General features: G+C 35.9%; 1 protein-coding gene and 1 long non-coding RNA gene across 2 annotated transcripts; both read left to right on the forward strand.

The window, feature by feature from the left end:
* Positions 1 to 28595: 28595 nt before the first annotated feature.
* LOC131627002 (uncharacterized) lies at positions 28596 to 29290 on the forward strand. Its single transcript, XR_009291378.1, has 3 exons — positions 28596 to 28912; positions 29013 to 29092; positions 29186 to 29290. It is a non-coding gene; the product is annotated as an uncharacterized LOC131627002 (long non-coding RNA).
* A 28427-nt stretch (positions 29291 to 57717) lies between these two features.
* LOC131627003 (uncharacterized) lies at positions 57718 to 60110 on the forward strand. Its single transcript, XM_058897841.1, has 4 exons — positions 57718 to 58095; positions 59384 to 59437; positions 59677 to 59736; positions 59858 to 60110. The coding sequence occupies exons 1-4, from the start codon at positions 57787 to 57789 to the stop codon at positions 59987 to 59989; spliced, it is 555 nt and encodes a 184-aa protein (XP_058753824.1). The 5' UTR covers positions 57718 to 57786; the 3' UTR covers positions 59990 to 60110.
* The last annotated feature ends 6898 nt before the right edge of the window (positions 60111 to 67008 follow it).

Here is a 67008-nt window from a genome sequence, read left to right on the forward strand (position 1 = left end):
AGTAGATAGTTTGAGTTGGCTATTTTTTTATTCCCATGGTAATATATAATTCTCACCCTTTGACATGGGAATAAATAGTTAAAATTTCATGAATAACTTATATTTCTGGGTATTATTTATTCCAAGGCATTTTTTTTTTCTTTCTCATCTATCAAACAAAAGAATAATTATTTACAGCCTCAGATTCTCATAAATCTTTTTTTCTAGCACTGAAACAAACACACCTTAAAAATTTGTTATTTTATATATGATTATCGATTTTGAATTATGATTTCATTTTATCTATTAAAAGAATAATCAATTTATTTAATTCAAAGATAAAATTATTTCTAGTTCAGCTTGACTTTAGAGATTTTTTTTAAAAAAAATTTGATTCAATTATACGTGGTTTAATTTGGATCGGATTTTCTATATCTAATCTAAATTACAAATTATAATTTTTTATTAATAGATGTAATTGCAATTTTAGTCACTCTATTTTTAATTTTTTACTTCACATATTAAAAATCGATTATATGGTCTCTCTATTTCACTTTTTTTTTGGATTTTAATCCCTCAATTCATTTGAAAGTCATTTTTATGATGTGTCAATTGAATTGATGATGTGGCATTGTTAGGTGGCATAAATCAAATACTATGTAACTTATAATTTTTTATTTTAATAAATATTAGGCTTAAATATGTTAGTGGTCCATATAAATAACCCAAAATTTGATTTTAGTCCCTATACAAAATTTCTTCGATTAATGGTCCTCCTAAAACTTTCGGTTTGCTCTAATGGATGTGTCACGCCACATGGCATGTCATGTCGCATAAAGTCAACATGACAACAAAAAAAACTCGTTAGATTGTGGGAGTTGCAAACCTCCCTAAAATTATTGATTATGAAGTTACTTACTGAAGCAATTTCATAATCACCTAGCATCGCAACCTTGTAGAATTCGTCTACGAGTAGCACCTGACAATAATACACATGAGAATGCTCAGAAGCTCTTTGATGAAATGCCTGAGAGAAATCTTGTCACGGTTTAACTAATAAATTGAAACAACATAAAACTAACTTCAACAATAAATTTTTCTAATTTTATTGTTTGTCCATGGTTTTAGTTACACCAGATTATCTATATAATCTACCTCATACAATGAGAAAATTTTGTTCGATGTTTTAGTTGTATTATGTTTTGTTTGTTTATTGTGTGTAACTATGGTTGGTGCAATATTTTAGGAGGCAAATGGAGGTACACATAAGATTGCATGAATAATTAGAGGTAAAACTATCCATGCTTAATCCTCTATATTTGTTTGCGATGCATTTAGATTCCCTTTTGGATTATGGTGATTATATGCAATTTTAACACGATTTGTACTACGAGGGATCACTGTTGTATCAACCTGGTCCAGTTTTCATTTTATTTTATCTTTTAGTCGAAATATCTAGAATATATTGGTATGTTGAAAGTGTTAGTGCGTGAGGCACTTTTAGTGAGGAGAGAATAGAGAGAATAAAGGAAATAAGGATTATATTAATGAATTGAATTGTACAAATAATGATACAGACTATGACTATTTATACACAACCCTGATTGCGCTTGGGCTTATATAACTTGGATTATATTTGATATTATTACGTTAGATTATATTTGATATTATATTAATAATATCAATCCCAATAGTATCTCAACAAATCCCAATAATATCTCAACATACCCCCTATAATTCAAGTTGTCGAACAACTCTAAAAATAGTCAATCTGAACTATTCCTAAATTCTTTCACAAATTTAGGAATCTCTCGATCTTCAATCCTTTGGTGAAAATATCGGCCAATTGTGCTTCACTCGAGCAATGCCTAACTTCAAGTCCACCTCGATTTACCTTTTTCCTCAGGAAGTGAAATCTAACTTCGATATGCTTACTCCTTCCATGTAGAACTGGATTCTTCGCTAGATTTATAACTGACTTGTTGTCGATTTGCAACACAAGAGGTTTCTTCACTTTCACCTCCATTTCTTCAAGTATTTATCTGATCCAAATTGCTTGACATGCAGCATAGGATCCTGCTATATATTCAGCTTCACACAATGATAATGCTACCACAGGTTGTTTCTTTGAACACCATGAAATTGGGGCACCAAATACTTGAAAGAAATATCTAGTTGTGCTTCTTCGATCTTCCTTATCTCCACACCAATCAATATCTGAAAAACAAGTGATTGTTGCTTCTTTGTCTTTAGAATTTCTTCTAAATAGAATTCCATACTCTATCGATCCTTTTAAGTATCTTAGAATTCTTCTTGCAACCTTCATGTGTGACAGTCTTGGTCCACTAATGTAACTGCTCACTAATCCAATTGCGAAACCTATATCAGGTCGACTGTTGCACACATATCTTAGAGATCTAATAATTTGCTTGAACAAATTTACATCCACTTTGTCTTCCTCTCCATGCTTCTCCAACTTCAAGTTTACTTCGACAGGTGAGGATGCAGGATTCGAATCATCCATTCTGAATCTCTTGAGTATCTCTTTGACATACTTCCTTTGATGCAGCACCATACCTTGCTTCGAAATTTGAAATTCCATGCCTAGGAAATAAGAAAATTTCCCCAGATCCGACATTTCAAATTCCTTCATCATCAGCTCTTTGAACTTCGACAAGTTCTCCAAGATATTTCCAGCTACCAACAAGTTATCGATATTGATCGGTAAAATAGCAAGTGTACTATTTTGCCTCTGTAGTAATAAAGAGAAAATTCCCCGAATATCGATCTCAAGGACTGCGTGATATTATAGAGTTAGTAGGAATTCAATTAAACAAAAAGCCTTGGGGGTTTTGGTTTTTATGATTACGAATTAAATTGCAAATAAACTTAAAAAGGTTGATTTAGCCAAATATGAGTAACATGCCAGGGTAGGTGTGTGCATTAACATGTAACAATTCTGAACCCTTGTTTCATTAACAAAATTCAACTTATCAATTACCGGTTCTTAAGGGTATTTGCTCCTAAGTCCTTAGTGGGCAAACCTTTGAACATTGAAATCCTAATCCCAAAGTCCTTCGAAATTAGTGATCAAATCAAGTATTATTATAATCAAGAACAATCCGGTTACTATAGGGTATCCCTAGTCCTAGGTGATATCTACTATAGTATAATGGTATAAAAACCCTAACAATGGATGTCAATCCTAATTGTCAGTCATAAATCAATCCAGTTGGTCCGACGAGGAAAGCATTAAAAACCTTATACCATTAAATTGAACATGAAAGAGAAATATGTTATTGAAATTCGGAATTCAAAATCATCACAAATGTTAATCAGGGACACCCCCCTAGCATTGGGGGGTTTAGCTACTCATATCATCCAAAGAAATTACAACGATATCAAATAAAGACATTACAATAGAGATGATGAACTTTGATCTTCAATGGCTTCCGCTCATGAGAGTTCTCTGTTCTTCTCCAATTGCATAGGCTTCTTTTCTCAATCCTCCCTTTTCTTTGTGTGGCAAAAAGATCCCTAATTCATCTTGAAAACTCTCCTAAATAGTGCAGACTCACTTAAGTTGGTTGGAAATCCCAAAAACACCCCTGCAGGCCAACCACTGAACTAAATAATAAAAATCACTGAAATCAGCGTCATCACCCAACACGGGCCGTGTTGTGCAACACGGGCACCCGTGTTGGCCCCCTGTCATATTTCTTTTTATTATTAAGCCCCAAGACGTGCAACACGGGCCGTGTTGTGCAACACGGGCACCCGTGTTGCTTCACTGTTTTCCCATTCTTCTTGCGCCCTCTTCCTGACACGGCCCGTGTTGTACAACACGGCCACCCGTGTCAGGCCTCCTGTAGCATGTTTTATGAATTTCCTCAAAACTCCAAGTTTCACACTGATTTACTCCGATTTCTCCATATGAACCTGAAAACATTAAAACATACAACCAAAGCATAAAATGACGAATAAAGAAATAAAACACTCAATAACATAACTTAAAAATACTTAAAAACAACGGTAAATATATGTGTGAAAACTACTGATCAGATATATAAGTAGATGATTGTTATATTTTTGTGCCATAACCTAAACATAGACACCATACTCATATTTTCACTTGAGAAATCCTAATTCCACCAAGTATGAGTCAATCTTCTTTTCCGATGCCCTAGGTGCCTACTTTAGGCCATAGAGCGCTTTGTGCAACTTATATACTTTACTCGCTTCCTTCTGAATCAAAAAACCCTAGAGGTTGTGTGACATAGAACTCTTCGTCTAAAGGACCGTTCAGAAATACTGATTTCACATATAAATGATTATATCGACCAGCCTCGACTGCATGCCAATGCTACCGCTAGTCGAACAGTCTGCAATCTTGCTACTAAAGCAAATACTTTAGAGTAGTCGAGTCCTGCTCTTTGAAGAAAACCTCGAGCTACTAATCTTGCTTTATGTCTTGCTATCGACCCATCAACATTATGTTTCAACTTGAACACCCACTTTACTTTGATAGCCTTTTTATGTGTTGGAAATTCGACTAACTCCCATGTGTTATTTCTCTCGATTGCCTGTAACTCTTTGACCATAGCTAATTTCCATTGTTGAATCTTTAAATCCTCGCTATAATTTATTGGTTCAGCATCTACAAGTAAAGCAAAATGAACTAATTCTCCATATGGTGTGACTTCATCATCACCAGCTACACCCTAGTCCCTAAGTCTTGCTGGAAGAATTCAAGTTCTTTGAGATCTTTGGCTTGTAGCAGCCACGCCTTCTTCGAATTCGACTATGTCAAGAATGTTGGTAACTCTTTCGACTTCGACTAGAGTTTCAACAATTGCATCAACTTCGACTTTAGCAGTTGCTTCTTAGAAGTCAGAGCTCGTCAATGGCTTGCTGATTGAATTACTCGAATTCCAATCTCAGGCAGAATTTTCATCAACCACAATATCTCGACTTTGTGCTTGCAACAAACTATTTATCAGCAAGTTTTACCTTGCTCTTCTTCGATTCATCGAAATCTGCCAACCACACCTTTTGACCAGTCATGTGATTCGAGCAGCCTGAATTAAGGAACCAAATCTTGGATTCGACATGGTTATCTACAACTGCAGCCATAACCACCATACCTTCATAATCATCTGAATCTTATCGTGGAAGGTTCGCTCCTTCGTCCTTGCCTTTTGTCGATCCATTGTCTTTCCTGTACCAACAATGTTTAGCAAGTGACCCCACTTCTCATAGTGATAGTACTGCACACCTTTCTTATCTTTTTTCCTTTCGATAGTTTCCTCCTCCTCTTTTCGAGGATTCAGAAGTTCTATCTTCGGCCTGCTGCTTGTGAGGGTTCAACTAAGGCTTCTTGTTCTGAGTCTTGTCGACTTTGCCTTTAAATTTGTTGGAACCACCATTCTTTTTCCATGACTGATCCTGGAAAGCTTGTATCAAATCTTGAACTCCTTTAAATTCGACAATCCTAATCCCATGTGCTTCCAACGAACCAACCAAAGATTCCAATTTTAGGGTTTCAAGTTGATTGGATTCTTGAATAGCTACAATAACGTGATCAAAGTGAGAGGTCAACATACGCATTACCTTTTCAACTATCATCTTATAAGTTAGGATTTCACCACAACTCTTCATGAGATGGACAAGTTTATGCACTTTCAACACATACTTTGCAACCTTTTGTCTTCTTCCATCGACAACAATTCATATTGCCAATGCAAGTTCTACAACTTGACAACCTTGACTTTCTCACCTCCTTCATAATATGTGACAAGAATATCCCATGCCTCCTTCCCTGATTCAGCATGAGAGATTTTGTCAAAATTTGCAGTATCAACCGTTGTTTAAATGCAATACGCAACCTTGCAATCCTTCTTCTTGACTTCGGCACGGGCAGTTTTATGTGCGTCGGATGCGAAATTCTGATATCAGATATGTGATGTCGAACGAGATGTCACGACACAATATTTGAGCATGTTAACAGTTATGAACAAGTTTGATAGCAGTTATAATAATCGTGAAGAAAGTAAAAAACACAGCGATATGTTTACCCAGTTCGGAATAATTCTTCCTACTCTGGGGGCTACCAAGCCAGGGATGAAATCAATATACAATAGTATCAATTCGAAGCTAAACAGTCCTAATTTACACTTCTCACTTAATCACTACCATTCCTATGACTTCTACATAAGACTCACCTAAGTATGAAACCCTCCTCAAATCCCCTCAATCGCAATCCCCTGTGACAAAATAAAAGAATAAAGAAAATCGGAAGACACTCTTCCAAGACAGCCACTCCTCGATGCTTTAAAGCTTACGAGGATGAAATACTCTCCTTTCTTAAAAGCTTTAGAGATCACACAACATTCAACACCTACAGGTTTGTGAATGTACACATATGGAACTTTCAGAACAGAACAACTTGAACCATAAATCCCCCCTTGCCTCAAAAATAAGGATTAGCTAAGTCTTTATAGATCGGCAGCGACTAGTAATCCTGGTCATGGGATTTGGCCAATTAAAAAATAGAATTCAGAACACCCAAAAGAACTTTAGGAAATAACGCAGCTAAAGCACATAGTCAATTAAGCAACTGACAAACTAAACCCTAAAAATATAAACTGTTGCGAACAACTTCAGAAACTAATAATGTCAAGACATCTGCTTTGACATCTAGGTAAAATCATCCTAACAATATGTTTTGCTAAAATTACTGCCAACATAGAACCAACAAACTCCCCCTTTGTCAAATTTTGGCTATAACAGAGTTAGGTTAGTTAGCACACATCAGAGTAAAAGATAACCTCAGCTCCTCCTCAACATATCAAGTACCACCACCCTTGCAGCAACCTTCCCCTTAACAAATCAAGCAGAGCAAAAGATATAAAACTAAAACTATCTTTGCAAAGTAGCAAAAAGATAGAACAGTCGCAAACTAGCAAACTATCAACTACTCCCCCCTTTTTAGCCACAATATACCAAACACGGTCATTAAAAAAACAAAAACAAAAAAATACAGCAAGTATTTGAATAGATCACACAACCAAACTTTAACCTTCCTCATCAGAACTGGAACTTGAGGCACTATCATCACCATTAGTAGCAGTAGCATCGGAGATATTTCCCTCCACATAGTCATCAGATTCATGTGCATCATCTGCTTCTTCAGTTTCCTTGCTAGTCCCATTTCTGTCAGGCTGCTCTAGACTCTTGATAAGCCTTTCAATGTCAAGATTCCTTTTGGTGCTGGTAGAAATGATCTCATCCAAGTCCTTACAAGTCTCTTTCAGAGCTAGAATAGTATCAGCAGTGGTAGGCGGCTTTCTTTCAGCAGATGACAAGATCTACAACATGTTTACTTGGAATTTTTTTTCATGGAGAGATAGCGGAGAATCTCGCTTGCAAGACACATTAGTTCCTAGAAAGATTATAGGATGTTGATTGAGAACAACACCACAGTGTAGCAACCAGCCTAAAATTTTAAGGAAAAGAGTCGCCACCATTTATTTTATCCTAAGGGAAGGGAATTAAACGGATTACCCTAACGTTCAGAGATTCTAGAACGTGAGTCGGTTAGACGGAGGGAAGGTGTTAGGCACCCTTCATCTCCCTTGTATTCAAGGGGACCCCTTATAGGTTTAGGTTTTAATAGATTTTAAATTGAAGATACGGTAAACGTACGTTCACCCATATCCTAGAAAATGGTTTTTATCGATATAAGGTTAAATGTTAGTTTTTTTATGGTTATACTCGCTAGGGTTTCAAAACCCTATGCCTACGTATCCTCTAGTGCAATGAGGAAGTCAGAGTACCGTAGTTCGTATTTGTTTAGTTAGTGCTTTTTTACGAGATTGTGTAAATGCTTTCGAATGATTCTTAGAAATTCGTCCGAGTTTGAAAAGTTGTGTAATTGTGGGCGAAGTTCGTAGTTCAGTTGGAAAGTAGATCCACAATCTCTTTGTTTTTTCTTAAAAAAGACATTGAATTTAGAATTATGGTAGTGAAAGAAATCAATTTGATTGGTTAGATGTCTTAAGTAAACTTGGTTAGTATTTTAGAAAATAGAAGTGAAAATTAGAATAAACCGATGATATTTGAAATTAGAATTAATATTATGAAATAAGAGGTTAGTATTTTTATAAAATAGTTAAAACTAAATTGGATAATTTATAACTTAATAATATATGTAAAATTATTATTTCCTAAAGAAAATATTAAATATAAATTACATAAATAAATATTTATTTAAATAAAAAGACAATATTTTGTTATTATCATATTTTTATTGTTTTTGTTTTATCTTATTTTTATTTGATTTTTGGTGTTTTTAATGTTTTGACACTCTAAACAAAATAAATTAATCAAATAAATTACATAGATGAAATTAAACTTAACTAACTAAATTAATTGAAATAAAAGAAAGTAAAAAATTAAAATAAAAGATGCCAAGAAAAGAGCAAAACGTGTACATACAGTAGCCTTCTTTCAAATTACATCCCCATTTAATCTGTGTGTAGTATTTTCTAATTTTCTAACGGTCCAATTCCATGGTGACACGTGGCAGGTTACAAAATAAAAAGAAAATAAAAATATATGATGCCATAAGGGGAAAATTCTTAGGTGGACACATACCTAAGAAATTGTTTTACACACAACCAATCACAGAATTTTAATTAATTAAAAAAATAAATACTGATTTTTCTCTCTCCTTCATAATCTCAACCACCCCATGAATCCAATTAAAAACAAAATTAAAATTAAAATAAATTAAAAAAAGACTCTTTCTTATTGGTTGTGCCTAAGAATGTGAATTTAGGGTCGTGTCCATGCAAGAATTGCTCGCCATAAGGAGTAATTAGTCAGAACACATGTTTATCTCTCTTTCCAAACCCATGTACTCCCTCTTCTTTACTCTTAACAATTTCAAACAACAATACCCTAACAATCTTATTCCTATTCTCAAGATTAAATCAAGTATCAATTAATTTAAACAACAAAAAACAGTGAATCATGCTTACTCGGAACCGGTCGTAATTTATTTGTCGGAGGCTGTGGTCGTCGGATCGGAAGGATTGCACGGCGGAGGAACTTCTTGAATCGACAGTGCGTGGGGCTGCGATCGGAGTAGATGATTTTAGGAAGCAGCTTTTGATATATTATTTTTTCGGTCTTTCCTCCGTCTGATCCCCTCTTCCCCTTATGTTTGCAGGTTTCAAGTTGAAGTCTAAAGGTATAGGATTTCAGTTGTGAAAACTCTATCCTTTTAACGTTTTGGTACCGCAAAGATTTCTTCCTGATTCTTCTACTCTTTCTCTTCTCTCTTTTTTTTTTCGGTCCTTTGTTCATTAGCTTTTGATTTTATTTATAGTGTTAGGATTCGATTTGAATTAGGAAATTCGTTTAAGGTTACAGATTTGATTCCGATTTCCATTTAGGAAAGATTTGAATGTTGTTCATGACTTGTTTATTTGATTTGATTCAATCTTTATTGTTAGGGATTTGATTCCGTATTTAGACCATTTATGTATATAAATTTATTTAATCAGACAATTTATTCTTTCCATTTTTAATTTGATTTGATTTGGTTTCCTGGATTTTTTGATATATGAATTGGGCGTATGAAATTAGGGTTAATGGTATGCTGGTGGTGTGCCGCGGCCGCTTGGTTGAGGAAGAGAAAGTGTTCAAAAACCTAATTTGACTTAGTCAATAATTTCAAAAAAAAAAATAATAATTAAATATGATAATGTTTAATGATAATTATTATTTTATAAATGACCATTTAATATTAGTTACTAATAACCATACTAATATGTTTAATTAAATATAATAATCTGGTGATATTTATAATTTATAATTTATAATAATAATAATAATTGTTAAGTAACTACTAATGTTAGTAATTATAATAACATTTGTTAAACTGATTATAATTTTGACCGATAATAGTTAAGTTTAATCTAACCAATGGTTAATGATAATAATAGTGATATTGATTAGTAGAAAATAAATGATAATAATATTAACTTAACCATTTTATTTATATTCAATAATTATCATTAATAATCTCTTTATGAATTACCACCAAGTTATGATAATAATAAAAAATAATTTAATTATTTTAGTAGCCATGGTTAGTTTATAGAACTTTCATATTACAACAATCTATAAATTAATTAAATATAATTCGAATATGTATCACACATAAATACACTGTTTTTTTCAATTATTTCTAATAGGCTAACCTTAAGATCTTTAATGGGCCATAGTAATTTTTTTTTAATAGAAAAAGCCCTATTTGATAAACATAAAAATAAACCCCTCATCTAAAATGGTTTTACAAAATTAAATGTGATTGTTAGGAAAGAGAATTAGTAGAAGTAGTTTTAAATAAATCGAATTGACTATTAACACCAATGCGGGCAAATTTGGGGTATGACACACAGATCAAGGAAGGAAATGAAACTGGCATCTTGGTTGCATTGGTCGACACATGTCTCTCAGTCTGATAAAAAATATAAGTGCCATAATCGAAGTTAGTTTTGGTACCAACTGCATAGAGGAACTTTCCCAATCCCATTACCACTGTTGATGTATGATTAGTGGGAACCCAATTAATAGCTCCAATTATGTGCAGAATGGCATACTTCACACTAAGTTGACCAGCAGACAATTTCCCTCTCATTGGCCAAGCAACAACTTGATTAGCAGCGATTTCCTTGCAAACTTGATTGTCAGACGCCTCCAGATCACACCCCTCGTCCTCACTTCTTCCCAAGTACTTGTTAATTACCGAAGGAGAGAAGTGAACTAGTTTACCCCTTACATATACTTTCCTGAAATTCTGACTCCCAGGTACAGCACAGTCCACCGGTATGTTCACAATACACTCCTTAAGTAGAACCTCATAGCATTTACCAAAGTTATTTACTGTTTTCATAAGTCCAAGCACAGAAATTAGATCCATGATCTCTTTTATTTTCAGAGCATCCTGACCAAGATCTCTTTCTAGGGCAATCCTTCTTTGATACACAAATCTCCATCTGTCTGCTCTGTCAACAGAGTGAAAAGAGATGTTATCCATGGGAGCATCTGGAACTTTCACAGTTGACTGCTTGGACACAATTTTCTTCACTCATATGATGTTTTGAACATCATATTCAACATCATCAGATTCAGTCTCTGTCACAATTTTCCTCTTTCTTGAGGAGACAATTACTTTACTCCATGGCTTTGTTGGACCGAACCCAACTTGCCCTCTGTTAGGGTTGGAAGACTTTGTATCAGCCAATGCTTTCCCTTTCCTAGATCGCAACCTTTTTGAAATCCTAGAGTCCACACCTTTGATAAGTTCCTCATCAGATGATAAATCAATAACATTAACAGTAGAATCGATCTTCTCATCACACCAATCATTCTAATTGGAAGAATCAAAACCCCTCGCAGAAGATGTTTCCAAGTTACTATCTTTTTGAGCTCCGGTAGAATTCAGTACAGAATCAGCAAATTTGTGCAAATTGTTATCAGTATTATTACTTTTATAGGAATTGGTCATTGGTGACTGCCCTTTTTCATCAATATTAGTGGTAGGAACAATCTGCGCAAGAGAACGAGTACTCCTAGCCACTGGAATTTCTTCACGCATCACTCTAGTAACTAGACGACTAATAACCTGATCAACATATCTACTGCCTTCTCCGAACTTATCAAGAACAGGGTTGGAGGAGTTACCTACAAAGGGTCCTTCAGAACTGGTTGCGTGTGTAGTTTCGGACTCCTTTGATCCCAAATTAGCATTGAAGGATGTGCTCAAGGGAATAGCAGTAATCGCCTTACAAGAGAGATGTTCACAAGCTGAGTCCTAGAGGGAGAAACAAACATTGTTTCTTCACCGATAGAGGTTCCGGAGGAAGATCCAGTAGAGAGTTGAGACATCTTGAAGACCTTGTAATCAACGATACAAAGAGGAAATATGGTTTCTTTTCTGAGATGGAAGGTGAACCAGTTGTTGAGATGAGAAAAGGAATAGATGTGATGAGCGGGAAAATATATCAAGTAATTTTGAAGAGATTGGTTTTGGTAATACCACCGCACAAGTAATTGATTAGGTTTCCTGCACCCTATTAATTTCTATAAACTCCCATAAGCGCAAGACCCTACTTCTCTTTTTGAAACCTCATCTTTCTTGGTTATATGTTTACCACAATTACTCTGTGGTAAAGATACAGAGTCATCTATTTACTTTCCTCGTAGATCATTAGGAGCGGCCAGTCTATCAGTGGAACTCACCCTAACATTTGATTCCACATGTTTAACGCAATGTTGAAACACTTTATACACAATTCCACCAAGTACCGCATCATTGACATAATTTTTGGGAATCATAAACTTTTTCTTATTTTGAAACCTTTGACATTATGAGGAGTACCTTGGATTTTGAGGAATCCACACATAACAGTTATTCTTGGACTTGACTCCTTTCATCACTACTTCCTTTTTTTATTTATGACCAGACACTCAGATTTGGTGGAGTTAACTTTGAGTCCTTGATCACATAACTGACTTATACTTATTAGATTGGTGGATAATCCTTTCACAAGCAGTATATCATTAAGATTTGGAACTCCTGAGCATTCCAGTCTTCCAGTTCCTTTGATTTTTCCGTTGGAGCTATCTCCATAAGTCACCTGACTAGAGGAGCAAGGTTTTATATCTACTAACAGATCTTTGTCATGAGTCATATGCCTTGAACATCCACTGTCAAAATACCATTCATCCTTGGCCAACTCTCTTACTAATGTATGTGCCATGAGGCTAGTGACAACATTCTTAGGAACCCAATGTTGCAAGTTTCTGTTGTTGATTCCAGCCTTATTAATTTTAAGGAAAGGTGCAGACTTTGGAAACCCATGCAACCTGAAACAGAAAGGCCTTATGTGTCCAGGTCTTCCATAGTGATGACACCTCCAGTGTTGGAATTTGTTCTTGGTGTGAGCAACTCTTCTCTTGTAATGATGTTGAGGTCTCCGATCTGACATCTTGGAACTTGACTTAGGACGAGAGTGGTCTGAACTAGAGATCTTGTTCTCTCTGAATCCTAACCCCATCATGTCTTCGGTAATTCTTCTCATTTGAAGAATTTCATCTAATGAGTCAGTTCCATTATTTAACATTCTTAGAGCTTTGTGAACTCTGTCGAGTTCAGACTCCAGAGACACTACTTCTTCTTTCCATCCAGAGATGGTTTATAGGAGTCCTCTCTTTTCTGCTTCAGGTTGTTTATGGATTCTTTTTGCCTTTGGCTGAGTTCTGAGCTTCTGAGATACAACTATTCATATGATGTAGCTAGTTCATCATAGGTTAGCTTCTCACCAATAGAATCTTCATCAGCCCCCCATCTACCAGTTAAGGCTTTCACAGGCTTGGCAAATTCCTTCCCATAATCACTCTCAGAGACCTCTTTGTATCTAGTCTCAGTAGGAGCCTCCTTTTGTTTCTTAAGATACGTGGGACACTCAGATTTACTGTGTCCAAACCCTTCGCACACGAGGCACCGTGACTTGTCTACTCAACTGGGCTATGGCATTGGCTAAATTTGTTATTGTCCTTAAATTATATTCCTCATCCTCATCATCAGAGATAACTTCGAAATTTGTGCTCTCGTTCTTCAATTCAGATCTTTCTTTGATACTTAGCTCAAAAGTCTGTAGTGATCAAACAAGTTCGTCCAGTTTTAACCGGTTGATGTCTTGGGTTTCTTCTATGGTAGTGGCCTTCATAACAAATCTCCTAGGAAGAGATCTCAACATTTTTCTCACCAATTTATATTCAGGAATTTTCTCTCCCAAGGAACTTGATGCATTAGCTATCTCAAGGACATTCATATGAAAGTCATGAATACTTTCATCATCTGTCATCTTAAGGTTCTCAAATTTGGTGGTTAGTAGCTGAAGTCTTGAGATTTTCACTTTGGATGTGCCTTCATGAGCAGTTTTTAGGATTTCCCATGAATCCCTAGCTACTTCACACGTGCTCACCAATCTAAAGATGTTTTTGTCAATTCTATTGAAGATATCATTCAGGGTTTTAGAGTTACCCAGGGCAAGTTCATCATCTTCTTTGTCCCAGTCTTCCTCAGGCTTCAGCACGTTCGTGGGTTGTTTGTCTTCTCCCACAATAACACAATGTTTCCACCCTTTCAAAATTGCCTTCCAACCCCGGCTATATATGGATTTCAAGAAGGCCACCATGCAAGGTTTCCAATAGTCATAATTGCTTCCATCCAGAACAGGTGGTCTGTTAAGAAATCCGACTTCCTTATCCATCGTACCAAAAAGTAACCTCCCTAGATCTCACTCAGATGCAGAGTAGAGTGCCTGCTCTGATACCATTTGAAATTTTGATATCAGATATGTGATGTCGAATGAGATGTCACAACACAATATCTGAGCACGTTAACAGTTATGAACAAGTTTAATAGCAGTTATAATAATCGTGCAGAAAGTAAAAAACACAGCGATATGTTTACCCAGTTCGGAACAATCCTTCCTACTCTGGGGGCTACTAAGCCAGAGATGAAATCAATATACGATAGTATCAATTCGAAGCTAAACAGTCCCAGTTTACACTTCTCACTTAATCACTACCCTTCCTATGACTTCTACCTAAGACTCACCTAGGTATGAGGCCCTCCTCAAATCCCCTCCATCACAATCCCCTGTGAAAAAATAAAAGAACAAAAAAAAAAACCGGAAGACACTCTTCCAAGATAGCCACTCCTCGATGCTTAAAAGCTTACGAGGATGAAATACTCTCCCTGCTTAAAAGCTTTGGAGATCACACAATATTCAACACCTACAAGTTTGTGAATGTACACACATGGAACTTTCATAACAGAATAACTTAAACCATAAATCCCCCCATTGCCTCGAAAATAAGGATTAGCCAAGTCTTTATAGATTGACAGCGACTAGTAATCCCGGTCATGGGCTTGGGCCAATTCAAAAATAGGATTCAGAACACCCAAAAGACCTATAGGAAATAACGCAGCTAAAACGCACAGTCAGTTAAGCAACTGATAAACCAAACCCTAAAAATAAAAACTGTTGCAAACAGCTTCAGAAACTAATAATGTCAAGACATCTGCTTTGACATCTAGGTAAAAGCATCCTAACAATATGTTTTACCAAAATTACTGCCAACATAGAACCAACAGGATGCATTTGCAGCCAGGAACTCTATTAGATAATCACTTCTAGGATTTCATGAAAGCCAAACAAAGATTGCATTTGTTTTCTCCATCGAATCCAATTCTTGTCGTCAAGCATTGGAAGCGCATTCGGAATACCGTTAGTATTGTTCATCTTTGCAGCAATTGATGCACGTTTCTTGGAAACATGACCTCTGATGTGAAATTCTCAAGAACAATAACTAGAAGCTCTGGATACCAATTTGTTAGTGCGTGAGACACTTTTAGTGAGGAGAGAATAGAGAGAATCAAGGAAACAAGGATTATATGATTAAATGGGTTAAATATACGTTACCCTGTCATACCCCAATTTTTGACCTAAGATACCACCTCATATCATTGCATATGCATCATTTGCATCTCTAACAAATTGCATAGCTTGTGTTTGCTTCTTGTGACTCAGCAGGGTTAAATCAAGAAATCACTCATCAATACAAGTAACAATCAATTAGGGTTTTGTTCTCCCTTCATCTCAAATGAATCATCTTCATCAACAATCAACATTTGGTCCTCAGAGATTCATTTCAACAAGCTCAAAGGCTCTGAACCAACCAGATTAGGGTTTTGACTGAAGATAGCATACTCCTGACTTTTGCTCAGGATGTGACCCAATGACTTGGGACATGACCTCAAGACCCCAAGTACATCATTTTGACCTAATACATTTACTCAAGACATCTCCTACACAAGGATTGATCAACAGTGAAATTTCAAATCATCAGAATTAGGGTTTTGAACTATCAGGGACTAAAATCAGGGATCACATTTGGGAAACCCTAAAAATCCCCAGGAAGTCAATCAAAGGTTTCAATCATCCTCAAATAATCCCTATGACAATATCCAATGGAAATTGCATCTCAATTCAAGATCCACATTCATCAATTTCATCAGGTCGACAATTAGGGTTTTTGACCTAATGCACTGAACAACTGACTTTTTAATCAGGACATGGTGCCACAACTCAAACCATGGCTCAATATCCTATAATGCTTCAATGTGATTTATTCATACCATCCATTTGGTGAGGATAGCCTGTTTCATTTAAAATCTCCAGAAACGCAATTCGTCTGAAAAAGTCAACTGTACAAGATCACCATTGACTTTTGGGGAATTTTGGTCAAACATGACTTTTGAAGTTTTAAATCATCAATATATGATATGAGAAGTCATTTGATCAAGAAAAATCAAGAAAATCAATCAAGAATCAAAAAGTCAAAAGTTTGACTTTCCATACTTAGAAAAATTTCTAAGTGTTTTTCATGGTTTTTTCCAAACTTTGGAAGGGAATAACTCAAAATTTCACCTACAAACTGAAAAAAACTTCCAACATGAAAGTTGTAGATTTTGATCCAATAAACAACTTTGATACATATAATTTTTTTCCATAAGATCAACCATTTAAGAGATATGGAGCTTCAAAGTTGGCATCTTTGGAAAATTTCACTTGAAACTTCATTTTTCTCAAAGTTCATGGATCTTTTTCACCCACTTCCTTAAAGATCTTGAAGAAACTTTCAACTAGGATTTTGAAGTATGTAATATGAGCTTTCCAAAATGTCCAAGAGCATGAAAAAATATGGAGTGTAGCTATGGTTTTGAATTTTGACATTAGTGACCATTTCACTTGAAATTTCAAGCCATTTTTGCAAAGTTATGAACCAATTTGCCAAATAATGCAAGTAATGACACACCAAAGCAATGATTGAATGATATTTTCTGGTTTAAGATCAGATAGGAAAGAGATAAGAAGCTTGGCCAAAATAACCATGGTTTAGTTACTTTTAACCATTGCATTAAATGTGAAAGATTCCTTTCTATCCCTTAAGCCAAATCATCACTTCTTGAAGCAAGTTGCAAAGCTCTGAGTTCAGACTCTTTGGCCTATAAATAGAGGTCATTACCTCATTCAAAATCACACCAAAACCTCACAAAGCATAGGTTTTCTCTTTCTTTCTTGAATTGCAAGTTTCATGTTTCAAAGTGAGGTAGAAATCCCAACCTCCAAATCCTTGAAGCTATGGCCAAAGTGATGATTCTAGCAAACCATAAACATCATATGGGATGTGTTTGAATCACTCATGCACCCAAAAACACCTCAAATCTCAGAATCACTACCTCACTTCCATAATTGCATATATTGAACCTTATCATGCCAAAATCCATACCAAGCTATATCTGTCCAAACCAACACTTCTAACACCATCCATATACTTCATATGAATGATCCAAACACTCACCAGCAATCTGAAACACCTCCATCTTCAAATTCGATTCACTCTTAAAGCATCTGCAGATCGGGTACCATGGCCATGCTCAGATGAATTCAGTTGGTTCCAAGCATCCAGACACCTTCCATAATCATCATTGAAGCTATCCAGATCATCACAAAGCATCTGTAACACCTCCAGGCACGATTTCAATTTCCAGTTTGGCCGTTTTTGAGGTAAGTGTTCTTGAACTTCAAACTCTATCATACATGCATCATAAACGCAAAACTGAGTTACTATCTTGTTTCTGCACCATCACTGAATAATAGCCCTCAATCAATTGCATCATATCATAATCATACACGATTTCACAAAGATTTGTCATATTAGGGTTCTTCGTGTTCATCAGAGGATTAATCATCTTAGAACAAAAATAAATGAAATTAAAGGTCGTCATCATGTTCCTCGTCCAAAACCGAGTGAGATAGACCCTTGGATCGATCAAAACAACACAGTTTTGAAGAATTTTGAAAATCAGTTAGGGTTGTGTTCTTGGCGCCAGATTTGGTTTGAGAAATTCAAATTCTTGATTTAAAATATATTTTATCAAACGCGTATGTTTAACAAGCCACAAGCGTGGCTCAGTTGGTCCATGTTTTGGCTGATGAGAGAGAGGGCGTGAGTTCAAGCCCTAGGGGAGACAAAACCAATTTTTTGCAACCTATTTTCTTTCATTTTTTAACAAACTTCACCAATTAATTTAACCAATCAAAATTCATTATTTTCACTTCATTTTTTTACACTCTTTATTTAATATACATATTTTGACAATATTAAAAAAAATCACAAAAAAAGATTCATTTAATACTTTTTTAATTAAGTTTAAAATGACATGTTTTTAAGTTTTTTAAATACTTTTAAATATTGTTTTTCACTTGATTTTTTAAATCTAATCACTTGTAAATATTTTTGGAGCAAACCCTAATCATCTAAGTGTTAATTAAGGATAACCTTTTTGTTTATTTTGATTAATTAACTTCTTTCAAAATTCAAACCATTTTAGAACAAGCGATCGCGATTCTTTTCAAAAACGATAAACCATTTCTTTTTGAAACTATTTGATTAAATCTTTTTAATTGATCAATTGATTTTCAAAGCGATGTGGGGCCTCTCGAATATTAGAGAGTATAAGTCCCTTTTCCTTTTTTATACAGTTTTCCTTTGTACAGAAAACCTCTTTCAAAAACAATAACTTTCAAACAGTTTTTCAAACCTCGCGTCTGTAAATAAAACAATCAACCATGTTTTATAAAATAAAACACGGGCCTCCATGTAGGTATAAGTCCCAAGCCCCTTTTGTACATACCCATTCCTGTACATGAAATTAGGTATTTCATTGTACACACACTTTTGTACATACCTCGATCAATTTGTTTTTTAACTTTGAAATACAAAAACAAAAATGAAGGTTTCTTTAAATCTTCCCAAAAATATCATGGGCCTCCATGTAGGTATAAGTCCCAAGCCCCTTTGTAAATACCTGTTTACATAGCTTTGAATAAACTCAAGTGGACTTCTCCCCGAGTGTGAGTCCCGAGCCCTGTGTATACAAATGGATCATGCTTACAGGTATATTTCCTTCATAAACTCCATTATATACACACACTTTGTCATATATGTATAACTGTTCATATTTGTTCATGTACTTGTTCATGTTTGTTCGTACTTGTTCATACTTGTGATTGTGTTATATGCTTATTCAACTTAGTACAACACTAGGTTCCCCATAGCCTCCTATTGGGCTTCGTGCAAAGAATCTCCCTAGTTTAGGTTAGGACATAGAGTATGGTTTCCCGGTGAAATCGCTCTAAGAGCTCAAACCAACTATACCATGCCTCCCCTTGGGCTTTGTACAAACGAGTGACCCTCCCATAGCCTCCTCTTGGGCTTACAATGCAAGGACCCTGGATTGTCCCTCCCATAGCCTCCTCTTGGGCTTACAATGCAAGGACCCTCGGATAGCCTCCTCTTGGGCTTCGTACAAGGACCCACGGGCTTCTTATAAGCATCCCCAATATCCAAAACAAATACCCTAGGAGATTAGACATTTTTCATCTCTATGCTAGGAGTATCTCTTCTATATCATCACAAACAATCAATCAATCAATCAAACTTTTTGCCACAAGGCTGGCTAATCAATCAAACTGTTTTACCACCGTACTGGATGATTAATCAAAGTTTTTGTCACAAGGCTGACTTCATTGAAACTTTTGCCACAAGGCTGGCTGATTAATCAAAGTTTTTGTCACAAGGCTGACTTCATTGAAACTTTTGCCACAAGGCTGGTTAAACAAAAACATCTTTATCATTCTAAGCGCCATAAGTGGCACAGCCCAGGGCTTATAATGAAAAGATTTTCAAACAAAAATCAAACAGATGTATGTGATGATATAGATTAGATACATCTAGCATTTAGACGACATTTGTCTATTTTCCTTTGCTTCCACTAGCATAAGTGGGAACTACGATTGCTCTGACTTTCTCAACATCCCTTTGAGAATACGTAGGCACAAGGTCGATCCTTGGCGAGCAAAACAAAACAAAAAAAAACATTCAAACCTTAGCACCCGTAGACCCCGAGCTACAGATGCTCTGATTCCCTCTAAGGGATATGTATGCAGAGGATCGCGATGATCTTTGCGAGCATAATCAAACAAACACCTTAGGTCCCACCTATTTCACAAGAACCTCTCAATAACATGGAATGAAAAACAAAGCAAAGAAACCTATAGAGTACTATAGATACGTTGGGTGCTAATACCTTCCCTTCGTATAACCAACCCTCTTACCCAAAGATCTCTCCCCCCACTTTTTAGGTTATTGCAGCTTTTTTCCTTTTCCTCCTTTGGAAATAATAAAAAGTTTGGTCGGTACAAAAGAAAAATCATTTTTTGAGCACTCGAGCCCAAAGAAGGCATCAGGTGTCTCATCCGAAAAAAGAAAAACGATTTTTCGCCCGCGACAGAAAAATGGCGACTCCACTGGGGAACCTCTTTTTATTGTTTCCAAAGGAAGGGTTAATTCTATTTGCTTTATTTTTCATTTCATTTTTTGTTATATGTGTGGTTCTGGTTCTGTTACTTGCGTGGTTCTGTTACAAGTGATACATTATGGACAAATCCTAACCCGGATTAAGTACACATAAGAATTAGGTGGAGGGTATAGTCATGTGCAGGCGCACGTGAGAATCCTTCCGCTCAGTGGAGGTTCCTTGTTGGTAATATATGTTTAGCATGTTTCGTAGCGAAGACATTATTACTTTCATTGAACTGTAGAAGCTGAGTTGGCCGTAGAACCCCAACCCATCCTGGCCTTATTAGGACGTGGTGCAGAAACTATTCAGGTGAAGACTTGGATTAGTTGTCATGCGGAGAACCACACTCAGACGAGTTTTTCTTGAGAATATTAATGGCTCATGAGTTTAATTGTGGAAAGTCGGTAATATCCGAAAGAAAAATGTAGACTCTGACGTATCAGTAGAACATGTTGTGCAGGTGATTAACTAGAACTATCCCATTTTTTGGTTCTCTGACCTCATGCTCGTGACTTTGGACCTTTGAACTAATGCGTTACCATGTTTGCGTTACCATGTTTGCGTTACCATGTTTGTATACCATGTTTGTATACCATGTTTGTAGTACCATGTTACCATGTTTGCGCTACCCTGTTCGCTTTACCATGTTTGAATATGTGGCATCCATGCATCCATGCATTCATACATCCATGCAAAAAACCCATCTTTTTCCATAAAAAACATGATTTTTCCAAAAAATTTAGAGAATTTTCTTTGCAAACATTATAGGATTAAGTTATGGAAAAAAGGTATACCAAAAAGTACGGTTTCAAAGCGCCTGATGTGGAAAAACTGAGAGAGTTAGCATCTTCTGTACAAGATCCTTCTAATTTTAGGAAAAGTTATGGAAAGCTTTTGCCTATTTTGAACACTCATGTTGATGAAGGACTTCTCAAAACTCTGGTTCAGTTCTATGATCCCGTCTACCGTTGTTTTACCTTTCCAGACTACCAGTTGGTACCGACCTTGGAAGAATATGCCAATCTTTTGGGTATTCCTGTGTCTGACAAAATAACTTTCAATGGTTTGGAAGCCATTCCTAAGTCACACGTCATTGCAGCAAGTATCCACATGAAAAGTCTGAAGTAGAGAGTAATTAGACTACCAAAGGAAACCTCCCGGGTTTAACTTCACACTTCCTAATAAAGAAAGCCTTTGATTTCATCGAAACTGGTAGCATGATAGCTTTTGAAGCTATACTAGCCTTGCTCATCTATGGGTTGGTTCTGTTTCCCAATGTCGACAACTTTGTTGATATCAATGCCATAAAGATCTTTCTGATTGGAAATCCTGTTCCGACTTTGCTTGGTGACATGTATTTCTCTGTCCATCATAGGAATCGCCAAGGCGGTGGAATCATTGTATGTTGTGCACCTTTGTTGTTCAAATGGATTGTTTCACACTTACCTGAGTCCCCTATTTTCACAGAAAACCGAGAAGGTTTGCGTTGGCCTCGAAGACTTATGTCTCTTACTAATAATGATATTCATTGGTATACCTTGGCTCGCTGTGGTACAGAAACCATTGAAAGTTGTGGAGAGTTCGCCAACGTACCCCTCATTGGTACACAAGGAGGAATTAACTATAATCCGGTCCTAGCCCGACGACAACTCGGGTATGCAAATTCAGTTAAACCTGTTGGTCCCACAGTGGAAGGATACTTCTACCGAGAAGGGGATAATCCTAAAAGGTTGAAAGCAAGAATGGTGAGAGCTTGGTACGATGTCCGATGGAAAGAAAAAGGTGAGGAAAGAAATTGCATTGCCATGGACGCCTACACCTACTGGGTAAAGAAAAGAGCCAAGGAGTTCCAAATGCCTTATGCTTATGAAAAACCCATGCTTCCTGCAGTATCTCAACGACCCAACATTCCCACTATGGAGGAATACCAAGACACTTTGGCTAAGATGAGGACAGAAAAAGATGCTTGGGAAGAAAAGTTTCGTAGCACTGAGGTGGAAAATAGAAAGTTGAAGAAAAGAGTGAAAGATCACGAAGAAACTCTCTATTATCAAGATGGATGGCTCATGAGCAAAGATGAGAAGATTCGCCAGAAAGACGCTGCAATCAAGAGGTACATCAAAGAAAGCAAGAAAAATCTGGAAGGCTCAACAAGCAACGCTCCGACTCCTGATGATTGGAAGAATATTGTTGACAAGCTGAAGATCGAAAAGGCCGAATTAAAAGCTCACTATGGGAAAGAAATCATGAAGCTCAAGCTGCACAATGCATTTGGTTCTTCGTCTGATGAAGATGCTTAAATTTGTTTAGCTTTTATTTATCATTTGCTTTTGTAAGGAGCTACGCTCCAATGTTGTAACATTTCCCATTATTGCAATAAAAAAAAAATAAAAAAAATGAATGAAGAAAAGATTTGTTTGTGTTCAAATGTTTGCAAGAAAATAATCTTTAAAATATTTGGGAAAATCATAAATTTCTTTTTGCATACATCATTCTGCATATCGAGTCTGTTGTATAGAGTCTCATCTTTTGGATCTTTCTCCAATAGATCGTCAAGCTGTCGCGTCTCAAAGTTTCTCGACCGCGCTCGCAATCAGATCACAGATACAATACTCGTTCAAGCAGAAGAAGAGTAATGGAACACTCTGAACAAGAGAATATTGAGCTTCGTGGTACAGTGACCACTCTTTAGGAAAAGTTGGAAAGTCTCACTACTTTGGTTGACTCCTTGATGGCCGCACAGAATCAGCCGCCGCCACCTAACAGTCAAGCGACAGTAACATCTGAAGTCACTACTCCGGTTTCTACAGTTGCATTCGGTATTCCATCTTTCTCCATGCCAGAAGGTTGGGGCCCGCCTTTCAGCTTTGGTACAGGTTTCCGTCATAATTTCTCTGGGGTTCAAACAGCTACAACTGAAGCGCCTGCTGCACAAGGTTCAGCGTTTATTCCACATTCAGGGGTAACCTTTTCCCAAATCACTATGGCACTTTCTCAACCCACTATGACGGTTCCGACCCCTACGGTTCACACTGTTCCTTATGACGGTAATGAGATTTATCATGATCAGGGTGATAGCACGAATCAGCGTAACCTTGTGGAAGATCTCCAAGAGCAGTTCAACAAGATTCAGCTGGAAGTTAAGGCTATCCGTGGGAAAGATTTGTTTGGAAAAAATGCCCAGGAGCTATGTTTGGTTCCCAGTGTACAAATACCAGCTAAATTCAAGGTCCCAGACTTTGAGAAGTATAAAGGTAGTTCTTGTCCGCAAAGCCATCTTGTGATGTATGCCAGAAAGATGTCTACTTATGCAGATAATCATCAGTTGCTTATCCATTACTTTCAAGACAGTTTGACTGGTGCCGCACTGAAGTGGTACACAGGCTTGGATAGCACTAGTATTCGAACATTCAATGACCTAGGTGAGGCCTTTGTCCGACAATACAAGTATAACTCGGATATGGCTCCAGACAGAGATCAGCTTCGATCCATGGCTCAGAAAGACCATGAAGCTTTCAAAGAATATGCCCAACGATGGAGAGAAACTTCTGCTCAGATTAATCCACCGTTAAAAGAGAAAGAGATGACAAAGATCTTCTTGAATACTCTCAGTCCGTTTTATTATGAACGCATGATTGCTAGTGCTCCAAGTGATTTCACCGAGATGGTAAACATGGGGATGCGTCTAGAAGAAGGAATCCGAACCGGACGTTTAACTAAAGAAGGTGGATCTTCTAGCGGAACCAAAAAGTTCGGAAGTGGTTTCCCAAAGAAGAAAGAACAAAGTGTTGACATGGTGTCCCAAGGGAGGCCAAGAGGAAATGTCAATCGTCAACGACAGGTAGCTGCTATTGCACCAGCCGTTAATACCGCACCGAATCCGGGGTTTACTCCGCAGTTTCAACAACAACAGCCTCGACCACAGGCTCAGCAGTTTAACAATAATCAGAATCATGTACAAAGAGCTCCACAGTGTTATCCGATTCCAATGACCTACACAGAATTGTACCCTGCTTTGATTGAAAGAGGCCTTATTCAAACTAAAGCACCACCACCAGTACCTGAGAAACTTCCATGGTGGTACAAAGCTGAGGTTTCATGCCCTTATCATCAAGGAGCACCTGGCCATGATCTTGAGCATTGCATAGCTTTGAAATATGAAGTTCAGAGGTTGGTTAGATCCAATCTCCTCTCTTTCAGAAATTTGAATCCAAATGTGCAAGCAAATCCGCTGCCCAATCATGGAGGGCATGTTGTAAACATGGTATATGGATGTCCTGGTCCGTACCGAGTGTGGTGTCGTTTTCTTTACCTCCCCGTTTCACTTGGGAGGACGGCACGCTAAACCCTTCACGCGAAATTTGGAAGGAGAATGCGCCGGTGGTGGGATGAATTTTATTTCAGTTCTTCCTACGATATCACACGAACTTTCTTATTTGTCCTACGAGTAGGAAAGGGGAAAAAAGATCTCAACTAAACCCTAGGAGTTTGCTAAGTGTGGGGATTTCACCTAGACTAGAAATTCTGGAGTCCGGGGGGTCGGTTATACATAGGGAAGTGTTTAAACACCCTACATATCTGTAGTACTCTACAGGAACCTTCTCTGTGTCATTGTGATTGTGTTTGCTGCTAATGATTGGGAAAGTTTCTCCTTTGTATTAGGAGAAGGAATTGAATTGATTAAAGAAAGACAGACAGATAGACAGACTGACTATTTTTGGTATTTTATTAGCTCGCTGAGATTCCTTGTGAACCTCATGCCTACATATCCCTAGTGGAAGTCAGAGCTTAATGTAGTTCGGGGAACTAACTAGGGAAATTAATTGTTTTTGGTGCCTTGCTTGAAGCTCAAGGTTGAAGCTTGGAATTAAATCTCTGTTTACAGTAAAGAGACATGAAATCATCTCTACAGAGAGGTATTTGTACTATTCTACCACAAACATTTAAAGGAGTGACAGAATAACTGAATTCATTTCATTCAAGAGGGGGACCTTACTTGTGTATGTGCAAGTATACCAGTCAAATGCCTCTTAAATGAAAGAAAGATGCTCATCCAAATTAGGGAAAGTTACCACATGTCTGGGTTTTACTGCCAGCTCATGCCTTTCAAAATCCTAAATGGGAGACTTGATTAAAATTGAAATGAAATGTAATGTTTGTTTGAATGTGGTAGAGTAGTAAAAATATCTCTCTATAGAGATAAGCTATGTCTATCTACTGTATAAAAGATTTGACTTTAGCTGGCTTGTATGAGGCCCAAGCTTGAGGCTTTTTTGATTGATTAATTAATATTATTGACTCTGGAAGATGACTCTATTAGGGATTAATTACAGGGTATTTTTGTGTTCTGTACAAAGCCCAGAATTGAGGCTGACTCTACTTAGGGAGACTCTATTTATGTGCCTTGTACAAAGCCCAAGGTTGTGGCTAACTGTTGAGGATAATTGAATGAATGACTCTATTTTATGTGCCTTGTACAAAGTCCAAGGTTGTGGCTAACTCTAGCTAGGGAAAACATTATTTTCTGCCTTGTACAAAGCCCAAGGTTGTGGCAGACTCTTTTTTAAATAAATTGAGTATGGATGACTCTAAGGGGAAAAGATCCTAGGTGTTAGGAATCTTTGACACATGAAAAATATGGTTTATCTGCCTTGTACAAAGCCCAAGGTTGTGGCTACTGAGTGATGAAGAACTCACTGGGGAGACTCTATTATCTGCCTTGTACAATGCCCAAGGTTGAGGCTGACTCTTGACAGGGGAGTTTTATTGTTTGGGTGCCTTGTATGAAGCCCAAGGTTGAGGCTAACTGTTTTTGTTGGTTTTGACTCTACTGAGGAGATTTTATTTATTGAAAGACTGTTTTTTCTTTGGAAGCTAACCCTTTCCAGGGATTTTGACTCAGCTGGTGAATTTGTCTGTTAAAAGACTGACTTTATCATGTTTTTTTTTGGAGGCTGACCCTTTCCAGGGGTTTTGACTCTTTTGGGGAAATTATCTCCTAAGAGAAATGAATCTTTATTTTTTGACATTTTTATTAATTGACTTTGGAGGCTAACCCTTTCCAGGGGTTTTGTATTAAAAATGAAAGAATGTGTGGAAGCTAACCCTTTCCAGGGATTTATTGAAATGGAGGTTGATTTTAATTGACTTTGGAGGCTAACCCTTTCCAGGGGTTTTGTTGGAAATGAATGGCAGAAAGATTATCTAATGGAGACTTCTTGTTTAAAGCCCAAGATGAAGGCTGACTCAATGCTGAGGATGCCCCAAAGCATGGATTCTAGACTCTGCTAAGGAAGATTGATGAAGATAAGGGTGACAGAGACTGTCCATGTCTCTCATTCCAAAAGGTGTACTCAATGCAAAATTGAGACAAACTTAGCTTGTTTAAAGTCTGGTTTAAATTGGAAGAAACTCACCAGGGTATGTTAAAAGGTGACTAAAGACCTGTTCCTATGTTTATAAGAAACCTGATGGGTCCTTGTATAGAAGCTCAAGAGGAAGCTGGAAATGCTTTTAAGAAGCCTGTGGGTCCTTGTACAAAGCCCAAGAGGAGGCTAATCGAGGGTCCTTGTTATAGCACAAGAGAAAGCTATGTAGTTTTGAACTTATTTTGGCTCTAAGCAAATGGGTAAGAGGTTTCACCGGGAATAATTCCTCTTTGGGTGGATGTGTCCTATTTATTTGGATTCTAAGGTTTTTGCCAAGATGTTTCACCGGGAATAATTCATCTTGGGGGTTTGAACTACAGATCTCTAATTAGGAAAGAGCCTTCACCGGGAAGACATTCTCAATCCTAGGCCATATTCCTATAATATATATATAGTTTAACTGTCCTAAGGTTTATACTCAAACGTAGTTCTAAACTAATATATGCACAATTTATATTTGACAGTAATTTAAATAAAGACTGTAAATTGAAAGCTTGTAAAGCCTAACCTGGATGGAGTGGAGGCCTTTGAAGAAGTATGTACAGAGCCTCAACAGTAATTTTTGTTGTTTTGTTGATGACAGTTGAATATATATATGATAAACAGTTAATGGTTTTTTGAAAACAGAAGAAGTGAAGATGGACAAAGGTCACATAGGTATCTGAAGAGTTTCACCGGGAATAATGCCCTTCAAATACCAGAAGAATGTTTTGAAAACAGAAAGAAGATTTTGAAAATACAGTTTTGAAAACAAGCTAAGAAGAGAAGGTTTTGGGGACTTACACTCTATTAGAGGCCCACTAATGATTTACTGTTTATGAAAACAGTTGATTGATTACTGTTGTGAAAACAGTTTTATGAGTTTTAGGCTTACCTCGAAGAATGAGAAATTGAATTTCTGAGTTTGAGGTGTTACCTTGATCTTCAAATGATATGCTTGGAATAAATTGGGATCTCAACAGTTATTGAGCATCCACACCAGCAGAAAAGAACCTCGGATAAGCTCAACAGCTTACAGCATTCAATGATTTTCCAGCAATTGTTTATGGACTTCTACAGCAAATGGAAGACCAAACAAACAGACAAATCCAGAGAACAACAGAGAAATAATCTCGAAGTTTCGGATAAAGTGAGAAAATTCCAGTAATGTGCAACAGTAATCAAATAAAATTTACATGATTAACTACACAAAATTATATGAAAATATTAAACTTAAAAAAAGAAATTAATCTAAGAAAATATGTCTTTTTGTAGTTTTTATGAAAGAAGAAAATAATTAGAAAACATAAATAAAAATATGTATCTAATATATTTTTTGGTATTTTAATAAGGGTTAAAAAATAAAACTAAAACCTATATTAAAATAAAATACTAAATCTTTTTTATGAAAACAATTTTCTCAAAAAGAAAAACTAAAAGGAATAGTTTTAAAAATAAATTAATAATTGGGCCTGAGGGTGCTGGAAACACATATGGAGGTGCAGGGCCCAAATGACTTAAGCTGAGTGCAAAATAATGGACCGGATCGGGTCGGGTCAGATAGAACCCGGATCCGCCCATTCTCTTAATGTAAGCTGGGTTTTGAGAAAACCCTAAACTAACACAAGAGGGACCGCGCCTCTTTCTCACTTTCTCGTTCACGAGAAAACAACAATGAAGGAACAGAGCAAAATTTCCTCTCTGCCTTGCTTTGAATCGCTTTCGATCTCTGTTCTCTCTTGCTTGCAAACAACAAACAAAAATAGGTTCTCAAACTTCCTCTTCTCACAGTGAACAGTAACGATGACGGCTCTCTCTCTCTTTTTCCGATGAACAACAAGGAGGCTACCTCTCTCGATGCTCATCTCTCTATTTCTGCGAACACAACAACAGCGAGAACCTCTCCCTTTATTTCTCACGACGGCCATGAGAGGAGAAACAAGGATGAACATAGGTATTTTCTCCACTTCTTTGACTCGGGTTTCTTCACGTTTTTGTGTGAAAGAGAAACGAAATAGCTCATCTTTCTCATTTCTATTTTTTCTTTTCTGCAGAACAATACCGTCTTTCTCTCACTCGGTTATGTTCTTTCAAACAACAACTTTCGGTTTATGTGTTTGAAGACAAACTCAAGGTTTTTTCTTCTCTCAATTTCGTTTTCACAGAATAGTTTTGTTTTTTATGACATAGCAAAATTGTTTATGTTCTATGTGTTTTCGGTTTTCAGATAGTACACAAGAACAACAAAAAATCTATCAACAACAACTGACAGCAATTTAAAGGGGTGAGAGTGTAGTCGGACTTACCTACGGCGATGAGGTTTTCGCCGGTTGGTGTTGAGGTATGTGTCTTGTTCTGCTTTTGGAAACCGAACTTGTTGTTGTTGATGTTATTCTGAATTTTTGAACACGTTGTTGCTGTTGCTTTGAATTGGTTGATGTTGCTGAGCAATTTCCTTGTGTTTCTGAACCTTGGCTTGTTGTTGTCGCAACTGTTGTTGTTGCTGCAGGTACAACACTGATTAATGGAAATACTGAGAGTGAAGGAAGGAGACTTACCTGCGGCGAAGATGTCGAAGATTCGTCTATGGAGGCTCAAAGGTTAGAGCCATTGTTGAAGCTGCTAGTAAGCAAGGTGTGAAGAAATTCTTCTCTTCTCCTTCTTTTTTTGTACTCTGTAACTTAGAAGTTACAGAATGTTTCTGTGAACTCTCTTTTTTTTTTCTTCTGCTGCCTTCCCCTTTTTTCTGCCTCTCCTCTATTTATAGAGGAACAAATGAAGGACAATTTTGGTCATTTTGGAACCAAAGCTTAGCCCTTAAGCTCACTTATTTACTAAGTTTTCATCATTGCAAAGAATATTCTTTCCAAAATAATCATTGCAAAGTTTCTTTCATGCTAAGTTTGCTTAATGGCAAAGCTCCACAAATTTGTGCACATGGGAGGAACATGCACATGGGATGGAAAGATTCTCTTCACAACTCTTGTAGTGAAAGTTCCACGACAAGCTTTGTTTTATGTCATACATTGTAACTTCCATGTGGTAGTTATGACATAATATATATATATATATTTCTTTGACTTTTTGACTTTTTGACATCTTTGACTTGATTTGGGCTTTTGGGCCCTTCTTGAATTATTTTGTTGGACTTTTGCTAATTCTACCTCTTTTATGTTTCTTTTTTTTTCATGTCACATGAGGACTCTTGAAGAAAACATGAAGAAGGAGACTTGGATGAAGAATGGAAACTTGAAGATTGAAGAATTCAAGAAAGCATTGAATTTTCGCTTGTTGTAATTCCAATTCATTCCACCTTAGAATTGTATGAATTTGGACATTGTATTCTTGAGAATCAATGGAACTTTGAATGTTGTAATATCTTGAATTTTGAATGAAGTCCACCTTGTAATTCATTTGGAAATTGGAACTTTTTCATGTAAATAACTCCATTTGTAAAAATGCTTGAATTTCCTTTTAGAATTCTTTGAATGAAATTGTTATTCAAACATGAAGTTTGAATATTCTTGAGTGAACTTTGAATTTTGCAAATTTGAATGATCCATGATAATTCTTGAATAGGAATGGTAGAATACCTTTGAGATAGTGAGAAACTTGAATTTCAAGTCTTGAAGAAGTGTTCTTGTACCATGAATTTTGAAATGATATTGGACTAAAATTCTTGAATTCATGGTCTTTGAACCATATTTGAAACAATCTTTCAAAATGGACTAAAAATATTTCTTGCAATTTTGATGAAATTTCCATGAATGACCAAATAATCCAATATGAATCAAATCTTCGCCATGAGCAAACCATGAGCCAAAACCCATGAAATAAATCTCAAACAACTTTCTTAAATCTCACCAATTGGCAATGGCACATTTAAAATGAAAACCTCCATGAACATGAATTATTTTGCAAAGAATGAGTGAATGAATGAAATCTTGATCATGGCTTCCAAACCGATCAAGAAATATTTTTGAATTTGACGTCAATGATGTGACATCTCAGGGGGGTCAAAAATTAGGGTATGACACCGAGTCTATAATATCAATTTCTCAAGAGCCGATTTGGTACAAATGCACGCCACTCTCTGTCGAGGGACGAGTTTTCGCCAGCATCACTATGGTTCCTGTAGCATATGTTGTGTAGATCCTCACGGATGTTCGATTGTGAGAAGAGATCTCCAAGTACTGTTGGATAATGGTACTATTCAGATCTACAGAAATAGGGATGAAAATGAAGTTAACATGATAGGATGTTATCCGCATGAGCTTTTAGTCTCAGATATCAACTCGGAAATGCCTACAGTTAACGTCATCGTTCCTCATTTCAACATGCCTGAGCGCATGGAAGTTACTTACAGCAAGCCGAAGGTTCCTGTTGCTCCTTTGATCATTTGTCTACCTGGATCTGTTCCCTATGACTCTGACAAGGCAGTTCCATACAAATACAATGCTACAATGATAAAGAATGGACAAGAAGTTCCTTTACCTACTCTTTCATCTGTTGTGAACATCGCTGATGTAAGTCGAGTAACAAGAAGTGGACGTGTGTATACTCCACTACCTCCGAAACAGCCTGTTGCTCCTGCATCCGGACAAAATCCTGTGAATACACCAGTGGGGAATCCTGTGGAAACTCCTATCAGTAATACAAACACTGATGTTGGTCAGTCCAGTGGAACCAATGTCAATCCTGACTTTGATGAAATTTTGAAACTTATCAAAAGAAGTGAATACAAGATTGTGGATCAGCTTATGCAGACTCCTTCGAAGATCTCAATACTTTCATTGCTTTTAAACTCAGAAGCCCACAGGGAAGCCCTGATGAAGGTCTTGGATCAAGCTTTTGTAGATCATGATGTGACTGTTGACCATTTTGATGGGATAATAGCCAACATAACAGCTTGTAACAATTTAAGCTTCTGTGATGAAGAACTCCCCGAGGAGGGTAAAAATCACAATCTTGCTTTGCACATTTCTATGAACTGTCAGTCCGACTCTTTGTCCAATGTGTTGGTAGACACTGGATCTTCCTTGAATGTTATGCCAAAGACGACTCTTGCTCGCTTGTCTTACCAAGGAATGCCTATGAAGTTCAGTGGTGTAGTAGTCAAAGCATTTGATGGATCGCGAAAATCGGTTATCGGAGAAGTCAACCTTCCCATGACAATTGGTCCACATACATTTCAAATCACCTTCCAGGTCATGGACATTCAAGCTGCTTATAGCTGCCTGTTAGGACGACCATGGATCCATGAAGCAGGGGCAGTAACTTCTACGCTCCATCAAAAGTTAAAATTTGTAACAAATGGAAAATTGGTAACGATAAGTGGAGAACAAGCCTTGATGGTGAGCCATTTGTCCAATTTCTCTTTCATAAGTGCCGATAATGAGGAAGGAACGCAGTTCCAAGGTCTCTCTTTAGAAGACGAATCTTCCATGAAGAAAGCATCGATCTCTTCTTACAAAGAGGCGGTAAAAGTAGTGAAAGATGGAACTACCACTGGCTGGGGGCAAGTTGTGATCCCTACCAAGAATGAAACTAGAGCAGGTATCGGATGTTCACCAACTTTCTCAAACTGCACCAAGAAGGATGGAACCCTTCGTCCGATCAAAGAAACATTCATTAGTGGAGGATTCCTTAACCCAGTTCTTCAAGAGGTTAATGTCCTTATCGAAGAATGCATCGAAGAAGGTCTCTCCGATGATGAAGAAGAATGGAAATGTTATCTCAATGACTCGGGATACATATCTCAGGAAGAATCACATCCTCCTTCAGAGAAATCCAAAGGCAAAGAAACTGAGCCTGTTCCTGCAGAAATCTGGGACACCTTGGGACAACCAAGTGGAAAATTTGATTATATGGTGAAATATACTGCACCTGAAAGTTCAAAGATTGCGATTGAAGATATCCAACCAACTGGATGGGGAGATTCCTTTGAATATAATAGTCAACCAGAAGAGGCTTATCAGCCCTGTCAATTTTCTCAGCAGCCTGAAATTACTGGAGATTTCGGATTCAATGCATCTGCCAAGATTAACAAGCCTGAAGATGGTTATTATCACATAAATGCCATTTTTGAAGATGAAGGGGAAGATGGTCCCGCAGTTGACTCAGAAAGTGTCGCTGACAATGAGTCTCTTCATCCTGAAGACTGGGAAATACATCCTGAAAATTCTGAAGATTGTGACTCATCTTATGCTCTTCAAGAAGTAGAAGAAGACCGTTTCAACTCTACAAAGAACAAGGTTGACAAACCAGGACCTTCAAATCCTGCTCGACCAGCGGTCAATGTCAATGCTGGAGATAACTCTGAGGAGAATTTTCCTGAATACATAATACACAGAGGAGTTCGTTGCTACTGGAAAGCTGTCGACGTTCCGAATGTTGTTCGCCGCTCAAAGTAATCACCTCGCTGTTATTTTGACCTCCTGCCTTGCCCAAAGCAGAGAGATGTTTTATAGGGCTTTGCTTTTAAATGTTTCGCCCAAATAACTTTGTGTATAGGGCTTTGTTTTAAAAGTTTCCCTCTTTGTCCTGCCCAAGGCAAATGAGTTTGTGTTTAGGGCTTTGTTTCAAAAATGAATCATAAATAAAGTGTCATTTTGAATTCCTTACATTATATGTTTTATTTTTTGCTTTTTTTGGAAATGGTAATCCTAAAAAACCAAAATAAAAAAAAAAAAAAACTTTTTCAAAAAAAATCTGCATACACTCTTGCATTCATAAAATTTTCTGAAATAAATATAAATCACATGTGCAGATTTACTATTGATAAACCCATTGAATGCAATAACCCTATGCCCTCTCCCAACTTTGAGTTTCCTGTGTTCAAAGCCGAAGAAGAGGAAGAAGAGGAGATCCCAGACGAGATCTCTCGATTACTTAAGCACGAGGAAAGAGCCATTCTGCCTCACAAAGAGCCTCTGGAAAAGATCAACTTGGGTTCTGAAGAAGACGAAAAAGAAGTGACTATTGGATCGTTGCTTGATGCTGATATCAAGAGTAAGTTGACAGACCTTCTCAAAGAATATGTTGACGTGTTTGCCTGGTCCTACCAAGACATGCCTGGGTTGGATACCAATATTGTTCAACATTACTTGCCATTGAAGCCAGAATGTCCGCCGGTTAAGCAGAAATTGCGAAGGACTCACCCTGATATGGCTAACAAGATCAAAGTGGAAGTTCAAAAGCAACTCGACGCAGGTTTTCTTGTCACCTCTGAGTATCCTCAATGGTTGGCTAACATAGTGCCAGTCCCGAAGAAAGATGGTAAAGTTAGAATGTGTGTTGACTACCGTGACTTGAACAAGGCCAGTCCAAAAGATGACTTTCCATTACCACATATCGACATGCTGGTTGATAACACCGCTAAGTTCAACGTCTTTTCCTTCTTGGACGGTTTCTCCGGTTATAATCAGATCAAGATGGCTCCTGAAGACATGGAGAAGACATCTTTCATCACCCCATGGGGTACCTTTTGCTACAAAGTGATGCCGTTTGGATTAAAGAATGCAGGCGCAACTTACCAAAGGGCAATGACTACTCTCTTTCATGACATGATGCATAAAGAAATTGAAGTTTATGTGGACGACATGATAGCCAAGTCCAGCACAGAAGAAGAACATATTGAATACCTTTTGAAGTTGTTTCAACGACTAAGGAAATATCAGCTTCGCTTGAATCCCAACAAATGTACTTTTGGGGTTAGATCTGGAAAACTCTTGGGTTTCATTGTCAGCCAAAGAGGAATTGAAGTAGATCCCGACAAAGTCAGAGCTATTCAAGAGATGCCTGCACCAAAAACTGAAAAGCAAGTAAGAGGATTTCTCGGACGATTGAACTATATCTCCAGATTTATCTCTCAAATGACTGCTACATGTGGACCAATTTTCAAGCTTCTCCGCAAAGATCAAGGGGTTGTATGGACTAAAGATTGCCAGAAAGCGTTTGACAGTATCAAAGAGTACCTGTTAGAACCACCAATATTGATTCCTCCAGTTGAAGGAAGACCATTAATCATGTACCTTACCGTGTTGGAAGAATCCATGGGTTGTATGCTTGGACAGCAAGATGAAACCGGTAAGAAGGAGCATGCCATCTATTACTTGAGTAAGAAATTCACAGACTGTGAGTCTCGTTACTCCATGCTCGAAAAAACGTGTTGTGCTTTGGCTTGGGCTTCAAAACGTCTCCGCCAGTACATGATCAACAATACTACTTGGTTAATCTCCAAAATGGATCCAATCAAGTATGTCTTTGAAAAGCCTGCATTAACAGGAAGGATTGCCCGATGGCAAATGCTGTTATCCGAATATGACATTGAATACCGTGCTCAAAAAGCAGTCAAAGGAAGCATTCTCGCCGATCATTTGGCGCATCAACCAATTAATGAATATCAATCTCTCAAGTTTGACTTTCCTGATGAAGATGTCTTGTACTTGAAAATGAAAGATTGTGACGAACCGTTACCAGAAGAAGGTCCTGAGCCTGGATCAAGATGGGGCCTAATTTTCGATGGAGCAGTAAACGCTTTTGGCAATGGAATTGGGGCAATCATCATCACTCCCAAGGGTACTCATATCCCGTTCTCCGCCAGACTGCTATTTGATTGCACCAACAACATCGCAGAATATGAAGCTTGTATCATGGGTCTCGAAGAAGCCATTGACTTAAGGATCAAGATCCTCGACATATATGGAGATTCAGCCCTCGTGATCAACCAAATCAAAGACAAGTGGGAAACTTACCACCCTGGCTTGATTCCTTACAGAGATTATGCAAGACGTCTGTTGACTTTCTTCAACAAGGTTGAATTGCATCATATACCTCGAGATCAGAATCGAATGGCAGACGCCTTGGCTACTCTATCTTCCATGTTCAAAGTCAATCATTGGAATGATATGCCTACAGTCAGAATCACGCGCCTTGAAAGGCCCGCTTATGTGTTTGCAACTGAAGCAGTCATCGATGATAAACCGTGGTTTCACGACATCAAACGCTTCCTTCAAACTCAAGAGTACCCGCTTGGGGCATCAAACAAAGATAAGAAAACTCTAAGGAGGCTTTCTGGCAGTTTCTTCCTAAACGGAGATGTGCTATACAAAAGAAATTTCGACATGGTTTTGCTCAGATGCGTGGATAGACACGAAGCAGACATGTTAATGCATGAAGTGCATGAAGGGTCCTTTGGAACTCATTCAAATGGGCATGCAATGTCCAAGAAAATGTTAAGAGCAGGATACTATTGGTTGACAATGGAATCTGACTGTTATAAACACGTGAAGAGATGTCACAAGTGCCAGATCTACGCAGATAAGATCCATGTGCCACCGACTCTACTCAACGTTCTCTCATCTCCATGGCCTTTTTCCATGTGGGGTATCGACATGATCGGAATGATCGAACCGAAAGCTTCAACATTCATCGTTTCATATTAGTAGCAATTGATTACTTCACCAAATGGGTCGAAGCAGCATCTTATACCAATGTTACAAGACAAGTGGTTGTGAGGTTCATCAAGAATAACCTCATTTGCCGATATGGTATTCCCAGCAAGATCATTACTGACAATGGTTCAAACTTGAACAACAAAATGATGAAAGAATTGTGTGAGGAATTCAAGATTGAGCATCATAATTCTTCTCCTTATAGACCAAAAATGAACGGCGCCGTCGAAGCCGCCAACAAGAACATAAAGAAGATCGTCCAGAAAATGGTCGTCACTTACAAAGACTGGCATGAAATGCTGCCATTTGCTTTACATGGGTACCGTACTTCAGTGCGTACTTCAACAGGGGCAACTCCCTTTTCTCTAGTATACGGCATGGAAGCTGTGCTCCCCGTAGAAGTTGAAATCCCATCAATGAGAGTCCTCATGGAGACTAAGTTATCAGAGGCTGAATGGTGTCAAAGCAGATACGATCAGTTGAACTTAATCGAAGAAAAACGTATGACTGCTCTATGCCATGGACAGATATACCAAGAAAGGATGAAACAAGCCTTCAACAAAAAGGTTCGACCTCGTGAATTTCAAGAAGGCGACCTCGTGCTTAAAAAGATCTTGTCTTTTCAACCAGATTCTAGGGGCAAATGGTCTCCTAATTACGAAGGCCCGTATGTTGTCAAAAGAACATTTTCTGGCGGCGCCATGACTCTCGCAACCATGGATGGTGATGAACTCCCACATCCTGTGAATGCTGATGCAGTCAAGAAATACTTTGTCTAAAAAATACAAAAGAACAGCTCGGTAAGTCGAAAACCCGCAAAGGGCGACTTAGGCAAAAATGAGCGTCTCGGTGGACTGAAAACCCGAAAGGGCGGTCCAGGCAAAAATTAGAGACAATAAACAGAAAAAATTCATCCTGGTAGATTGAAAACCCGAAAGGGCAATCTAGGCAAAAATTAGGGAGTAATGACAAAGTAACTGCATCAGTCCATACTTCGTCACCTGAAGAGTCTGTACTTCATCAAAGGATCTTCGATCAAATCATCGCCAATCTGAAGCGACAAGCACAGTTGGAACTCAAAGTTGTTAGGGAATAGTGGTTATTGCTTTCAATGTAGCCTTTTCCGCATAATTACCATTTCCAACTTTTGTAAATACTCCATGGAATCACGCCTTTAGCTGATTTCCATCCTATTAAATAAATTTGAGCCTTGTGCCCCTTTGTTTGCAATCTTTAATTTCTTTCAGCTTGCAAAATGACGCTTTAATTGTGTTATTCACTTTTGAAACAAAAAAGAAAAAAAGTTTTAAATTAATTTACCTTCACTTTTTCAAAATAAAAGCGAAACTCTCCTTTGAGTTGTGAACAACAGAAGGAACATCAACAACTATCTCCATAGGACGAATCAAAGATTATGACAAGAAGCTCTTCTATCCCCAGTGAAGAAGCTCTTCTATCCCCAGTGAAGAAGCTCTTCTATCCCCAGTGAAGAAGGTCTTTTATCCCCAGTAACGAAGATTTTCCATCTCCAGTGAAGAAGTTCTTCCATCTCAACAAGAAAAGATGCTTGTCTTCCCCAGAGAAGTTGAAAGCATACAATACCATTCATCACCCGTGTTATCTACACCATGTTGAAGAGCATTTGCCAAGTATCTGGTTATATTGCGACGTCGGTCCTTCTCCAGTATATACTTCTTTGTCTGTCAGTATTATTAGCATGCATGCTACATTCATGACATTCATCATTCATACATATTTGCATCATTTATGCATTCTTGCATTTTTCAGTGTTTTCTTCGAAATTATTTGTTCAGGATATATCTACCCCAAAAAGGAAAAAAAAGAAAGAAAAAAAGCAAGTATGGGCGTGTCATCTCTCCAAATAGATTGTCACCCATAAGCAGAAATAACATCCTTTCTTTCTCCAGTTCCCCACTGAGATCATTCCTCGTGGAAGAAGGTTGCTTTAGTTTCTCCTCTCAAAACAAAGGAGAAAATCCCCAGTTGAGTTCATTTCTCATGGGTACAAAGTCTTGTTTGACTGTTTCTTTCCAATTCATTCTTGGTTAGAACCTTGTCTTTACCAGAGATTCAAACTCCGATTCCTCAAACAGAGTTGTGAAAAACAGACAATAAGCAATAGCCTCATCATCTGAGCAGCTTATGTCTCTTTCAAAAGCTTTTCCTCTCAAGTAAATCAATCATGAAGACCATTTGACAATCAGGGCCTCATTACTGTTCACAAGGCTGAATATCCAGTAATTTCCCTAGCAAAGTCTCCAGGATCATTTTATCACTCGGCTGATAATTGATCATGTCTTCAAAACCACTATCACGAGGCTGGTAGTCGGTAACCTTTTGTTCTGGTTATATTATTCAACATGTCTATCACAAGGCTGATAGTCGGTAATATTAACCAAACCTTTGAAACTCTTTTACCTTGTCAAGTCTATCACAATGCTGATAGTCGGTAACACAGTTTCATACCTTTCACCTTCGCATTATTAAACAAGTCTATCCCCATGCTGATAGTCGGTAATGTCGACAGGTAAGCTTTTCTTACAAAGCTATCATTCCCCGGTGAAGCATACACTTGCCTTCCCGAAAAGAAAAAAACGGATTCTCTTCCTAAAACGGATTGAGACATCCTTCCCGATCTCTTTTCCCCAGCGGAGTCAGTTCTTGATATTCCCTCGGTAAAGACATTCTTGCATCATTCGCAATTTTGGTATCTTAGGTCCAAAACTTGCGTCTTCTGATATTTAAGTCTCTTCCACCCTATCAAAACGAAGATTTTCAATCTTCATGTCTCAGGTTGAAGAAACTTAAATAGGGGCATCTGTCATACCCCAATTTTTGACCTAAGATACCACCTCATATCATTGCATATGCATCATTTGCATCTCTAACAAATTGCATAGCTTGTGTTTGCTACTTGTGACTCAGCAGGGTTAAATCAAGAAATCACTCATCAATACAAGTAACAATCAATTAGGGTTTTGTTCTCCCTTCATCTCAAATGAATCATCTTCATCAACAATCAACATTTGGTCCTCAGAGATTCATTTCAACAAGCTCAAAGGCTCTGAACCAACCAGATTAGGGTTTTGACTGAAGATAGCATACTCCTGACTTTTGCTCAGGATGTGACCCAATGACTTGGGACATGACCTCAAGACCCCAAGTACATCATTTTGACCTAATACATTGACTCAAGACATCTCCTACACAAGGATTGATCAACAGTGAAATTTCAAATCATCAGAATTAGGGTTTTGAACTATCAGGGACTAAAATCAGGGATCACATTTGGGAAACCCTAAAAATCCCCAGGAAGTCAATCAAAGGTTTCAATCATCCTCAAATAATCCCTATGACAATATCCAATGGAAATTGCATCTCAATTCAAGATCCACAGTCATCAATTTCATCAGGTCGACAATTAGGGTTTTTGACCTAATGCACTGAACAACTGACTTTTTAATCAGGACATGGTGCCACAACTCAAACCATGGCTCAATATCCTCTAATGCTTCAATGTGATTTATTCATACCATCCATTTGGTGAGGATAGCCTGTTTCATTTAAAATCTCCAGAAACGCAATTCGTCTGAAAAAGTCAACTGTACAAGATCACCATTGACTTTTGGGGAATTTTGGTCAAACATGACTTTTGAAGTTTTAAATCATCAATATATGATATGAGAAGTCATTTGATCAAGAAAAATCAAGAAAATCAATCAAGAATCAAAAAGTCAAAAGTTTGACTTTCCATACTTAGAAAAATTTCTAAGTGTTTTTCATGGTTTTTTCCAAACTTTGGAAGGGAATAACTCAAAATTTCACCTACAAACTGAAAAAAACTTCCAACATGAAAGTTGTAGATTTTGATCCAATAAACAACTTTGATACATATAATGTTTTTCCATAAGATCAACCATTTAAGAGATATGGAGCTTCAAAGTTGGCATCTTTGGAAAATTTCACTTGAAACTTCATTTTTCTCAAAGTTCATGGATCTTTTTCACCCACTTCCTTAAAGATCTTGAAGAAACTTTCAACTAGGGTTTTGAAGTATGTAATATGAGCTTTCCAAAATGTCCAAGAGCATGAAAAAATATGGAGTGTAGCTATGGTTTTGAATTTTGACATTAGTGACCATTTCACTTGAAATTTCAAGCCATTTTTGCAAAGTTATGAACCAATTTGCCAAATAATGCAAGTAATGACACACCAAAGCAATGATTGAATGATATTTTCTGGTTTAAGATCAGATAGGAAAGAGATAAGAAGCTTGGCCAAAATAACCATGGTTTAGTTACTTTTAACCATTGCATTAAATGTGAAAGATTCCTTTCTATCCCTTAAGCCAAATCATCACTTCTTGAAGCAAGTTGCAAAGCTCTGAGTTCAGACTCTTTGGCCTATAAATAGAGGTCATTACCTCATTCAAAATCACACCAAAACCTCACAAAGCATAGGTTTTCTCTTTCTTTCTTGAATTGCAAGTTTCATGTTTCAAAGTGAGGTAGAAATCCCAACCTCCAAATCCTTGAAGCTATGGCCAAAGTGATGATTCTAGCAAACCATAAACATCATATGGGATGTGTTTGAATCACTCATGCACCCAAAAACACCTCAAATCTCAGAATCACTACCTCACTTCCATAATTGCATATATTGAACCTTATCATGCCAAAATCCATACCAAGCTATATCTGTCCAAACCAACACTTCTAACACCATCCATATACTTCATATGAATGATCCAAACACTCACCAGCAATCTGAAATACCTCCATCTTCAAATTCGATTCACTCTTAAAGCATCTGCAGATCGGGTACCATGGCCATGCTCAGATGAATTCAATTGGTTCCAAGCATCCAGACACCTTCCATAATCATCATTGAAGCTATCCAGATCATCACAAAGCATCTGTAACACCTCCAGGCACGATTTCAATTTCCAGTTTGGCCGTTTTTGAGGTAAGTGTTCTTGAACTTCAAACTCTATCATACATGCATCATAAACGCAAAACTGAGTTACTATCTTGTTTCTGCACCATCACTGAATAATAGCCCTCAATCAATTGCATCATATCATGATCATACACGATTTCACAAAGATTTGTCATATTAGGGTTCTTCGTGTTCATCAGAGGATTAATCATCTTAGAACAAAAATAAATGAAATTAAAGGTCGTCATCATGTTCCTCGTCCAAAACCGAGTGAGATAGACCCTTGGATCGATCAAAACAACACAGTTTTGAAGAATTTTGAAAATCAGTTAGGGTTGTGTTCTTGGCGCCAGATTTGGTTTGAGAAATTCAAATTCTTGATTTAAAATATATTTTATCAAACGCGTATGTTTAACAAGCCACAAGCGTGGCTCAGTTGGTCCATGTTTTGGCTGATGAGAGAGAGGGCGTGAGTTCAAGCCCTAGGGGAGACAAAACCAATTTTTTGCAACCTATTTTCTTTCATTTTTTAACAAACTTCACCAATTAATTTAACCAATCAAAATTCATTATTTTCACTTCATTTTTTTTACACTCTTTATTTAATATACATATTTTGATAATATTAAAAAAAATCACAAAAAAAGATTCATTTAATACTTTTTTAATTAAGTTTAAAATGACATGTTTTTAAGTTTTTTAAATACTTTTAAATATTGTTTTTCACTTGATTTTTTAAATCTAATCACTTGTAAATATTTTTGGAGCAAACCCTAATCATCTAAGTGTTAATTAAGGATAACCTTTTTGTTTATTTTGATTAATTAACTTCTTTCAAAATTCAAACCATTTTAGAACAAGCGATCGCGATTCTTTTCAAAAACGATAAACCATTTCTTTTTGAAACTATTTGATTAAATCTTTTTAATTGATCAATTGATTTTCAAAGCGATGTGGGGCCTCTCGAATATTAGAGAGTATAAGTCCCTTTTCCTTTTTTATACAGTTTTCCTTTGTACAGAAAACCTCTTTCAAAAACAATAACTTTCAAACAGTTTTTCAAACCTCGCGTCTGTAAATAAAACAATCAACCATGTTTTATAAAATAAAACACGGGCCTCCATGTAGGTATAAGTCCCAAGCCCCTTTTGTACATACCCATTCCTGTACATGAAATTAGGTATTTCATTGTACACACACTTTTGTACATACCTCGATCAATTTGTTTTTTAACTTTGAAATACAAAAACAAAAATGAAGGTTTCTTTAAATCTTCCCAAAAATATCATGGGCCTCCATGTAGGTATAAGTCTCAAGCCCCTTTGTAAATACCTGTTTACATAGCTTTGAATAAACTCAAGTGGACTTCTCCCCGAGTGTGAGTCCCGAGCCCTGTGTATACAAATGGATCATGCTTACAGGTATATTTCCTTCATAAACTCCATTATATACACACACTTTGTCATATATGTATAACTGTTCATATTTGTTCATGTACTTGTTCATGTTTGTTCGTACTTGTTCATACTTGTGATTGTGTTATATGCTTATTCAACTTAGTACAACACTAGGTTCCCCATAGCCTCCTATTGGACTTCGTGCAAAGAATCTCCCTAGTTTAGGTTAGGACATAGAGTATGGTTTCCCGGTGAAATCGCTCTAAGAGCTCAAACCAACTATACCATGCCTCCCCTTGGGCTTTGTACAAACGAGTGACCCTCCCATAGCCTCCTCTTGGGCTTACAATGCAAGGACCCTGGATTGTCCCTCCCATAGCCTCCTCTTGGGCTTACAATGCAAGGACCCTCGGATAGCCTCCTCTTGGGCTTCGTACAAGGACCCACGGGCTTCTTATAAGCATCCCCAATATCCAAAACAAATACCCTAGGAGATTAGACATTTTTCATCTCTATGCTAGGAGTATCTCTTCTATATCATCACAAACAATCAATCAATCAATCAAACTTTTTGCCACAAGGCTGGCTAATCAATCAAACTGTTTTACCACCGTACTGGATGATTAATCAAAGTTTTTGTCACAAGGCTGACTTCATTGAAACTTTTGCCACAAGGCTGGCTGATTAATCAAAGTTTTTGTCACAAGGCTGACTTCATTGAAACTTTTGCCACAAGGCTGGTTAAACAAAAACATCTTTATCATTCTAAGCGCCATAAGTGGCACAGCCCAGGGCTTATAATGAAAAGATTTTCAAACAAAAATCAAACAGATGTATGTGATGATATAGATTAGATACATCTAGCATTTAGACGACATTTGTCTATTTTCCTTTGCTTCCACTAGCATAAGTGGGAACTACGATTGCTCTGACTTTCTCAACATCCCTTTGAGAATACGTAGGCACAAGGTCGATCCTTGGCGAGCAAAACAAAACAAAAAAAAACATTCAAACCTTAGCACCCGTAGACCCCGAGCTACAGATGCTCTGATTCCCTCTAAGGGATATGTATGCAGAGGATCGCGATGATCTTTGCGAGCATAATCAAACAAACACCTTAGGTCCCACCTATTTCACAAGAACCTCTCAATAACATGGAATGAAAAACAAAGCAAAGAAACCTATAGAGTACTATAGATACGTTGGGTGCTAATACCTTCCCTTCGTATAACCAACCCTCTTACCCAAAGATCTCTCCCCCCACTTTTTAGGTTATTGCAGCTTTTTTCCTTTTCCTCCTTCGGAAATAATAAAAAGTTTGGTCGGTACAAAAGAAAAATCATTTTTTTGAGCACTCGAGCCCAAAGAAGGCATCAGGTGTCTCATCCGAAAAAAGAAAAACGATTTTTCGCCCGCGACATACCCCCTGCCATATAGGCGATATTCGGTTTATCCCCTTTAAAAAAATTGGATTACCCCCTATAATTTTTGCGTACCCCCTAAACGTGTAAAAACCATGGGGTAAATCAAAAAAAAAATGATAGGGCGTAATTTGTGCCCATAGGGGACAAAAGACATAGAATTTTCAAATTTCAGGGGTAATTAAAAACAAAATTTTTAAAGGGAATAAGTGGAATCTCACCTAATGATACAAAGTATGACTATTGATACACAATCCTTATTGAACTTGGGTATACACAACTTAAATTATATTTAATATTATTAAATTATATTATATTTAATATTATATTAATAATATCAATGTAAATAGTATCTCAACAAATCTCAATAATATATTAACATAAACCAGCTGACATATATCAATTTGTCACCTCATGTATTATTCACCATCTTTGTTCAATTATTGAGAAATTGATCGATTAAAATTAGCTTAGTCATTCTTAGTTTTGCTTTGCATCGGCAGCCTTTTTTTCACTTTCTTGTATTTGCTAAGATGGTGTATTTTTTCTGTGATAATATTAAACACATTTTTTTTGCCATCATTTACCATAGCAAAGACATGCTAGCACCCGTTTGTTTTAACTTTAAAACAATAGATTTTTTTTCTTTATACTTTTTAAAATGAATTTTATAAAATATTTACCAAAATATTATAATTTTTAAAATTCATTTTTTATAAATTGAAAGACTAATTTTGATATCCTATAACATAAACATATATTATTGAAGGTCAAATATAATCAAAATCATTTTTTTAAGTTATATTTTAAAAATGATTTTTATGAAAAATTATTTAAAATAACTCTAAAATTAAGTGATTTTTTTTAAAACTTCACATCCAAAAAAAGTTTCAATAAAATAATAATATATCTAAATAATATTTTAAGAAAAATCATTCAAATCAAATAAAATTTATTTGAAATTTTTATGAAAAATTTCTTCCTAAAACTTTTTTATACAAAACATATAACATTATAAAAATTAATTAAAAAAAAAACTGAAACATATAGAAAAATTTGCCACTGACATTCATTAAAAGTTTTGATTACATAGCCTTAACATGCCACATTTTAATGTTATATACTTCTGAAATTACCTTCTTACTATTAATTTTAGTTTTAATTAAAATTTATTTTATTAATTTTGATTACTATAAGACCAATATATTATAAAAATAAAATTCATAATATTGTCAAGTTATTATCATTTTTATAGTTTAACAATAATGTTGTATTATCACAATAATATAAGAACTGTACTATAAAATTTTGAATGTTATTTAATTTGTAGTTTAAAGTATGATAATGACTAATAATATTAAAAATGTTATCACATAATAATAATAATAATTAATAAAAAAATAATTATTCTTTAATTATTCTAAAAGTTTGTTTATTTTTTTACAATTAAAAAATGAATATATAAAATTTTATTTAAAAAATAATAATTTTAATGAGTTTATTTAAATAAATATTAAACCGATAAAACCCACCCGACTTACTCGCCTAACCGATTTAACCGAATCCGACGAAAATTGGAATTTTTCGGACGAAATTGGATCATTAAAATGAAACTGTGGTTTACGTCGGATTTAAGTTTTAGGCCCGATACCGATCCAAACCGACGATTGTACACCCCTACTTTGCTCAAGTGTTTTCTTTTAAACTCTCGGTGACATGTGGCATTATCTAAACGGTCTGATTTATCAAATGGTTCAAAATTATTGAACGACACTCTAACATTGGCGCGCTTACGTTAGAGAATCCGCTTCCCTTAACATACCACATTTGTAATGTTATATACTCCTGAAATTACCTTTTTACTATTAATTTTAGTTTTAATTAAGTGCCTTCTGCCGAGTATTTTTTCGTCGCAATTGAAACACAAACCTTGTGCTCGTAGTTCCGCCTGCTGGGCAGGGGTGATTCTACGAATGGGGAAACGAGATGTATTGGACGTTGGTTGTGACACTGTTTGGGAAGGGGTGTTTTAAGCACTGTTGGGGTTTGCTTGAGGCTGTTTGTTATAGATGGGGTGAGCGGCTGTATATAAATTAGAGCTCTTGAACTTTGGTTTGGAATCTCTGATCTTAGCTTCAATGAGTTTTGCTAACCCAACTGCATGAGTGATAGAATGAGGACGTTGCACTGCTAACTTATTACGTATTTCTGGAATTAAACTAGCAATGAAACAATTCAGAATAGCATCGGGTGGCAATCCAATCACCCTATTTCCCAATTTCTCAAAATTCGCTTGATATTCGGTCACAGATCCATGCTGTCTGAGCTTAAAAAATTGGGCTTGGTGATTCTCATAAGTTGAAGGCCCAAATCGTAATGTTGCAGCTCTAGAAAAAGCATCTCAAGTAGTGAGTTCATTACTTTGAAATATCCACTTATACCATCCAAGGGCATCACCCTTCATATAAAAAGTTGCCATGGGTAAACGATTGTCAATAGGAATGTTATTGAATGCGAAAAATGTTCTTCTTGAAAGAGCCATTCTAGCACATCGGTACCATCAAAAATTTCCAGCTCAATCTTAGGATGGCGAAAAGTGTGGTTTTGCATTGAGGTGTGCGGTTGTGGGTGAGAGTAAGGTGGTTGTGGTTAGGTTGGACTAGTATATGGGAAAAAAGGGAAAAAAAGAAGGGATTGGGAGGGTTGTGTGATGTTGAAAAGAGGGAAAAGAATGTGGTGGTGGTTGTGTAAGGATTTGTGGTGGTTGTGTGTAATCTGGTGGAAATGGGTTTGTATAAGTTGTAGAAAATGGCCGAAAAGTAGAATTTGAAGAATGAATGGTTGAAATGGGACGTGTAAAGGAGGGTGGACTGGTGGAGGTGGTGGTGGTGTGTAAAGTTGAGTAGATGCTAGAGTAGAGTGTGGTTGGGAAAATGAAGCAGTTATGGGTAAAGTTGTGGTACCCATTACAGATCTAGTTGTGGAAAGAGGTGTAGATCTGGTAGGTGTTGATGTAGGGGTAGATATAGGGATGGCAGCAGCTGTATTCATCGCTGCAAACTGCTGAGTCATGAGAGTTGTGAGTGTAGCAAAGTTGTTATTCATGGTTGTTTCCAAAATGTTGTGGTTGTCATGGATTTGACCAAGTTGTAAAGCAACAACCTGGTTGTTGGCTGCAATGGAGGTTTCAAGTTGTTCATGGGTAGAAATAAGGTTTTCGATACGGTGGTTGGTTGCTTGAAGGGTGTCGTCGATGTCTTTAGATGTGGGGTTGGTGATTTCGGGAGGCATTGAGGAGGAAGATGAAAGCACCCATTGATAAAGAATGTTTTGCTATTACCATAAACTAGGGTTCTTACCAAAAAAATCAATATAAAGTGAAGAGAAAATTAAAGCTTGTATTAATTTTTTTTCATTCTGAAATATAGAGACAATAGTTCTATAAATACAAGACCTAAAACATGGGCCTAAAGAAAACTCTAGGCTGAGCCCACTTGAAAGAAAGAAATAAAAAGAAACTACATAATAAAAGTGATTTAATTTATAATATAGTCTTGCTGCCACATGGGCTTCTTAGTGTATGTTTGGATTGACTTCTACAAGCCCCAAAAGCACTTCTAGCCCACTTCAACTTGAAAACTGGTTATTTTTCTTGTTTGGATACTTTTCCAAAATCAATTCTCTTCCTCCAAAAGCAATTCTACTAGAAGCTACAATTCCTAGCTTTTGAGTTTAGTAGAATCAATTCTACATTTATTATATATTATTTATTATAACTCTTTTAAATTTTCCTTCTTTACCCTCTTTAATTTTCACCAATTATTTCTTTTGTTTTTTATTTGTATTAGAATCTATTACTATTTTGGTAATTATACAATTCAAAATCAATTTTGCTAAAACTATCCAAACAACATTAATCGATAACAATCACTTCTATATCTCATTGTATCCAAACATAAATGAATTCTTCTAAACTCAATTCTATTGAAATCAATTCTATTAAACTCAATTCTCTCAGAATCAATTCTATCTACCGCCAATCCAAACACACCCTTAATTGTTCTAATAGGCCTATCCCTCTATGTCGATTGTATAACATCTAGTTTTAAATACAACTTCACCTATTAATTGGTGTATCTTTTTGTTTCCGACAAATAACACAAGATATATTAAACCTATTAACTTATGATTTCTCACTGAGATAATCAATTCCATAGTATAACATATGATTATCAAAAAAAAAACAATCATATAACATACTAATGATCAATGCCATAATATTAACAATCATATAGCATACTAAGATTAAGATTGTAAATTTAATTTTATTCCGAACTAATAACTTTTAAAAATGAAATTATTGTAGAAAATATATGTATAGATTTTTCTAAATAAAAAGAATCATATTTGGAGTTTTATGCCAAAAAAAAATAAGAACGAGAATAATAACATCGTTATACTAAAAAATAAGATTGTATATAATTACTAAACCAAGAGTTTTACAACAGATTCATAACTAACTACACTTAATCTCAAACAACTAAAATTAGTTACTCATACTAGTAATTCTTTTACGCAAAGATGAAGGAAAAAATGAAGGTGTATCTAATGACTTAAAGATCTAATATAGATGAGCTCACTTTGATGAAAAGCTAATACGTATTTTCTCTATGAAATTCTCATTATCTCTAAATTGTGAGATTATCAAGTGTAGCTCAATGATGAAGAGAATTGAGCTTTTAGCCATGGTAACATCAAAAAAAGGGAGAAGAAGAAGATTGAATCTAACAGAAATGTAATTGTATTCTGTTCGTTTGTTTCGTCAAAAACTCATCAAAAAAGAATACAAATGTCAGCCTTCTATTTATTTACATGAGAACCTTATCTACTAGCACTAAAAGACTATACTACCCTTAATACTCCCCCTCAAGTGGGAAGGTATATATCCAGCATTCCCCACTTGGAAGTTAGATACTCATACAAGGGTCTTGACAGAGCTTTGGTAAGAGGATCTGCCAGTTGTTGTGAAGACTTGACATGAACAAGTTTGAGGAACTGAGATTGCACATGCTGTCGTATAAAGTGACAATCGATGTCAACATGTTTTAAGCGTTCATGACTTAACGGATTCGAAGCTAATTGAATGGCAGACTGGCTGTCACAAAACACCATAACAGATTGTAAATTAACTTCAAATGTTCTTACAGGTGCTTGATCCACAGTAATTCAGAAGTGAGAGAGGCAAGGGAACGATACTCCGCTTCTGCTGAAGAGCGAGCCACAATTGGTTGCTTCTTAGATTTCCACGCTATTAAAGCTTCTCCTAAGAATATGCAAAAACCAGAGGTGGGTTTCCTCGACACCTTGCAGCTGCCCCAATCCGCATCTGCAAATGCAGTAAGTCTGAGGGATGACTTGGCTGGAAAGAAAAGACCTTTACCTGGTGTGCCTTTCAAGTACTGCAATACATGGTGTACAACTGCTAAGTGAGTTGTGCGGGATGTTGCATGAACTGACTCAACCTATTTACAGCAAATGTGATGTCTGGCCTCGAAATGGTGAGATACGTGAGCTTCCCAATTAATCTTCTATAGCCAGAAATATCATCTAATAGTTCACCATCAGTATTGTTGAAGGAAATTGAGGCATCAAGCGGAACATTTGCAGGTTTAGATGTCGTGTATCCAGTATCTTGAAGTAGTTGCATTGTATACTTTCTTTGACAAAGATGTATACCTCTTTTAGACTTAGCAATCTCTAATCCCAGGAAATAATTCAAGTCCCCCAAAACCTTTAACTTGAAATGTTGTTTCAGCATATCTTCAACTTGTTTTAACCTCTGCATATTGGGACCTGCAAGAACAATGTCATCTGCATATACAAGTAGAATGACAAGATTAGAACCAGTTCCACTAAAGAACAATGAATAGTCAGGTGGTGACTGTTCAAAACCTAATGATATGAGTGTGGAACTGAACTTTTGGTAGCATTGTCGAGAAGCCTGCCTTAAGCCATATAATAACTTGTTAAGTTTACAAACCAAGTTCTCCCCCTAAATAGGATAACCCTGAGGCAATTTCATGTACACTTCCTCATCAAGATCTCCATTAAGGAAAGCGTTGTTAATGTCCAACTGAATAAACTTCCACTGTTTTTGAGCTGCAATAAACAGAAGTATTCTAACAGTTGTTAACTTTGCTACAGGAGAAAAAGTGTCAAGAAAATCCACTCCAGGTTGTTGTGTGAACCCCTGAGCTACTAGGCGTGCCTTATACCTATCAAGTGATCCATCAGCTCTGTATTTTACCTTATATATCCACCTGCACCCAACAGCTCTTTTACCTTGAGGTAGAGATGCAAACGACCAAGTGTTGTTAGCTTCCAAAGCAGTTATTTCCTCTGCCATGGCATGTCTCCATTTAGGGTCTGACACAGCTTGATGAAAGTAGGAGGGTTCATATATTGTGGATATCTGGTTTATGTAATCTTTGTACGAAGGTGTAAGTTTGTCATATGACAAGTGAGCTTGAATAGGGTATTTAACATGGCATTGGTAGTCTTGTAAATAAGATGGAGGTCGATGGTTTCTATTGGATCTTCTATGGTTTTGAGTCTGTGCAGCTGATACAGGCACGTTTGCAACAGGTAAATCATTGTTATCATGTTGATGTTCTTCATGAACTTGAGGTTTGGCAGGTGGTGTGATAGGAAGATTATGAAGAACCAACGGATTTTGGTCAATTTGAGTGGAGTGGTCATGTACAGTGTTAGGTAAAACTGTGTCAGGAAATAGATTAGGCAAAAAAGTATCATCTTGAAGTGTGTGTAAAGGGAATATAGACTCATGGAAAATCACATCTCTTATGATGATGATCTTTTTTGTTTCAAGCACTAAAAGCTTATAACCTTTTGTGCCTGGTGGATATCCAAGGAGGATGCACGGTAAGGCACGAGGAGTAAATTTATTTCTATGTGCAGGAATCGTAGACGCAAAGCACAAACAACCAAACACTCTTAAAGAGCCATAGTCAGGTAGCTTACCATGTAATAGCTCATAGGGAGACTTGTTACTTAAGCCAGGAGAAGGTGTCCTGTTTATTAGGAAAGCACTTGTGGTCACACAATCACCCCAAAACTGGATAGGAACCTTTGATTGAAACAGCAAAGCTCTTGCCACATTGAGTAGATGCTGATGTTTCCTCTCCACTACAGAGTTCTGTTGTGGTCTATGAGGACAAGATAATTGATGTAGAACTCCTTCTGCTTGTAGGAACTCAGTTAACTGCAACTCTTTGGCATTGTCACTGCGAATTGCCTTAATACAAGCATTAAATTGAATCTTAACATATTTAAAGAACAATTTAATCAACAAGGTTGCTTCAGATTTATGTTTCATCAAGTGAATCCAAGTATACCTTGTGTTGTCATCCACAATGGTTAAAAAGTAATGTGAGCCATTATATGTAGGTCTTTTAAATGGTCCCCACACATCACAATGTATTAGATCAAAAGCTAAAGCAGCATGATTATTATTGGAATTAAAAGGTAAACGATGCAATTTTGCAAGAGGACAAACATTATAGAGCTCTGTATAAGTTGTATCTGAAGGAAAAAAATTCAGGAATGACATTTTGAATAGTTTTCAACACTTGATTAGATAAATGACCTAATCTAGCATGCCATGTTGAAATGGAAACATTGCTAACTGAATTACAGTTTTGTACATCTAACAAAGGTTTATTATTAAAAGCACTAAAAGATGATGTAGACTCCACTTTGAGGAAGTACAGGTTATGACTTTGATCACCCTTGCCAATCACCTTCCCCTTGTGAATGTCCTGGATAATGAATCCATTATCCGAAAACAGAATGGATAAATTGGAATGCTGTACCAGCTGACTAACAGATAACAGGTTTATATTGAATTGAGGAATGTACAACACATTATGTAATGTCAAGTTGTTTCCTAAATTGATTGTGCCTATGGCAGATACACAAACTTTGGTGTTATTAGGTAAGGGCACATATTTGTTAGACAGATATTTGTAAGAGCTGAACAAATTTAAAGTATGAACAATGTGAGATGTGGCTCCTGAATCTACAATCCAAACATGTTCTGAAGGGTAATTATTGTGATGTGATGAGGAAAATACCATACCTACTGAAGCACATGAGGAAGAGGCTTCTCCAAGAGTAGATTGTCTTGCCATTTGTCCTTGAATGTAAGCAATGAGTTATTGATATTGCTTTGTATTCAAAGGTGTTGCATCATCCAAGATCTTTGTATTAACAGCATTAGCAGCAGATGGTGTAGACGGTATAACCTTGTTTTTTCGATATCCAGGTGGATATCCATGTAATTTGAAGCATTTGTCTTTGATGTGTCCAAGAATCCCACAGTGAGAGCATATAGGCCTATCCTTCTTTCTAATCTTGGACTTAGTACCATGAGAATCATTGACAGCATAAGCTAAAGCTTCAGTATTATCACTGGCAATGGAATTAATCACCCTTTGTTTCTCTTCTTGAATTACAAGCAAAAACACACGAGGAACAGATGGTAAAGGATCCATAAGAAGAATTTGGCTTCGAATGGAATTGAAACTCTCATTCAGACCTAGCAAGAATGTTAAAACGTATTCACGATTGATGTGTTCAATCAAGGGATTAACACCTCCACACACACAATTGTGAATCGAACGAAATTCAGCTAGCTCTTCCCAAAGACCCTTAAGCTTAGAGTAATAGGCACCAACTGAGAGTGTACCTTGAGTGCAGGTGATGAAGTCTTTGCGAAGCTGAAACAGACGCGGTCCGTTGTTCTGCAGAAATCGTTCTTGAAGATCATTCCAAATTGCTGCTGCATTGGATGCATAGATCACACTCGCCGTGAGTTCTTTAGACACAGAATTCAAAAGCCAAGATGCAACGACATTGTCGTTGCGTTGCCAGATAGGAAATTGAGGATCATCATCTGGAGGTTGCGGAATTGATCCATCCACAAATCCAACTTTGTTCTTTGCACGAAGAGCTATGAACATCGCGCGACGCCATGACGGATAATTGTCTTCCGTCAAGAGATGCGATACCAGAACAAGGCCAGGATGATTCGAGTGATGGATGAAAAACGGATTCTGCTGTTGATCTTCCATGATGATGAAAGAAACGAAGCAAATCTTGATGAAACAGGAAATGCGGAAGCTAGAATACAAATCTTGGAATGAGATTTGATTCAAAAATCTACTGATACCATATCAAGTGTAGCTCAATGATAAAGAGAATTGAGCTTTTAGCCATGGAAACATCAAAAAAAGGGAGAAGAAGAAGATTGAATCTAACAGAAACGTAACTGTATTCTGTTAGTTTGTTTCATCAAAAACTCATCAAAAAAGAATACAAATGTCAGCCTTCTATTTATTTACATGAGAACCTTATCTCCTAGCACTAAAAGACTATACTACCCTTAATAGAGATTTCTTGAATTTCTGATATGTAGAATTTACTTATAGAGTTTGAATAAACAACATTTTTCTATGCAAAATATGTTGTCAATCTGCGAACAAGTTTTCTTCCGGGTGAAATTTTTGTCAACTCATCTAAGTAGATTACTATATCGTTGTAATTCTCTAAGTGAGCCACATTAAAATAATTGGTAAAGCAAAATGGAGTTTCAAATAATTCAAATCAATAATTACTTTATCAAAAATCACAATCCTCACAAAGTTTATCATTCAAAAAAGGTAATTGTTTCCCTCAAATTGTACTCTTGCAATTACAACAAATTAATTTTGATATACATCTTTTTCATAATCATAAACATGATCATTAAGGTATTTCTTTTAGGTTGTAATGTGGCTATACTGCACAAAATTATTGTTTTTCTATGGAATTCAAAATAGCCTATTATTTGATTATGATGCAACTATATACACATTTTCTTCTACTATACTCAACAACCTTTTCGGTAATGAGTTTTGTTTTTTATTTCATTTATTTTTTAATTCATTTTCTTTTGATGGTTAGGAGATTTTTTTTTCAACTTTTTTCTTTCTTTTCATCATCTTAAAAAAATAATAGTTTTCATTTTCTAACTATAATCCAAAAATAAAATATTTCCCCGCAATTTTTTTTGAAAAAATGTCATGCATAAGTTCTATCTTAACTTAATTTAAAGGGACATGTAATTTTTTTAAAGGAAAACGCTTATTAGCAAGAAAATGGAAAAATAAGAAATGCAAGAATACATCTCAACCATCTATTATCACCACAACTCCCATGATTCCTATTAAAAATGAAGTTAAATTTAAAATTAATTTAAAATTTACCATTAAAATAGTGACACATATTCATTCTTGCATTTTTTTTCTTCAAATTGCTTCGTACTAAATAGCATTACTCTTTTTTAAATTTAGGGTTAAGGATTTTTCATTAAAAAATAGATAAAATTTTTAGTTTTTAGCTCAAAGTGGATTTTCAAACTATCACTCATTCACAAGTTTATTTGGCTAAGTAGTTACTCTCAAAGTAAAAAATTACTCTTGATCATATTCATGGTAAAAAGTAAGATTCGAGCAAAGTCAACAATGTAAAATGCGGTGACATTCTCAATATATGTAAAGAGGATTCCTATTCTTATAACCCAAATCCAACACCGTATGCCTACACCTTCTTAAATACAACAATAACATATGCTTTATTGTATTGTAAAAAGTAAAAAATAATTTTTAAATATAATAAATATCAAAATAGTATTAATATATGGTGTAGGATGTAGCTTTTGGTGTAGAAGTATCATTTCTCATATGTAAATCATAGAAATCCACACGCTCACTAGGTAGGTTTAAAATTAATTTTGAATAAGTCAACAATTTTTCAAGAATTAAAAAAATTCACTTAGACCAAATAAGTTGGTTCATATTGATGTTTAACATTAAAAAACAACTATGAAGTTTGATCTTGTTTGAAGAATTTTAACAAATTGGCTCTAATCATAAAAATGGACTTGATTAAGATTAAATTAAACAAGTACAAGAGTCAAAACATGCTTGTGTACTAAATATCCATCAAAACATTAATCACCCTAAAGATTAAACATAAGCATAAAAATTTAAGCAAATAAGCATGAAATTAGATAATCAAGAAAAAGAGAAATGATTGAAAGATTTTAATATTTCAAAGTCAAAGTCAAAGAATTAAAGAAATATGTGACTAAAAGATTTTAAAATTTCACAATCAAATGTGAGATTTCAATCCCATTTCAATTATCTTTCATATTGTTTACTGTGAATTTTGGTAAATAAACACTAATCTTTTAAAAAGGTTACTTGCATGATCGACTAGTTAATCCTGGGACATGTATGCATAAGCTCTTGCGATTTTGTTTTGATATTTGATGTAAGATATAAATCTACTTAAATTTCTACGAAGAATGAAAATGTAAAGTTGCAAAAAAGTAAAGGATTTCGAAGTAGTCGAAACCATGGTAAAATATATCGATTCTATTTGTTTATGTCTAATTCGTCGTAGGACATTTGATGAGATCATGATGTACGTGATTGAGTCATATGAAAAAGTAATTTGTTTATCAAATCTATGATTTTGTTAGTTTTTTTATAAATATTTTTATTTATTTAAAATTTATTATTGGTGTTTAGTATGTAACATAATATTTTATTGTAGTTGTACGTGAATTCAACAATTTAAATTCTAGAATCCAAAAGTCTAAAAACAAGTTATGGATCCTAGATTCATAAGACTTTTTTTTCTCAATCACAAAAAAAAAAATCAAAAAAATTCAAAGAATAGAAAAACTCCTAGTTTTATTAAAAAGATTTTTTCTTTAAAAATATAAGGCAAAATACCTTTTTTGGTCCCTTAACTATACCCTAAGGTCCATTCTGGTCCCTTATCTCTAAAAAGTGTCAAAGTGGTCATTTAATTGTTCAAAAAGGACCACATATGTCCTTTCTGTCAGCTCCGTTAGTCAAAGTCTGTTAAAAGTCTACGTGGCAGTGACATGTGGACCTGACCAAGTGCTGTGACATATTTAGCGTCGGAAAAACGGACGCTAAAAGCTATTTCTAGATTTTAATTATTTTTGTTCATCTTCTTCCCCAAATTTTTCCTTAAAAAACCCAGAAATTTAAGGATAACAAGAAAAACCCATCATTCTCAAATCTCAGCTTCATTTTATATAGTGCTGTTTATTTTGGGAAATACAAAATAATATTCAAAGAAATCTGATGGATACAAACTGAGGTTTGTACATTTAATTCAAATTAACAACAAACATGAAATTAGTAAAAAGAAATATTACAGACAAAATCAAAAAGGGGATTAGGATTTCTGTGAAACAAGTTCTTTGAAAACTCAGACTCCCTCTTCTCTTTTGCAAGTGCGCGACCGACGACGGAGAAATCTTCTCCGGTCAGCTTCATCTCTTGCGCGTCCTCTCTTCTCACTTTCAGACTCAATGTAACCCACAATCCCTCCTTTACTTGTCGCTTCTCTTCTTCTTTGCTTCTTTCTGTGAGATTTGGTGTGAATTGTTGTTGTTGGTGAATATTTGGTTGTTGCAAGTGCTGGTGATGATAATAGGATCTCTTTCTAGCATAAGAACGGGCATAACATGGGGACTATTCTGGTTGATATTGTTGACAACATTGAGGTTATTTTTAATGTTGAGTTTTGCAATTTGTAATGCCTTGGGTAGAAAGTTTAAGCACTGTTTTAGGTATGAACTCATTATCTTTTAGGTACCAATTTTAATAGCTTGATAAAAAAAATAAACCTAGCTTCGAAAATGCCATTGGAAAAACCAAAGTAAAAAAGCATATCAAGATTCTGCCAAAATAGTTTCCTAGGATTCGATTGAGATAGCGGGAACTTGAAACATTAGATCATAACAAGGATTACGATGAGTCAAATGCAGGTGTGGGCTGTGTGGCTATGGTTGATCCAAATGATGATGGTTTGATTCATATTGAAGAAGCTGGTAGTAGTGCTACATCGATTGTACCTGGAGATGAATTGGATGTTCCTAGTATTGAAAAAATTATGGGTTTTTGTTGTTATCCTTAAGTTTCTGGGTCTTTTTAGGAAAAATTTGGGGAAGAAGATGAACAAAAATAATTAAAATTCATAAATAACTTTTAGCGTCCGTTTTCCAGACGCTAAATTCATCACAGTACTTGGTCAGATCCACATGTCACTGTCACGTAGACTTTTAACAGACTTTGACTAACGGAGCTGACAGAAAGGACAAACGTGGTCTTTTTTGAACAATTAAAGAACCACTTTAACACTTTTTAGAGATAAGGGACTAGAATGAACCTTGGCGTATAGTTAAGGGACAAAAAAATGTATTTTGTCAAAATATAAATAAATAAAAAAAGTTCATACAATTCAATAGATAAATGTTTTGGGCTAATGTATATTATTGGGCCTAACTATGAGACCCAAATAGTAGGGGTGGAGGTGGGGCTGGGAACTGATAACAATTTCACTTTGGATTAGATAGATAGATAGGGTGTCAAGTGGCTAATTCTTCAAAACGCTACCAAGACAAACCAATTCTCACTATTTCTCAATCAAAAAATGGCTACACTATTTTCATCTTCATCTCTTCACTCAATTCGTCTTTCTTCTACATTCCCTGTTTCTTCTTCTTCTTCTTCTCAATCCCTTCCATTTTGCACTTTTCCATGCCACCCTCGTTTGAAGGCACTGTCAATAAAAAAGAACCGTTGCTTACTTGTGGCTAAGGCCGTGGAAGATGAAACCCAACAACAACAAGGAGAAGTTGTTGCTGAGATTGAACAACAGCAACAACCATCATCAGCCTCGGAGCAACAACCTGTTGTTGTTCCCATTTCACCATCAGACACTCTCACCATGCTCTTTCAGGTACAACATAAGTGACTCTCTTTTTGAAAATCCCATGTGAAAAAAAAAATGATTTTTGCAATGCCCATATGAAAAAAATTGATTTTTTGTAATGGCCAAATGCCAATTTGTGTTATTTGTTGGACATTTTTGGCTAAAGTTATAATCTTTTCTTGCAATTGGGGTTCGTGAGTTATGTGGGTCATTACATGGAATTGGGATAGTGATGAAATGGGTTTTACTTGTTGAAGACATGAGGGTGGTTATTGTGGGATTTTTGTGTTGATGCAATGGCTTGCAAGGTTGATGAAGACTATAGCTTTCTTTACGGTTCACAATTTTGATTATTACTCTTAATGATGCAGGAGGTGGAGTAGTAGGGTTTGTGAATGCAGAGTGAATTATGTTAGTTTTAGAAAGATGAAAATTAGCCCATAAGTCCCTTAAGTATGCATTTCATTGTTCTAGTTATCCTTAGAGTGAATTATGTTTGAGGACTAATTTGAGTGATGAATTGCATATTTAAGGACCTGTATGTGTAATTCTCATCTTTCTGATATTAACATGATACGTTAGTGCATGACCTATATTATATATTTTAGGCACATAATTGAGAGCTCACTTCAATAAATTAACCATAATGTCTCACTAATCACAGTAATTCTCAACTTAATAGACATTTTTTAGAGTGATAGATAGTATGCTCCCACTAGTTTTCTTCCTAAAAGTGTTTTCCCTTGCGAGAATCTCTCATTGGGTAGGATGTGATTTGAAAATATGTTAATAAGTGGAGTAAAAACATCTCTCACCTTACAAGTTAGTTTTGAATGGTTGAGTTAGTCTCAACATAAATTCTAAAATGGTATTAGAGTTTATTCAATAAATCCGATAGGACACCCGTTATTAAACCACTTGCGTCACACTCTAAATGTCAAGTCTTGGGCGTGAGGCGTGTGTGTTGAGATTTCTACATTAGATGAGATACTGTTGAAAGTGTGTTTATAAGTATGAGACAATTCTCACCTTATCAGCCGATTTTGTTGGATAGATTTAGGACCAACCCAAAGTTCCAAGATTATCTTTATACTTAGATCTAAGAATCAAGCTTAAAAATGACATGCTTAACGGATTTGAGCTTCTTCCACTCAGATCAACACATATGGGTTAGTAAATGTGGTTTGAATCAATGACTATGGATTCGTAATTTGTTTATTTTTAAATGATTGTGCAACTGGTTCTTCACCTAGACTTTACAATGTATTACTCTTCTTGAAACTAAACTAACCGTTTTTTTTTTTTGTGTTTAAAGGCAGATGGAACATTGAATGAAACAGCTGTTCCATCTTTGACCAAAGCTTTAGAGGTAGCTCTTTAAACTTTCTTAATCTTTGCTTCCCGGTGTTCAAATACCTCTTTATTAGGCATTGTTTCTTCACAGTGTCTTTTAATTCTAGTTCTTTTCTATGAATTATTTCTTGGTCACCCGTTCGTTGTACTATTTTTCGCATGTTATCACTGTCTTTGAAGATTGTGTGGCTGAGTGATCCCAACACTTGCTTATGATCAATGCTCTTTTATGTATATTTTATCGTATTTTTACAGGTGATCGAGGGAGTTAAAAATTTGAAGGTTAATGTATACGAGGGACTCGCAACTGTAGAGGTACACTTTATAACTTCTTCAATATAATAGCCATTTGCGAGAAAAACTTATCGTTTTCTATGATTTTGCTTCGTCCTTGTGAAACTATAGACGTTAATGAGTTTTTTGTGGTTATGTTCAGTTGGAAAAGCAGACAACAATCCAAGCAACAGGAGTGGCTTCTAGTCTTGTAGAAACCATACAAGGTTTAGGCTTCAAATTACAGACATTAAACCTGAGTTTCGATGATGAAGAAGTTGTTGCAGTTGCCTAGACAAAATCTAATTGTGTAACAAACAAAATTTCTTGATTAAAGCCTACTGCACAAAATCTTTTATTTTTTGCATTTGAAGGGTATTGACTAAGTTTATGTATTATTACTGTTATTATCGTTATTAGTTTTTCTCTGCATTCATACAATACAATCTAGGTATCTATTATCATCTGCATTTTTTGAAGTTATTTGATTTTGATCAAACGACTACGGATATTTTGAATGCGGGGATGTGGAATCTCTTGTTGCATACCAAAAAAATGATACTTAGGGATATAGAGCATGTGTTCATGCAAAATAATTAATATATTTGAAAAATTAAAAAAAGTCATATAAAAATGGACCCAAAAAAAACTTAAGAAACTCTTCATTTAAAAGCGAGGTAGTATAATACTCATCCCAAAAAATGTGTAACAAATTAACATTTAAGAGCTTTGCTATTCAAATCAACTATGGAGTCTGAAACCCTTCAGGTTCAATAACCACTAAGTTGACCATAAATATTTTAAGATTGTTCTAAAAAGAGAAGTTATAAGCACTTAAATAGGTGACCACAAAATATGGGGTAAGGATGTTTGTGGAAGCAATGAGGTGAGGATACAAATGCTTATGTACTAAGAAATAAAACCTTTTGGTTTGCAGATCTATGTCGCCTTTATAAGTTTATAGATTCTTAAATTCTTTAACAATCTAAGTCTAGGTTGCTTAGAAAAGGAGATGTCAATACTAATTTTTTTCTCATGTTTGTATGAAGAGGAGGATAAATTCCATTTTGGCCCTCTAGGTTAGGGATGTTGGGTAGAAAAGGTGTCTAAGGTGAAGGAGGAAGTGGTCAAATACTTTCTAAGTAGTTTTGTGAAACGTTTTCTTTATTTTTATTTTTACTTTTTAATGCACTTTAGGCATTACTAACACACCATATAAAAATACAATAATACCTCTAGATTTTGGAGATGCATCCCCAGAAACACAAAAACACATAGTAACAAGGTCGATTTTGAGTGAAGCTCCAAGTTTGTGTTTTTTTAATCTTCATAAGCGTTACGGAGATGTATTTTCGTATCATACTGAAGCAGAAGCAAAAAACCAGCAAGTTGATAAAATGAAATTATTATTGATAACATAAATTCAGCAAAATATTAGTGATGTTAACATAGATCAAACATTACATTTCAATATCCATGTGGATGTTGCAACATCTTCATAATATCTTTGACTGATCTCGAAATCGTCACATCCACCTCGATTGGAACTTTTGTTTCTAAACGAAAAAAGTATTCCACATACAACAGATTGATAAAGAAAAACTAAAATGAACCGAAAGATTTGTCGCCGGCTAAATTTATAACTATGGGTGGTACCATTTTTTACTTTTATTTATTTTATTATCTTTCAATCTTGCTCAATTAAGTGAACTCTTGCATACTCTCCACAAAATAGCCTGGCCAAGTCTTGACTTTGGTTGTTGAATGAGTCGTCCACTCCGATGATGCAACTGATATAAGGCATCCCGGTTTCAAATAAACTTGAACAAAATGCCGCGAATTTGAAATCCACTTGACACACATAATACAATCAATTGAATTCTGAGGTGGAGCAGTGCACAATGGAGAAAATATTTTCGAGAAGCTGTATCTTGTAAGATTAATACGCACTCTATCATACGCATTTGCTATGATATGACCCATTTCAAGAAAATATCCTCCGATGTCGGTCCACTAGTCCAAGGAACAAGAGAGTGGTAAATTGCATCAAAAAAATTTCCCGTATAGTCATGTGTATGATTCTTTATGGCCCCTCAACTCTTGGATAAGTTAATGGCTAACAAGTGTGTGATCCTTTTCTCCTTTACCGAGCAAATCAGAAATAGCTCGAAAACCGCAGTTAATGCCACCCTCAACATTGACGATCCGTTTAATGTATTTGCGCATAAAAATCGGCATCTCGTCAATGAATGAGATTGTTGGTGGAGGCGGTGAAAGTGGTGGTTTTCTAAAGCGAGATCCTTTGATAACACTTTTTTAAATTTTGGAGTTGGTGAATCCGGAATTTTGTTAACAACATGTTCAAAATATGAAGGAAACTACGTCGTTAAGTTGTCACTAAGTGTAGGTTTGACCTCTTAGGAGCACCTCTTGTTTTTACCGGTTGAGAGGGTGATTTCAAGTATGTGGTTTCCGGATAAGAAATCTTCCTCAATTTCTCTTTGATGTGGAGTTTCATACTGTCATCGATTTTCAAAAATTTCTCTTGAATCACTTCCCATTCGGTCAAGATAGAGATATTCGATTTACCGTCTTTCATGACACCATCACCAAACCTGAGCCCTTTCTAGTGAGTGTAAACTTTATCCATTTGTATCGAACTATCAAGTTTCATCTTCTTAGATATAAGATAAGCACATGGGAGACCATAGGTTTTCAAAAGTGCAACCACACTTTGAGCTATCATAACCTATATTATCAATTCATTTGGTATCGGGAAAAATATAATTTTGACCTGCTCGAGATATTTTTTTGACCAACTAAAAATAAAGATTGTTGTCTTTGAATCTATGTTCCAACACAAGGATGCCATGACCAAATGATGTATGTATTTCATTATGCTAGTTTTGGATCATTTGGTTCACATAGTCTCAATCTCTGCACAAATCACCTTTACATTTTCCTAACCAATTCTTCAGTGTAGCATGGGCAGAATCAACTCGGTTTGTTGTTGTATTTCCAAGGTGTCTAACGTGATCGGTCCAAGCATAAACAATTTTCTCCTTCAGCCGGTCAAAAATTATACTTTTAACATATTTCAATAAATCTGAATAATTCTCATACACCTTTTTTGAAATGTATAACATAATTAGCATATAACTCTTTTGTAGAAGAATTTATAATAACATTCCATGCATCCATTATTTTTTTTCACTATCACGCCCACCTTGACCATTTTTCCTTTTTCGCCCAATATCTATTACGTCCCTACCGCAAGTTTAGCTCGACTTCTCATATTCTTTTTTATGTGATACCTACAGAGTATTGCATAAAAAGTAGGAAATACCTTTGCAACCGAACTCATCAAAGCGGTATCGAGGTCGGTAACAATTACTTTCAGCATGTCTTCTTGGTCCTTCAGCATTGTCCGACACACTTCTAAAGCCCAAGTAACATTCTCTTCTTTCTCACTCTCTAGAAATGTAAACCTGACAAAATAAGTCTTCTCAGTATAGGTAAATCCAATAATTTCCAATAAAAGAAGCATGTATTTGTTGGTCTTATATGTTGAATCAATGATGAGTATAGTAGGAAACGTGTTGAACAACTTGATGGAATAAGGATGAGTCCAAAATATCTCTAATGGTTACTTCATCCTCACACGTTCAGTACCTATATACATAACGATTATCATCCAAAAGTTTCAAGAGGTGTTGCATTTCAATTTTATCACTCTCCTCAGCGCCTTGTTAGTTTGGTACCAAATATTGTACACTTGCTTGATATTTGTGATATTTTCGGGACTTTTACGTTTCAATGTTTCAAGTATGTTTTTCGGTTGCACCAAATTCAATGTCATGTTTGAAATGCATTCCTTCTCTTCCGGCATGAGGCGGCCTGCAATTGGATGACCCGCTAAATTTTCGCACAAATCATGATTATGTAAACCACATATCACATTAAATCTCCATTTATTATTTGCTAACAGATAACCACACAACTTAAAGGGACATTCGCATTTTCTTGAACTGCTCGTTTGAAATTCTAGAGATGAGGTTTATACTTTCCACTTCTTTCGCATGTCAATATCACAAATGCATCTCTTCTATCTGAAACTATTATTGGACCTTCCAATTACTACACCAAATCCAAGTTTGGATGCCTTCGTACATCTATTGAAGCATGTTATCACGAAATTCAAACTCTTGTTCATTTTTAAATTGATTGCCAACATCTACCACCTTTATAACAACATGTTTAACATTCGAATACATGATAGGTTTCAAGAAAACATCATGGTGCCTCATATCTAATATAAAATACTAAAAAATAACTATTATCGAAAAAACACCGATGCAAAATAATGACATACAGATCTGGAAATTCATTTTTGGAGGAATTCATACTGAATCCGAAAATGTATTTTCGGACTTAACGTAAGTTTTTGCAGCCAGAAGACAAGATTAATGTAAGCAATGAGGCTTGAAATAAATGAACTTTACCTTAAATTCCAGCTTCTTATGCTCTTTTTGATGCGATAAAACACAAGAATGTAGTTTTGGAGTGAAATTCTTGATTGAGAATGGAAGGGTTTTTGGAAAGGATTTTTAGAAAAAATGGGTATGGAGTCTGATCATGCAAGTGGTAGTTTTAAGCAAAATCACATTTGATATTTCCGAAAAATCTTGACATGCAAAGGTGGCAAATTTTCAAATTCTCGATTCAAAACTACGGAAATACATTTCTTAAAACTTCACTGGGATGCTCAATCAACAATATATTGAATTGATTATGGGGTGACACCGATTTTGTGCGTTATTGAGTTATGCAAAGGCTGCGTCTGGAGATACATCTCCAAAAACTGAGGGGTATTTTGGGATTTTCATAAGATTCTTTTCTACCTCATAGGGTGGGATAGGAAATTCCCTTTTTCTTTAGGCCTAGTCTTGATGAGGTTGGATTCTAGAATATCTCCTTTTAAGGTAACTCAACTTTATTATCTCGTTTTCTTATTTTTGGGATTGGGTTGATGGTGACTCGGTGCGTGGTAATAAAATCTTGTGTCCAGATAATTTTAATTTTCTAAAAAGAAGTTTTGGCATCTTTCTAAGACGAATGTGTGCATTTTGTTTGATCTGTTTTTAATCTAAAATCTTCACCTAACAATTTTCTCTTATTTTATTGTTTTGATTCTGAAAGATAAGTCTCATACTCTTTTGAGAGACTTCCAACCAACCTCTCTAATATGATCTTGGTACAAGTTAGTGGCGAAGATGAAAGTGAGGTCACGTTATCGTATATTATCGTTTACTTGTTTTTATATTTTTTGCTAATTTGAGTGAATATGTTATAGTTTGTTAGCATATTTTTAATTTTCTTATCATTTAATATCCATGTGTTTGTACTTTATTCGCATTTGAGTTGTATTGTAATCGGTTTGGCTATTTTAGAATTGTACCATTGAGACCTCTCATTACTCAATATAATAAGAGTGTTTGATCTTTGATAATATCCCTTTTTTAGCCAAGAAAATTGCTTTTTTTTTTCATCAAACATGACTTGAATCACAAGTTAGAACTCTTAAATCAAGTTGTTGAATGATTTGATTCAAATCATGTATTTATTATGATTCAAATCATGAACCATGTGAAAACTGGGATTTGCTTCTGGATTCTTTATTTTGAATCACAAAGTAAGCCTGACTCGAATCACAAACTCGTGTGACTTGAATAAGTGATAACCATGATTCAAATAAATTGTCTTGATGAAGTTAAATTTGGGATTTTCTCAAGTTGACTTGAATCAGGAACTAAGCTTGACTTGAATCACAATTTCTTGTGATTTGAATCATGATTTCTTCTTGACTCGAACCATAGCTTCACAAATCAAATTTTCCATCTTAGGTTTAAATATTTGTTTCTTTGATCCAAACAAAAAGTGTGTGAAACCAAGTCGATGAAACCCATTTTTTGAGACAAAGTGTCAATTTGTTTTCTCTTCTTTAGTGTGTCTATTATTAGCCCCTTTAATATTTCTCTTCTTCTACAGAACAACTTCTTGAGTGTTAATCCATGTCAGATTCACTTCTTTTTGTTGCACTTTGTTCTTGTATAATTTGTTGTTGTTTGAATGAATTAGAGAGAGTGATTTGATTAATCTTGTAGTGTTTTTCATGATTAATCAAGCTTGTGATATCAATCAAGAACCAAGATCCATTCATCTATAAATTAGAGAGAACCGTGTGTGTTCTTCTTTCAAATACATCTAATCCCTTGACTAACACCTTGTGAACTAGAGTGTTGTGAGATTCCCTGACATTGTTCACCATCTTTATCCTTAGTCATTTTTTCATTGTCATAGACCTCCATATCTAAAGATTGAGTGTTGAGGGAGACTAGTGGTACATTAGTGTATTTAATGTTTTTGTGTGAAGTTTGTTGTTTGTAACAGGTGCAGGTATCATTTCTTGAATGTTGTTTGGTTTTTATTGTTATCCATCAAGGAGAGACTTTCAATATACTTCATAGAAGACTTTAGAGAGATCAAGTACCTATTGTCTGTAAGACATAGTTGGAAGTTATCCATCTTTGGTGGAGTTGGGGAAAGATTGCTCGCATAAAAAGTTGGAAGTTGCTCAATCAACACTTAGCTAATGGTAATCTCTTAGATAAGAAATCAGTGGGATCTGGTGGATTTCCACACGCGAATACTTAGAGCAAGTTATTGTGGATAGCAAGGTTATTGGATCAAGATCTTTGGGGATCTTGTTTTTGTTAGCAATTTGAGTGTCTACATCAATAGAAGAAATTATCTTGTGGTCGTTTGTTGTGATTAAATGCTTGTATCGAACTTATCAAATAGTGGGAAATCGTGATAATTTTCTAGTGGTTATTAACACCATTGAAGAGTGAAATGGGCAAAGCGAGGACAGATGCTGAACCAGTATATATCTCTGTGTATATTTTCCTTCTTCCCTTATCTCCTTTAATTTGTCTTGCATTCATTGATATAGCTAATGTGTGAGTGCATTATTGCATCATCTGTATGTCATATAGGTTAGATCATGCTTATAGAGATTTCATGTGTAAGCTTAGGTCTGTGATGCATCAATCTTATTAGATTGTCATAAATCCAATTATGTCTTGAAAGAACATCTATGTAAAGAGTTTGTAAATCACTTTGTTTAAAGCGACATTGGTTGTCTTGTGATTGACTTGCATTATAAGCAATCAAGTCCTTAGTGATATCATGTATTATTTCACTTGGTTTAATTCATTGAAATGCTTCCAAGCTCTCTTAGTATTGTGTTTTGCT

Source organism: Vicia villosa, unplaced genomic scaffold (genome assembly GCF_029867415.1).
Source record: "Vicia villosa cultivar HV-30 ecotype Madison, WI unplaced genomic scaffold, Vvil1.0 ctg.000345F_1_1, whole genome shotgun sequence".
NCBI lineage: Eukaryota > Viridiplantae > Streptophyta > Magnoliopsida > Fabales > Fabaceae > Vicia > Vicia villosa.

What these genes read in the sequence shown, in the direction of transcription:
- LOC131627003 (XM_058897841.1), top strand. Translation starts at nt 57,787, where the DNA reads ATGGCTACACTATTTTCATCTTCATCTCTTCACTCAATTCGTCTTTCT. An exon ending in CTCTCACCATGCTCTTTCAG is followed by an intron (nt 58,096 to 59,383) that starts GTACAACATAAG and finishes TTGTGTTTAAAG; the next exon opens with GCAGATGGAACATTGAATGA. An exon ending in AGGGACTCGCAACTGTAGAG is followed by an intron (nt 59,737 to 59,857) that starts GTACACTTTATA and finishes GGTTATGTTCAG; the next exon opens with TTGGAAAAGCAGACAACAAT.